This window comes from Gymnoscopelus braueri, assembly GCF_963280865.1.
Source record: "Gymnoscopelus braueri genome assembly, chromosome: 7".
Taxonomy (NCBI): Eukaryota; Metazoa; Chordata; class Actinopteri; order Myctophiformes; family Myctophidae; genus Gymnoscopelus; species Gymnoscopelus braueri.
The window spans coordinates 16,047,281-16,109,087 of NC_137608.1; the positions used below are offsets into that span (position 1 = coordinate 16,047,281).

Below are 61,807 nucleotides of genomic sequence, written 5' to 3' on the forward strand. Positions count from 1 at the left end.
ACCAAATGGACCCTTCTATTTGGTTCCATTTGTACACTCAGAGTTATTAATTGGTGGTCCTTGAAATTAAAAAAGTTTGAGAACCACTGGACTATAACAGGTAGGCCTGTGCTGACCTTTACAAGGGTCAAGCTAAAAAATCGCTAAGACTAGATGGTTGAGGATTTTATTGCACTTGTGCTTAGCTTTGGCAAAAAATGTCCCGAAGGTGAATGATCTGATTGCGTTCTATATTCTGCGGTCATAGAATTCAGCTGTGGGGCATGAGCCATGCTTATTTGGTGGCAGAAAGAAGAATGACAACAGAAATAGATGAGATATTAAAGCCTGTGCTCTGAAGGTGGAATGGACAAGCTATTTAGGGCAGTTAGAAGTGGGCATCGTGTTCAGATCGATGGTCTTTAAATGCCAAGAAAGAAAGAAAGAAAAGGCTGATGGAATGGTGACTGTGACTCTGGATCAGACTCGTACCATTGCTGCATTACACACTGCAGATTTGTTCATGTAATGTGCATGCTCTCTCATCTGTCATCATCAGAAGAATGGAATGGGGATGCAAAGATCAAAGCATCAGGAAACAAAAACAAAACAAAAACAAACAAGTCACATCTATTTCTGGGAAATAATAACCTGGTAAACCCCCCTGCCCTGGAAATCGCATTGCATTCTAGTAGCATTAACTGTTTATTAAATGAGCGTCAAGGCTAATTGAAAAATTCAGCTTGATGTGACTATTGTAGTACGTACGTATCTCTATAAGTGGAAATATGGACCCGTAAAGGTCATTTGTACAGTCTCTGAGTTCATCTTACACTCAGGATTCTTTTGTGTAGACATTTGTTGATTCACAATTTGCAACAGAAGCTGTTATGTGGCCTTTAGTCCCCATTAACATTAAACTCCTATTACAGTATAGGAACCATCTGCTTTAACAGCAGTTTGAGTTTGCTGTAAAGCAGGGTGTCTCATTTGATCCTAAACGTTGATTGAAGTGGTTCTACTGTCATTGATTTGATGCTAGAATGGCTCGCTGCGGGGTCATTGTATTCAATTCAGCTGCAGCATGCTGGTAAATTACACAAGACTTAACCTTTGACCCTTAACTGTCCTCCGTGATTGCGCCTTTCTATTGTAATCTCATGTTTGTGTTGTTTGAAGCTGAAGTGATACCAGATTGTATTCCTTTCATGAAAGAGTGTTTTGTTTATAAAAGGATGACACATTGACCATCAAAATCAATAAATAATTCACAATAATTTATTGTACAATATTTCAGAGGTCCACTGAAATTAAACGTGCCCTTAGGGGACGCCTGTCAACTGTATATAGGGTTTAAGTGGTTAATGACTCCACACAACAGCAATGCGATTTGACCAAGACGCCATTTTTGTTGATTCAGTGAGCATAGCCATGTCTTGCAGATTGTTGTCTTTCTTGTGCTACTTGCAGCACCAACTGTATTCTATTAATACCAAGTGCTTTATTCCGTGAACTACTGGTGATTGTTCTAGACATACTGAATGTTGACATGAATGAATGGAATTTTTCATTTTGTCTTCACGGCTGAATCCACACCCCTCCTTTACCACAACACTGTAGTAAAGGAACGCGGATGTTTCGGGATAACGGCAGTGACAACACACAAACACAAACAGACACACACACACACTCCCACACACAGCTAGATGCACACACATGTGATTTGCAGGAATACAAACACTAACAACAAAAAACATACAGATGCACACAAAGAAACATGCCCACATCACAATGAAGCAGAGGAATTCTTTGTCTCTTTAGTTGCGTTTCGCTTAGCGTTGTAGTATCAGTTTTGTGTTGTATTTTCCTTGCGTGAATATGGTTTTTGGTTCTGGATTTAATAACTAATTCAAAACGTTTGAAATGCAGACCAACCTCTGCATGTTAGTGATTATTATCTTTTAATATTACATACGATACTATAGTTATTTAACTGGTTGCATCCAAACAAACAAACAAAAAATTTCATTCACTTCTCCTCGTGTTGGAGATAAGTTGGGCTCTCGATTGTATAAATACAGCGATTGTTAAAAACCAATGAATGGACTCATTGTAATCATGACTGTCTCTGAATTGATTTAATCATTTATGTGTGTGAGTGGGGGGTGGAAGCATGTCTATTAGACTTGTTGATTCATGCTTTTGTTAACAACACGCTATGCTCTCTAGTTTTGGAAATAGTCTGTAATATAGCTAACAGTGTACAGCAAAAGCACCATTAGATCAAAGCACCCAATGCAGTCGTTTATTTAGTTCTGGTGAAAGCACCAATAAACACTACATTCCTGTGATATTTCCACTTTTTGTAAATAAATAAATAAATATTTCTCTCACAAATATGTTTGCAATGTCATACTCAGCAAACCTGGAATTTGCGTTGTTTGTACAATGTCTGATTATAATCTCTTAGTGATTGTCAGCTCTTCCAGTTTGCATTTGAAAGTTATTGTTGCCATTGCACATTCATATCGGGACACTTCTTCTTTCTGAGAAATGCTAGATGACATTATTAGATGCCTTATGCCAGTGGTGGAAAATTAAAAGTACCAATACTGCAATGTAGAAATACTCTTGTTATAAGTAAAAGTCCGGAATTCAAAATGTACTTGAGTAAAAGTACAAAAGTATTGGTAATCAAAATGTACTTAAAGTACCAAAAGTAGAACATACTCATTATGCAGAATGAAACATACTCAAAGTTTTCAAATGTATAAAATGTATAATGCGACGCATTGTGAGCTTGTAGATCGGCTAATCAAAATCGACGAAGTAACTAGTAACTAAAGTTTTCAAATAGTTGTAGTGGAGTAAAAGTATAATATTTGTCTCTGAGATGTGGTGGAGTAGAAGAAAAAGTACAGAAATTTGGAAATATTTCAGTAAAGTAAAAAAAACACCTCAAAATTAGTACAGTACTTGAGTAAATGTACCTAGTTACTTTACACCACTGCCATATACTCCATCGTATGACAGTGTCCCACGTTGGAAATAGCCAATATACAAGCTCACAATGCACCACGATGCCGTTGTGAGCTTGTAGATCAGTTTGTTTATGGCATACAACTATGTAACATACAGGCTATGTAAAGGCACATGGTTGTCTTCATGTGTCAAACATGTGTTTCTTTTCAGTATTTTTCCAGAGGTAGCAGACAGACCTGATTGGTTAGGTAACAGGCTACTACTGCATGCCATAGAGTACAACTTTCTGAGCAAACATTTTGACTGTGTGGCTCTCTGACCAACCAAGTTAAACAAACGTTAACCCCTTTCAACCCGGCGTCCCTATTTTTGGGCAGGTACTAACTATAAAGGCAGAATCTTTCAAAAATTTTCAAAAATTTTTAAATAATTTTTAAAAATTGCAAAAATAGGATCTACAAGCTCACTATTTCTATTACTACTACTACTACTATTACCTCACTACTGTGAACTTGTAGATTGGCTATTTATGCTATTTTCAAACATTTGTTTAAGTATAATATAGGGTACAAGTGGTTAATAATGCCGTAATCAGACTTGCATCTGTGTTTTTTACTTTATATTGTGAGAGCAGCGACCCTCAGGGTTCCTTGATAAGGTTCCAAATGGACCCTCACAGGTCCATGAGAACCAAATGGACCCTTCTATTTGGTTCCATTTGTACACTCAGAGTTATTAATTGGTGGTCCTTGAAATTAAAAAAGTTTGAGAACCACTGGACTATAACAGGTAGGCCTGTGCTGACCTTTACAAGGGTCAAGCTAAAAAATCGCTAAGACTAGATGGTTGAGGATTTTATTGCACTTGTGCTTAGCTTTGGCAAAAAATGTCCCGAAGGTGAATGATCTGATTGCGTTCTATATTCTGCGGTCATAGAATTCAGCTGTGGGGCATGAGCCATGCTTATTTGGTGGCAGAAAGAAGAATGACAACAGAAATAGATGAGATATTAAAGCCTGTGCTCTGAAGGTGGAATGGACAAGCTATTTAGGGCAGTTAGAAGTGGGCATCGTGTTCAGATCGATGGTCTTTAAATGCCAAGAAAGAAAGAAAGAAAAGGCTGATGGAATGGTGACTGTGACTCTGGATCAGACTCGTACCATTGCTGCATTACACACTGCAGATTTGTTCATGTAATGTGCATGCTCTCTCATCTGTCATCATCAGAAGAATGGAATGGGGATGCAAAGATCAAAGCATCAGGAAACAAAAACAAAACAAAAACAAACAAGTCACATCTATTTCTGGGAAATAATAACCTGGTAAACCCCCCTGCCCTGGAAATCGCATTGCATTCTAGTAGCATTAACTGTTTATTAAATGAGCGTCAAGGCTAATTGAAAAATTCAGCTTGATGTGACTATTGTAGTACGTACGTATCTCTATAAGTGGAAATATGGACCCGTAAAGGTCATTTGTACAGTCTCTGAGTTCATCTTACACTCAGGATTCTTTTGTGTAGACATTTGTTGATTCACAATTTGCAACAGAAGCTGTTATGTGGCCTTTAGTCCCCATTAACATTAAACTCCTATTACAGTATAGGAACCATCTGCTTTAACAGCAGTTTGAGTTTGCTGTAAAGCAGGGTGTCTCATTTGATCCTAAACGTTGATTGAAGTGGTTCTACTGTCATTGATTTGATGCTAGAATGGCTCGCTGCGGGGTCATTGTATTCAATTCAGCTGCAGCATGCTGGTAAATTACACAAGACTTAACCTTTGACCCTTAACTGTCCTCCGTGATTGCGCCTTTCTATTGTAATCTCATGTTTGTGTTGTTTGAAGCTGAAGTGATACCAGATTGTATTCCTTTCATGAAAGAGTGTTTTGTTTATAAAAGGATGACACATTGACCATCAAAATCAATAAATAATTCACAATAATTTATTGTACAATATTTCAGAGGTCCACTGAAATTAAACGCTTGCAGGTTATCACCACTGTGCTTCGCCTGCACACAAACTTTACTTCACTTTATAACATTACTGCCAAACACCCGGTCACCTCACTTAAAGCTTTTAATAATAACTGTATGAAACATTTTGTCCCACTGCCGGCTTTCTTTACATAGTGATCTAGTGAACTGAAGACATTTTTGTCGTTCTCCACATTTAAATAATAGTGTTGATTTGATTTGAAAGTGTAACTCTCAGGGTTACTGTGTGGGTTTTGATGTAAGGGTTGATTGTATATGGCAACAATGTTTACATATTAAGTGGATGTACAGTACAAGTGTTGCTCCTATTTATATTTGTATACCTCTGGAATAAAACATTGGTTAGGTAAGTAAAATTACAGTTTCCCATTTGCAAGTCAACAACAGTGCAAAAACCAAAGCTGTGCTCAGCACAATATCTGTAAATAGTGTAAATAAGTGTAAATAATAGCAAAATAAAGCAGAAAGAAATAATTGTCTTAACACCCTCTTTATGTAGAAGTAATACAAACAGCAGTGTGCAGTATCTTTAATGTTGTTTTCTCAGATGCAGATTTTCTTACAAAATGATGGGGCTGATCCAGCTCATCTTACAGGATTAAATAAAATAAATCAGACTTGGTTTTGGTATAATAGGCTAATTAAGTATAAGCACAATTGTACACCTTCCTAACCTCCTGTTGAACATGCTTAAATGTCCAAGTATGTTTTTGAGTGACTTCTGTATCCTTTTGTTACAACATGCATGTTTGCGCGCGCCTGTGCTTGCATAAGTGTGTGTGTGTGTGTGTGTGTGTGTGTGTGTGTGTGTGTGTGTGTGTGTGTGTGTGTGTGTGTGTGTGTGTGTGTGTGTGTGTGTGTGTGTGTGTGTGTGTGTGTGTGTGTGTGTGTGCACGCGTGCGTGCGTGTGTGCGTGCACGTGCACAGTGGTGGAAAGTTACTAAGTACATTTACTCTTACTTTTACTTTACTCGTATTTCCATTTTTCAATACTTCTACTCCACTACATCTCAGTGGCAAATATTGTGCTTTTAACTCTACTGATTTTTTTTTAAACTTTGGTTGATAGTTGATTTTGATTATTATACAAAACATACATTAACTTTAGCCTGGTAAACCCTCCCTCCGGAAATCTCATTTCTATTTGATTCCAGGAGTGAGTCTGGCCTGATAGCCCATTCTGCAATATTGGCTGTGGGCTGGAGTTGGGCGGGAGTAATAACGTTGACTGACAACCCCTTCAGCCAATGATAATTTTTCCCCTTCAGCCAATCAGCAGTTCACCAGTCTAATGTGACGCAACGGGACTTTTGAAACGGCGATGCCCAAAATGGGTTGCCTTATTCGGATACATGGGTGTCACTACCCGCCCCTACCGGTTCTCTAAATTTTTATTTTCAAATAGGCTTTGTCATGATTAATTGACCACATATATGAAGTTAAACAACTAAATTCTATCCAAACGATTTATTATAAGTAAATTCCGTGCCTCAAAATAGAAGTTAGAGAGCTTTTTGAAGTCAAAATGCCGTTTGGCATACAATTGGCATACACAGCCAATATTGCAGAATGGGCTATCAGGCCAGACTCACTCCTGGAATCAAATAGAAATGAGATTTCCGGAGGGAGGGTTTACCAGGCTACATTAACTTAGCTTCAGCCATATTTAAACTTTGGCTATTTGAAGCCAAGTCCCAAGTTATGGGACAGTCTGCATAATGAGTAGGCTACTTTCTACTTTTGTTACTTTAAGTACATTTTGATAACAATACTTTTGTGCTTTTACATTGAGTATTTGCACATTGCAGTATTGATACTTTTACTTAAGTGAAACATTTGAGGACTTCTTCCACCACTGTGTGTGTGTGTGTGTGTGTGTGTGTGTGTGTGTGTGTGTGTGTGTGTGTGTGTGTGTGTGTGTGTGTGTGTGTGTGCGTGTTGTGTGTGTGTGTGTGTGTGTGTGTGTGTGTGTGTGTGTGTGTGTGTGTGTGTGTGTGTGTGTGTGTGTGTGTGTGTGTGTGTGTGTGTGTGTGTGTGTGTGTGTGTGTGTGTGAATGCGGGAGCGCCGCTCCTGTGCGTGTGCGTCACGCACTTCAAACGAGGTGCGGTCCAATGCGCAGCACGGAGAAGGCTCTGCGGTGCTTGCGCAGCAGCAGGCGGATCTTCTCGTCGTCAGAGTCCGGGTCCAGAGGCCTGTTGTACTCCTCGTCCTCCACCTCGTTCTCCGAGGCCTCGCCCTCCCCGCCCGGACCTCCGTGACAGCCGGCCTGCGTGGAGCTGGGCTCCGACGCGCTCTTCTTCCTCCACTTGGTGCGGCGGTTCTGGAACCACACCTATTAGTTAAGAAAGACATGTTTGATCTGTCATTTATGACTCAAGCTTAAAGCAAGGTGCAGTTACTCACGTAAGCAAGTTGATGATGATTTCCACCGAACCTGAACAACGTGCTCAAACAGTTTCGGGGGATAAAACTAAGTAAAGGGGCAGAAGTTCAGTATTTAATGTGTCTAAAATCTGGACATCATATAATGATTTGATAGCCTAAGTAAAGTAGTTTATATGCAGCACCGCAGCAGCAGCCTACACATTAGCCTATATAGCCTACACACACACACACGCACGCACGCACGCACGCGCGCGCACACACACACACACACACACACACACACACACACACACACACACACACACACACACACACACACACACACACACACACACACACACACACACACACACACACACACACACACACACACACGCAGCATAGTGTGTGTATCAGTGATTCTCAACCAGGGCCTCACTCCCCACTGGTGGGCCGTGAGGATGTTGCAAGTGGGCCCCCTCAAAATTGGCAAAACACTAATTTTAATGATAATATAACAATGATGTAAAAAAAAAGTAATGGTATTTATTTCTTTAAAACCTTGAAAAGTGAGTTTTCATTGTGATACATGCTAAATAGGAACTTAAAGTAGCCTTTACTATGTTCCATATGATCCAAGCTGGAACACAAGCAATTCATTCATCATTAAAATAAAGTAAAAATGCACGCGGCCCACCCATCTGACCTCTTAATATGCCGATAGGCTGGTCCGTTGGGTGGGCCGCAGAAGCTTTTGAGATTTTCAAGTGGACCCTGATCCACAATAGGTTGAGAACCACTGGTGTATATGATTTACTAGATATGGTAACAGCATTTTCTTATTTTTCCATAGAACCAATAATTATTAGAATAATAATACAAAGTTACAAACAAACAAACAATTGAAATTGCTCAGATCAAACATTCTACAGGAGGACATATAGCCTATATTGCAAATAAATCACAGGTTGCAGAAGTTCAGGAGACTCCTTGTAAAATAATGGAAGAAAAATCTGGTCCAGGATTATAAGCTACAGGATTTTGGGGGATTTAGCTCTGCCACGCCTAACTGGTAAAATGTCAGCTTATTTCAGAGGAGTTTTGAGCCCGCTTTTTATAAAGGGTGGAACTCCAAATTCTTACTCAATTCTTATGATGAACTTAACAAGTATATCTCCTTTCCACAAAAACATAGTGTATGGTCATTATTAACCACTTAAGTCCTATACTTCATCAAATAACGAAACATAGCCGATCTAGAGAAAACGGGTCTGTAGATCTGCTATTTTAGCTATTTAAAAAATAAAATAAAACACAGTTCCCTGGCGTCCCAAAATAGGGACTACGCCAGCCAGGGTTAATGTAGTAAATGTTCATTTTTGGCTTTTGATCTTGCCTACCTGGGGCATTACCAGTGACATTTGCACTCTCAATCTTTTAATTTAATTGTTTTCAGGATTCAAATTCAAAAGTAGCAGATCTACAAGCTCAAAACGCGTTGCTTCACGGCGCGTTTTGAGCTTGTAGATCTGCTACCTTTGATGCTTTTGTGTGACGCTGTTAGTAGTATGATCAAGTAGGGCGTTCATTTACGGGGGCAAAAAACCCACAAAAAGTTACAATATGGAAATATGAGGTTTCTGCCCGACAGCAACCAAATGTACCTTGACTTGCGACTCTGTCATGCCCAGGGAATAAGCCAGTCTGGCTCTCTCTGGTCCTGCCAGGTACTTGGTTTGCTCAAAGGTTTTCTCCAGGGCAAATATCTGATGTCCACTGAATGTTGGTCTAGTGTGTTTCTTTCTGCCTGCCATCTCCCCCAGAGTATTACTGTCTGAAATTAAAAAAAATACAAAACTTTGATAAATACACTTGTTCATGTGTGTAAAAGAATATACATATGTTGAGATAATCTCACAGAAGTTATTCCTGATCACTGAGAAGCCAAACTGAATCTAAATCAAAATAATTGCACATTCATTTTATCCGAAGCAAAGTTACAAGAAATGTATTTAACATAGCACAGATAGCTTTAGCTATTAAAGTGATCAGCCATTTGCAGTTCCTTTTTTGTTTGGAACGCCTACCAATTATTCTAGTATACTGTATGACAGAAAAATCCTATTTTTCCTCATTCAATGTACCATTTTCATGTGGCTCATGAAGCCTTTTTTTTTTGCATATGAATCACATATAACTGCATCTTTGATATTCCACATTAATTCATCACCCACCTTTAGTTTTACCATAAAACTAATGAAACCCTTGCAACAGGAAATTTCTGTCAATACGCATATAATTACTGTCATTATGTTTAAAATGCAATTTACCACAGGTATCGGCTTTCATCAGACACTGCAATGCTTCATAAATCAGAATTTCTGCAGAATCATAATAGAGTAACACTGACTGCCAAGTCATTTACTTAGTCTTGAATGAAAGCATCTGGCTCTCTGTCAGCAAAGTCACAACATATGTTGACAGAGGAAGGTAACTTAGCAAGGAGAGGAAGTTGTTCTATTTTGTGACCTGTCTGCATGCTGAGGTCAGACAAGAGCATTATATTAGAGAGACTCACTGTTGGCGCATTGCTGCCTCCCTCCTCGCCAGTCATAGCCGTTCTCAGCCCAGCAGCTGACGCTGCGAGCCTTCATCGGGCAGTCAGTGCCAGGCTTGGCAAAGCCGCCCAGGGACGAGTTGTAGTCTCGGTTATAATACATCCCAGCGCCGGTAACGGACGGGCCAAAGCCCCCCATAGTGGAGTATCCAGAGAGCAGCGTGGTTGTGCCCGATGATCCCATGCCCACCATGGAGCGGCTCAGGATGTCGCTGATGTTGTGAGGGGTGCCCGCGAGCTGGTTGTTCAGGCCTGGGTTAAGTTTATAGAAGGAGTTGGGTACGGAGTATTGGCACACCGGTGCCTTGAGATCAGAGGAAAACTGATTCAGGCCGTTGTTGAACAGGAAGGACCCCTGGATGTTTGGATCCATGGGAAGTGTCTCTGGCTCCGGGTTGCACCAACTCGCCCAGCAACGTCCAGTCGGTCAGGTCAGGTCAGGCAGACCCCAGTTTGGCCCACAGGAGTGCACACTGAACAGATTTATAATCGCACCCCCAAGTCTCTATGATGTTCAAATGATTAAGGCAATGGATGCTGCTATCTGCTACCTCTTCACCAAGTTTTCCTCCAAGTCCCTGATGTCTGCAAAAGTTGCTACTACAGCGTGGAGTATAGGGCCAATAGAAAAGCTTTCTTCACTCTCTCCCTTCACCTGTTCTCAGCCATAGTGTGGTGTATGATAATTCCATAATCACCTTCAGGTGAGCCCTCTGGAAGGATTTCACGGTGGCTCCTAAAAGACCGATAGCTCCTGCTTTCTCCTCAGGGGTCATAAATAAGCACTATCTTGAAATGGAAGTGGCACCTTGATAAAGACCGGCCACATTAGAATGCCGCCCTTGATTGGTCGGGTTCTCAGACCTCCAATGCATTTCCATTGGCTCCCCGGTGAAAGCCAAGCCTGTCATTGGCAGGCAGCAGATTGATAGTGTTTTGAACAGGTGGAGTGGGAACAAGTTGGCTTTTGATGGCCTGCCATGGCCAGCCGAGTGTGGTGGAGCAGAGATGGCTTGCTGGCCCTGGAATACACAGAATAACAGTTTCCTTCTTCTCAAAATCCAAAATAGAGTTTTAGTTGAAATTGACGCTGATGTGTTCTTAAAACAAATTATTCCTGGTGTTCATATTATGTCAATCCCTATTTTTGGCACATTGTTTATTAAACATCCTTATAGTGATACGACTGTAGCCTTCTCTTTTTAACTGTATTAGAAAATATGATAATGCAATAATGAATTAAAAGGGGTATGTCAGACATGATCATTTATATTTTATAATCTTTGTGTGCTTTGTGTATTTATAGAGGCATCTGTAGCATGTTATAAGTGTTATCGTGAGTGTATCTTACAGTACAGTGACTGCCTTATTTCAGTATGAATATGTATTATGTGTTGTCATTTTGGAGCCACACAGCTAAGCAGAAATTGAAACTCTCATTGCACATTTTAGATGTGCAGGAGCAGCAGCACAATTGTAATAATTACATTCACATTAGCCTTTTGATTGAGATCTAACCAGAGGTGAAAATTACGTCCGACATATTTGATTGACTGCATCTCATATATTATATCTTCATTTATTCATCATCACATTGAAATAACATTCAGTGCAGTTTTAGTTCAAGCGAGGGCAAAGCTTAATAATAATGATGCCATTTTGGAAGTGGTTAAGGATTGAATTGGAGATAATTGAAGAAGTTCAAAGAAAAAATACAGTATATCAAAATATGATCCCCCGCAACGCACAAAACAAAATCACATCGTAAGCATCACTAAAGTAAAAACAAATAAAAAAAACCTACGTACAGTATTGAATATTGTTTTACCAGCTTGATACATCCTGACTTTTCTTAATTTCATGGGAACAGTGTACAAACACAATTTGACTTTATGATTATGATATGTTTGTGAAGTCCTCTGCATAAAATTACACATACATTCTATTTGCTCCAAAACATGATAGAATGTTTTATGTTTAATGCTTTTAATGTTGAGGGTGCAGCTGACTCAATACTATCCCTCCAAGAAAAGTCTGCACACTCGCACACACACACACACACACACACACACACACACACACACACACACACACACACACACACACACACACACACACACACACACTATGTGTGCGCGCGCACACGTAGACACGCACATAAAGATAAATGCGTGCACGCACACACAAATATTCTCTCAGCACCCCCACTTCGCATACAAACTCACGGCATTGTTACTTTGCAAGCACAGAGAACATCAATTATTAACAGACTGCTGTGTGCCAGTGTGTGTGTGTGTGTGTGTGTGTGTGTGTGTGTGTGTGTGTGTGTGTGTGTGTGTGTGTGTGTGTGTGTGTGTGTGTGTGTGTGTGTGTGTGTGTGTGTGTGTGTGTGTGTGTGTGTGTGTGTGTGTGTGTGTGTGTGTGTGTGTGTGTGTGGGGGGGGTGTGTGGGAGTACCCTAACCATGGTAATGGGTGGGGGAAGTTCGGGATTTCCCCAGTTGGATGAGGACCCTGGTTCATTGAAGGGGCAACGAGTGGGCATGTTGAATGTGTTTGTATGTGTGAGTGTGGGAGGCTATAACTGTAATAGGCCTAATGTTTTTTTTTGTATAGGCCATTACTCCACAAAAAAAAACATGTATCCCACAAATAAATAAATACTGTCATTAATAATAATAATAATAATAATAATAATAATAATAAAACTTTATTTATATAGCACCTCTCAAAACTGGGTTACAAAGTGCTTTACAAAGAAAACAGCAAAAGAAAAATACTCAAAACAAAGAGAATGTAAAGATTAAAAACAATGCAGAAAACAATGCAGATATGCACATGAACAGACCACTTTCGTACTGGTGCAAGACCAGTGGAGATAGCTAATCTATAGAAGTGGGTTTTAAGGAGGGATTTAAACCGGGGGACAGACTCAGTGAGCCTGATCTCTAGGGGCAGGGCATTCCAAAGGGTCGGGGCTCTGAAGGCAAAGGCCATGCGACCTTTTGCATTTAACAGACCGTCGTGTATTTGAGGCAGTAAACTGCGTGTTACCAGGCCTAGCTGCTTAAAAGAAGTGTAGAAGAGATGTCCGGACCAGGTTCAGAATCATGATTCGGTTTATTCAGCAACAACAAACAGCATCATAACAAAGCTTCCAGGGGCAGGGAGCCCCTGTCCTCCCCCAGCCTCACGGCGTGGTCAGTACTCACTCACAAGTCATTTACAGTCACTCTTATACTCTAGGTTCACATTACAATAACAGGCGGGTGGGGGTCAGAGAATCCCCCCACCAGTTGATCAATTCCTTTGATCAGTGTCGCTATCTGTCTGTATCCTGCATCCTGCTCAAGGTATGACAGGATGAGAATATGAGAAGAGAAAGGCCAGGCCTGTTGTCTCTCAGGTTAAAAAAAGAGATGTAAATCACACTAAGACCCTTTGGAATGTCCAGGAGTGCGTGGTTAGAGGATCTCAGACTACGTGTAGGCCCATATGGGGGGAGTAGGTCCAAGATATAGGCTGGGGCAAGACCTAGCCTGGCCAAGTAGTGAGTAAGATTTTGTAACTGATTCTAAATTCAACTGGGAGCCAATGGAGGGATGCTAGAATGGGTGTGATATGATAAAAAAAAATTGTACCAGTTAAGAGACGGGCCGCAGCATTTTGAACCAGCTGAAGGCTGTGGATGGATTTTTTTGAGAGGCAGGTGTCGAGAAAATTACAATAGTCTAACCGCGAGAAAATGAAGGCATGAACAACTTTTTCTAGATCGGCGATGGTCAGGAATGATTTAATTTTTGCTATATTTCTAAGGTGATAAAATGATGATTGATGATTAAAATTAATTATGATGATTAAAATTAAATACAAATACTGTATGTAAAGCACCAGTACAGTTGTAATTTGGAGTAATCCTTAAAATTTATAATTCAGGAAGGCAGTGAGCCACACTTACTGAAACCTAGGCCTGGGGCCAAAATTCCTTGCCATTAGTGTAATTAAATAGTAATATGTAATGAATTATTTTTCCTTTCTCTCCATTGTTCAGTTATTTAGTATATTTAGCTTTGTTCAGCATTTATTGTGTTATATGCCTTGTTGCACCAAAATGTCCTGTTAGATACATTATAGTCTTGAAGTTGAGCTCTTGAAAAAGTAGCAGGGAAAAGAAAACAGCAGTGCAAGATGACAGATATGCTAGTAACTTTCCAAGAGTGAGGATGACGCAATTTGGGAATTTCGCTGCTCCTCTGGTCCTGATCAGTCCTCATCCTGTCACATGAAGACTTGACTCAGTGGTCACATGATCAGAGCACACCACGCATTCTCCTTTAGGGGGCAGCAAAACTCTCCAGCCACTATCCAGATTTAAAAAGATGATGAATCATTGAAAACTGTTAACTGTTTTGCAACACGTGCAAGAGACTTTTGACTTTTGAGTTTTGGTTTTGTTATTCCCTTCAACTGTGGCATTGAATTCACATTATATGCTCTTTGTGGGAACAATGCTGTTTGAATTGCCCATATCTTGTAAAACCTTTGCCCTTCCCCAAACATAAAGCTGTTGGAATACAACATTAACCACAAGGACAACAATGTCTTATAACTAAACTGATATCACTGTAGGTGTGCAAATGTTGAACTTCCGTAAAGATAATTCAACGGCAGACTGAGAGGCTTGTTTAGATTATTGTGTTCTTGAGGTTCAACTGGGGCTTTGCTTTGATAGAAAATGCCCTTTGTAACAGATTGATTGATTGATTGATTGATTGATTGATTGGTTGAATACTTTATTAGTCGAAAATTTAAACAGCACATGGTACAGTCAGACATTAAGGCTCAAAGGATAACACAAAAAAAGTCCTATAGGGACTTGTTTCCGTTGTGGTCCTATGTATTCAATTCAACAACATAGCATAAAAAGACACACAATAACCTCCAGTGCTGAAGCCAAGCGTCCACACATCAGCAAAAGGTTAAATTCAAGATTCAAGAGATATTTGCAGTGATGGATGAAGTAAGTACTCACATTTGTTACTTAAGTAAAAGTATCAATACCCTAATGTAGAAATAGTAGTTACAAGTACAAGTTCGGTATTAAAACATTACTTGAGTAAAAGTGCAAAAGTATTGGCATCAAAATGTAGAACTCAATATGCAGAATGTCCCATTTCACAAGTTTTCCGATGTATACAAATCTTTTGAAAATAGCAGATCTACAAGCTCACAACACATCGCGATGTGACGTGTTGTGAGCTTGTAGATCGGCTATTTTCAAATAACCAAAGTATAGGACTGAAATCACTGAATTGATTAATGTATGTTTTGTAATAATAATCAAAACCTACAAAGTAACTAGTAACTAAAGTTTTCTAATAATTGTAGTGGAGTATAATGTAATATATTTGCCTCTGAGATGTAGTGGAGTAGAAGTAAAAGTACTGAAAATTGGAAATACCTCAAAAGTGTACTTAAGTACAGTACTTGAGTACATGTACTTAGTTACTTTACATCACAGTGTATTTGTCATTATGCTTGTATGTGCAATGAAATATTGGTGTGGTATACTCAACCAGACTGTAAACATTGTCCAACATACAGTATAGTATAATAAAAAACAGGTAATAAGGTTAAAAGTAACACAGTGTGTACAGTGTCACTGTTTAGGTCGCTATGCATTCATCTTCCACTGACATTTTTGTTTTAAATTTTGTGAATGAAAATGTATTCATTCAATGAATTCAATGAATATTTTCAAATATAAATCTTCACACACATAAGTGTGCAGGAAGACATCTGTTGCAGCTGTTGCCATAAGTAATTGGAAGACTTTCCGAGAAAACGACACCATTTTAACATAAATTGATGACCTTGATTATGAGGTGTGCCTGTGCTATCTTTTCACTTCTGAAAAGATAAGAAGTTAAGTTTCATTATTACTTTGCTTTATAAACTACACTATTTTAACATTCAGAATCATGACCTTGATTTCTGAAGTGTGAACTTTATGGTGGCTGTTAAACACCATAAGATTCTGAAAAGATAAGTTAGTTTCATTTCATTATGACTTGTCAGCCTCACATGCAGTGAAATGTTGGTGTTGCATGCTCTGCCAGATAAAGAATCAGTGGTGGAAAAAGTACTCACATTTTTCAATGAATTAAAAGTGTCAGTACTGCAATGTAAAAAATACTCTGTTACAAGTAAAAGTCCGGAATAAAACATTTACTTGAGTAAAAGTACAAAAATATTGGTATCAAAATGTACTTCAAAAGTACCAAAAGTAGAAAGTACTCATTATGCAGAATATCCCATTTTACAAGTTTTTCAAATGTATGCAAAGTATTCAAATGGCCAAAATGTATATAGGGCTGAAGCGGTTATGTTTTTGTAATAATAATCAAAAGTAACTAGTAACTAAAGTTTTCAAATAATTGAAGTAGAAGTAAAAGTACTGAAATTTGGCAAAAATACAGTAAAGTAAAAATACCTCAAAGTTGTACTGAACTACAGTACTTGAGTAAATGTTTTATCTGTATTTCACAGATTAAAAAAAAAAAAAAAAAAAAAGATTAAAAATATGTTTTGATTAAAAATATTTTTGTATTATTATATTTTTTTTATGGGGGGGGCTAGTGAAAGTTGCATAAGTTCTTGCTGTAATGGTGTATGTGATATGAAATGTGAGCTTACAATAATCACAGTAATCCTTAATCATATTCCATCATATTCAAAGGCTTTTGCAGAGAAATTAGACAGACTCCAGTCACTTTCAAATTAGAGCACTACAGAGGGCAGGTGTGTGCATCTGTTTCCAGCTGACGCTCGTTGACGCTCGTTAATGTTATAGGCATCAGAGGCAATTAAGCTTTTGCACTGTCAAATAGGCCAACATCTAATCTAAGATTAGTGGGACTCATTCAAATGACCAGAATCAGAATCAGAAGACTTTATTGCCATGACATGTAAACATGTTAGGAATTTGGTTTGATGCAGTGGAGCGCAGTTTACAACAGGACTGGTGCAAGACAGGACAAGACAGTGCAAACCACATCATAGTGCAACACAAGTAGTAAATAAAATAATTAATTAAGATCAGTTACACCAGTGAGTCCCGGGACTCACTTCATTGAAAACCTATATTTATTAGATATTACATTGATATTAAAGCTATTTTATTTGATTAGATATGTGATGTTGTTACCTGACAATTAGTTGACTTTTGGTGAAAAGATATGGTACCGCATATGTCTCGGTATCGGTTGATATCGGCAGAGGTGGACGAAGTACTCGACCCCAGTACTTGAGTAAGAGTACAGATACTCCTTGGTCAAATTCACTCCACTATAAGTAAAAGTAGCTCAGTCAAAATGTTACTCAAGTAAGAGTAAAAAAGTATTTTAAAAAAAATATACTTAAGTATTCCAAAGTACATTAAAGTACAAGTAAAAGTAAAAGTAGAAGTACATTTCTTAATTTTGATATCAATGAATTGCTGTAATGTTTTCACAATGAATTTATAGGACCTTGTAACTCTTGTTTCAGAGAAGTACTGTAACTCTCTGAAACCACCTGCACTGCATGCACTGATGTGCTTGCTTGTACATGTTATACAAAGCCTTCAGAAACACCTATAAAAACATAGAAATGACTGAGGAACCAGAACTAAATACTTTTACTCCTAAACCCATACAAGATGTAACAAAGAGGCGAGCGGAGGGGGAAGCCAGAAACACGGCTAGTGTGAGAGCAGAAGTTAGGCCAATTGCATTTTAGGGAAGAAAAAAAACAGCCAACCTAAAGGCCAAACCGCACCAATGCAACTAGTCGCAACTCCTTGCAACAAAACTGTTTTAAGGTCAACCACACCAATGCAACTCCTTGCAACTGCCATTGGGGTTAATGGTTGCAAGTAGTTGCAAGTAGTTGCAAGTAGTTGCATGTTGCAACATGCATGGCGAAACATTGTTGTGGATGTGGAGTGGGCTTAAAAGTACTCAGTACTTTATAGCCTTCCTAGAAATATACTCGAGTAAAAGTAAAATATTTGTCTTGGAAATGTACTCAAGTAAGAGTAATACGTATCAAAAAAATCTAATTCTCAAGTAAAGTACAGATCCTCAGAATCTGCACTCAAGTAGGCCACCTACAGTACTCAAGTACATTTACTCCGTTACTGTCCACCACTGGATATCGGAATCGGAAATTAAGAGTTGGAATATCGGATATTGGCAAAAAAGTCAATATCGAATATCCCTAACAATAGGTTTATTATTTTTAAATTGAAGCACCTACTAAAAGTCACCTTTAGACTGGTCATTTTACCTGTCTGTTTTTATTAGGACTGTAGAAGTGTTCATTTTCTGAAGTCTGAACCATTGAGATCAGTTACTTGAAAAGTGTTCTGTCAGGTTTTACACAAAAGCAATTTTAATAAAATTACTATTGGCACATGATTCATATAGTAGTAGTGGTTTCTGTTTATGACTATGAAATGGGTCTGAAAGATTTTGATTGAAACGTTGTTTAATACAAATAGTTCCAATGGCATCTAAATGTACACATGTGGTTGTAAGTATATGCTTATCGCTGCTGCGAGGATGAGGGGGTACCTGGAAAAAATTCTCCCCTCCAAGGGGTACCTGGGCCCAAAAAGTTTGATAACCCCCTGGGAGGATTGAATTGGAGATAATTGGAGAAGTTCAAAGAAAAAATATATCAAAATATGATCCCCCCAACTCACAAAACAAATATATAATAAACACAATTTGACTTGACTCAGCAGCAACACCCTCCAGCCACTATCCAGATTAAATAAGATAAGATAAGAGGAATCATTGAAAACTGATGCCCCCCAGACGGTCTGGCAGACGACTTTATCTGTGCTCTGCCAGATAAAGAATCAGTGGTGGAAAAAGTACTAACATTTTTCAATTAAGTAAAAGTGTCAGTACTGCAATGTAAAAAATATTCTGTTACAAGTAAAAGTCTGGAATAAAACATTTACTTGAGTAAAAGTACAAAAATATTGGTATCAAAATGTACTTAAAGTACCAAAAGTAGAAAGTACTAATTATGCAGAATATCCCATTTTACAAGTTTTAGAAATGTATACAAAGTATTCAAATGGCCAAAATGTATATAGGGCTGAAGCGGTTATGTTTTTGTAATAATAATCAACAGTAACTAGTAACTAAAGTTTTCAAATAATTTAAGTAGAAGTAAAAGTACTGAAATTTGGAAAAAATTCAGTAAAGTAAAAATACCTCAAAGTTGCACTGAAGTACAGTACTTGAGTAAATGTACGTAGTTACTTTACACCACTGCAAACAATGTACAGCATATCGTTGCTGTCAGGTGGAAACCATGTATATCACTAAACACTATTCTTATATACTTTTTAAAAAATGGACAAAAGAACCTGTGTTCAAATGGCTCAAATGTAGTTATTATTTAGTCACAAGCTCTTGCTGATACTTTTCATTGCATCAATATTGATAAAACCCCCAAACTTGACCACTTTCACTTTCACTTAAAATAGATTCATAAATAGCTCATGAATAACAGATCTCGAAGCTCACAACACGTGTCATTGCGACGTTGTGAGCTTGTAGCAATATTATATATTGTACGGCTATTTTTGCTACTTTTGTGTGACACTGTTGTGTGACAAAGTATGACATTAATTTACACCCCCAAAAAATGGAGATACAAGGTTTCTGCCCGACATGTTAAAGATATATAATAAAATCACACAAAAAACAAGGCAGGCCTAATAAAAACTGAATCTAATTCAGTTGGGTACAGTAATAAGTGTTATAACAAAAGCGTACCAAGCAGTAATAAGTAATGAAGTGTAAAGTGTAGAAAACTTTAAATAACAACATAGCTGTGAAAAACGCTATCAATTTACACAGAATAATTCAGAATTTGGAACGGCATCTTCCCTGTGTTACTGAGGTAGGATAATATAACTGTATGTTGCAGCCAGAGGAAGATTACAGAATAGACAATATGCAGAATATAAATGGGAGAACAAACTAGCAACCGAGATATCCAGAATATACATACATGCAGCAGAAAGTTGGCCTAAGTACAAGTATGCATAGTACAAACAGCAGTGAATATTATGTGTGTTCAGTCAGAGTTGGGCTCCAAGCCAAGAGAAGGCGGTCTCAGCCTCCTCTCTGAGTTAAAGTTTGGGTACTTTTCCAAAGTCCCTCCCCTTCTGTTGTGATTGTTTTGTGTGTCAGCCTCTTGCACGTGGTGTGGAGCAACAGGGGTATAAAGGCAACCATACCCTCCCACCTCATCAGAAAAACCAAACAACTCAACAAGATACAGATGTATGTACAGGGTCTCCTAGATATGCTCAGCACAGTCCCTGACCTCTTCAAGATGGAGAAGATCTGCACTGATTCTGGTAAGGCTTTGTTTACTTGATTCTGCAACTCAATATTACATTGTAAAATCCTGGGTTTATCTCAGAGTCCTGAATTGAACTGGGAGCATACACAAAATGTGACTCAAAGGTCACTCAATGTAACTCTGAGAGTGCACAAAATGGAACCAAATGGGCCCTTATGGGTCCAAATTGGTTCAAATTTGTACACTCTCAAGTCTCAAACCTTTAGTCTTATTAGTCAATTCTCTATTGTATATCAGATCAGGTTAATTTAATGGATAAAACATTGATCAAAATACTGTACATGTGATATAGGTACAACATTGAGTTTTGTTCTTGACTCAGAGAGAATTAATTGAAGACGTGACAAGAAGAGTTTTTTTTTTCATTGATGATTACTCATCGTCTCAGATGATGATACAAAATATCATCATAAGCCAAAAGATGTGTTACAGCATTACAATGCAGGGATGCATGCTGTAAGCAGGAAGTAATGCATGCCTATGCATGCCTATGACGCTTACAGTAAAATGCTGCTGTAGATGATGTCAAACACTCTCATTGATTTCTAAGAAAGGGTGAGCAGCACGTGAGATACGTGAGATTAGATTAGGAGGTGTAATTTACAGTTAGGCAGTTATAAACATCTGCCACAGACAGTTTGTCTGGTTATACAGTTCATTTGCATTTCTGTTCATTTGCATTTTCTGTTTGTAGGCAAGTATTGATTAGACCAGGGTTTGTTCATGAGAGGGAATTAGTGTGTACAGTGTCATTTTGTCACTATATGCATACAGTACATAGTGATATGTATATATGCATTAATAGCACTAATTTTCCACTTGTGTGTGTGTGAATTAATTCTTTTCAAATATAAACTTTCACACAAATAAGTGATAAGATGATTTTCTTCATTTGCCTTGAAATGAAGAAAGATATCATAATCTGCCTATCAATGTTAACAGTGACTTACCATAGCCATAGAAAACTATCCTGTTTTAAAATACACTCAGAATTATGACCTTGTTTATATGAGGTATTAAACTAGTAATCCCTTCTGGAAAGATAAGAAGTTACTTTCATTTTTACTTGGCAGTCAACCTTGTTTTTATCTTCTTCACCTGACTGTCAACCCCCTTCAATCTTTCAGTCAACAAACCTCTTCCTCTTAAGGCTATTCTGTAAAGCACAATATACTTTGTGTCAAAATATAATTCCATTCATGTAAAGAATAATTTGTTTTTATTCACTGCAGTCATGTAAAAAAAAGAACATGATCACATCTCATTCCAATCATTCAGAGTAAACATCAGCTGTTTGTTTTTCCATGTGACCCTTATGTTCCTCTTCTTAACCACTTTGGCCATGTCATGAGCAAAAAAAATCTAAATCTTGAATTTTACATGTTGAAGCGACAATAGCAGATCTACTGTATAAGATCACAACATATTGCAATGCAATACTTTGTGAGCTCGTAGATCGACTATTTTTAGTACTATTATTATTATTTTGTATGAAATGGGTCTTAAGCGGTTAACAACTATGTACTCCAGTAATTTTATTATATTTCCAGTAATTGTATACATTTTTAATAAAGTGATTGATTTTAACTTTATTTTATTTTAATCAAGCTTCCTCTCTCTCTCTCTCTCTCTGCAGGATCAGAGGAGTCACACAGGTGTGGGCTCTTCTGCCTGGGTCCTTTGACCTTCCACATGCAGGCTGTGGGTGAGCGGGTCAGCCTGAGCCAAGGGGGCAGACTGGCAGAGAGGGTTCCAGGCACATTCAGGAATGGCCTGGTGTTCAGCAGCCGCCCGCTGAAGGTACGGGAGAGGCTGCGTCTGAGAGTGGTGCAGGGAAACATGCAGAGATGGCACGGGGCGCTGCGAGTGGGCTTCACCAACGTACCACCGACGTCCAGGGCTGTCCCTCTACCCCCCATGGCCATCCCTGACCTCACAGACACACCTGGGCACTGGGCTGCACCCTTACCCGAGACTCTCTGCCGCTCAGGTTCAGAGCTTGAATTCTGGGTTTCTTCTGGTGGTAGCATCTGCTTTAAGAAGAAGAACGACATCGCCAAGTATAAACTGAAGGGAGGAGTGGATCTCTGTCGGCCCCTATGGGCCATGGTTGACATCTACGGACAAACATGCTCCATTCTACTGCTAGGTATACATCATGAAATTCATTCATCAACCCTATCATATAGTGTAGACAAGACAAGCAGATCAACAAGCAAATCTACTTGTAGATCATGTCTATCTGCTATTTAAGAGATTTGGTATAGTGGGTCAAAATGAGGGGGCGAAGTACAGACCCCTGGGGGAACCCGGTTAACAAAGTATAGGGTTTAAATGGTTAATGACATTAACCCCGGCGTCCCTATTTTGGGCATGTCTTCATAGGTGAACATTTTCAAACATTTTCAAAGAAGAACATTTCTATTAAATGTTTCAACAAGCTACAAACTCACAACGTGTCATGCTGTGAGCTTATTGATCTGCTATTTTTGTGGTTAATTAGCCTGTTATTATTTTTTTTAAACTTGCCATCCCACATGACATTACAGTGAAAATGACTCCCACCTGATTTCTTGTTGCAGGCTCAGAGTTAAAAGGATCTTTAAGATCCCGGAGGTCATGCCCCACTCCTGAACACCTTTCCTCACCTGATGTCGACAACCATTACAACTTGAACTGTTCTCCAGAGGGCATCTGTGCAAACATGGACAGTCGCGTTTCCGATCCGGCCAAGGAACTCAAATCAGGTAAACAGGCTCAGTCTTTCAGACACAACACAGTGTTTATAAATCAGTGTACTGTAGGCCAAGAAATACTTATTCTTATTTGACCTGAAGTTGTTATCACATCACGGTGTAGATAAAAATCAATGCTTCTCTTTTCTTGCATACAGAGACTGTGAAGAGCTGTGTGGCATGTATGGCAAAAGATGCCAGCGTCACTCTGCGATGTGGCCACACATGCTTATGCCACCAGTGTACCGCCAGAGTGATCCAGGAGTTCGGCACCTGCCCGCTGTGTCGAAGGTCTATCTGAGATTCACTGGAGGAGGCTACTGGTGGCCAGTCATGGACTCTTAATACTGTGAAAATGAACTCTGCTGCAGAAGTTCCCAGGGGAAGTCTCATGGGATTTCACCGTGTACCATAATGATTATGCGGTTATTAACCACATTAAACCTGGCGTCCCTATTCTGGGAATGCCATTATATGTGTGAAAGAAACTACAAAAACATAACTCTTCTCAATTTTCAAAATGTTCTCAAATAAAATCAATTGCAGATCTACAAGCTCACAACTTGTAGTGATGCGACGCATTATGACCTTGTAGATTGGCTATTTTTGCCATTCATCGCACAACAAAGTACATAGGACTGAAGTGGTTAAATCTATAAACGGTGGTATTTAAGCCATTAAAACCAGGAAAGCATTTTAGATTTTTGCATTGGCTATTCAAAAAAAAAGCAGATATACAAGCTCACAGCTTGTACACCTGCTATTTAAAAAAAATAATGTTTTAATCTTGAAAGAGTGAGAACTACTGATTTAGAAGTAGAATCGGCCTCAGGTCTTAATGGGTTAAGCTCCCATGTCACCCCAGGGACCCTGGGAACTTCCCAACCTTTCTCCACTACAGGCTGCTCGCCTCAGTGGCCCTTTGAAGCACTATGAAGAAGCTCTGGAAAGTGAAAGTCTCAGCTCAGGATAAACAACATGGCTTTATATGTACATTTTATACATGAACTCCAACTGATTGTTCTGTTTGTACCGAATCTCTTACTGAAGAAAATTGCACTAAAGACAATGACTGTACTGTAAACAATTTTATACTATGTTCCTTGAAGGATGAAAAAACGACTAAAAATATTTTATATAATGTACTTTTCGCACTTTAATTTATAATCTCAGGGTTATTTTTTATATACAAGTATACTATATTATTGCATATGTCTGATAAATGATTATATTCTTAACCAAGTGTGTACTTTGTTCTTTTTTTCCTATTTGTGTATAATAGATATTATTTATTTTATGTATTATTTATGTGTTCAGAAATATTGCTACACTTATTGTGCATGTATGTGATCGTCATCAAATTCATGAAGTTATTGAGCTGATTATAGCCTATTTGTTGTTAATGTCAAAACTTGAATTTACCTGATAAAGGTCTGTCCAATCAAGATGACGTGTCCCTGACATCACGTTAATACAATATTGAAAACAATGATAATACATTATAAACGGTTTATAATGCCGATTAATTGTTTTGACAATAACCCACCAAGTTGCAACAAAAATAAACTCATGCACTTCTCATTGTTACCACTAAGGGCCAGTGTTGAATTGCTGATTATTTGGAGAGAAAAAAGATGCAAAGTCAAATAAGAGTTTCTGAGAAATAAGATGATTCTGAATGCTTTATTACAAGACAGTGATGAAAACCCAGTAGGCTATAGGAAACAATACAAGCCCATGCACGCCTATAATTGTAGATAATGTTCACCTACCATATGCTGCAGTGATAAACTGAAGTCAAGTGGTGTTGATGTAAAGCAGACGATGAAAGACAAGAATAAGAAAGCAATTTTCTTTTCAAAAAGATTTTTTTTCAAAGGCTCTGCCAGCTTGAACCAATCAATTTCCATAGCAACCCCAGTCCAGCCCAGGCATGCCCTCGAAATCTCCCATGATGCCCCCCACAGGACAGGAGGCAGTCTCTTCACATGGTCACAAGAAACAACCTCACCTGTTGTTGTTGTGTTGACAATATGTAAGTAGGCCTAGCATGTTTGACGCTGAGGTTACTGTTAGGTAAACCGTTATATTGAGGTGAAAGAGATATTCAAATTGTATTGAGTTGGACCCTAACTGCCTGTTTGTTGCATATGTTCCACTGAGCAGCACAGCAACCATACTGGAAAGAATTTGGGCCTCTTCCTTACTTCCTTCACAAGTGGTACCAATGATTCTAATGAAGGCTCTGTTCCATTTAGTGTAGCACAGTGGTTCTCAAACGTTTTAATTTCAAAGACCCCCATAACTCAGAGTTACACACCCGTAAGGGTCCATTTGGAACCCCCTCAAGGAACCATGAGGGTCCCTGGACCACACTTTGAGACCCACTGGTAGCAGAGTGTTTCCAGTGAGCCACATGCACAATATCAGCACCCCTGACTCTGTTTGACCAGAATGGAACACTGACCTTAATTAGAATCATTGGCAACACCTGAAGGGAGGAAGTAAGGAAGAGGCCCATTTCCAATATGGCTGCTGTGCATAGAGCCCGGTTGGTCTATTCCCTAGGAAACTTGTGGATAAGAGAGAGTTGCGTCACGCTTTGATATCGCCGCAAAGCGGGCTGCATGGGCTGTAGTTCCAAACATTGTAACTTCCTCATTGAGATAGACAGAGCATTTCTGCATTCCATTCTTACAATGTCTCATAACGAAACTGATATCACTGTAGGTGTGTAAATGTTGAACTTGGGTAAAGATAATTCAACGGCAGACTGAGAGGCTTGTTGAGATTATTGTGTTGTTGAGGTTCGTTGAGATTATGTGTTGTTGAGGTTCAACTGGGGCTTTGCTTTGATAGAAAATGCCCTTCCTGACAGACAGATTGATTGATTGATTGATTAATTGAATACTTTATTAGTCAAAAATGTAAACAGCACGTGGTACAGTCAGACATTAAGGGCCGTATCTTGGGCATAAGGGGTAAGGTGGGGTGCAAGATAGCTTAAGGCTAAAAGGATAACCGTTGTTTCCGTTGTGGTCCTATGTATTCATTTCACCAACATAGCATAAAAAGACACAATAACCTCCAGTGCTGAAGCCAAGCATCCACACATCAGCAAAGGGTTAAATTCAAGATTCATGTATTTGTCATTATGCTTGTATGTGCAATGAAATGTTGGTGTGGTACACTCAACCAGACAGTAGCATTGTCCAACATACAGTATATAGTATAATAAAAACAAGGTATAATAAGGTCCTCACCAAATTACTATGGTAGGCCACAGGGTGGTGCTAAAAGGAAAGGCCATAGAAGTTGGTATTCTGGAAGAATCTGTGCATGTATGCCAAAAAAACATGAGTGGCAATATCCAAATGCAAAACAAGTTTAAGATGAATAAATATGAGTAGTAGTACGTTTAAAATATAAAATAAATTAGGACATTCGCGATATCAAAGGTTCAATGAAGCGAACAAGGCATTTGATCAAGCTCTTTTGGTGGTAAAAGTTTTGTGATGTTGCTGGGTGATAAACCCATTAATAGTGTGCTATATGAATGCACCATTTACCATTTGATTTATATTTATCATAATGATGTGAAAATCATGGTTATTATGTTCCTGTCTTTTTGTTCTAATAGGAATTACACCAATTTTGTCCAAGCTGTTGGCCAGAAAGAGGGACTTTTGACTGAAGCAGTAACTCTGTGAACTATGTTCACAGGCAATACTTTCTATTCTATTCTATGCCATGTTCAGACCCACATGTAATGGGTCTGAACATTACATTACATATGTAATGACGCATTACAATCATTGCGTATGAATGTTCCACCCAAACAATTCAATGAGTGGGATAAACAGATTTCACGATTCATTTGGAATGGCAAGAAGCCACGAATAAAATATGCAACATTACTACTGAGTAAGGAAAAGGGAGGCATGTCTTTACCAAATCTCAGAGACTACTACTACGCCGCCCAACTTAGATATGTGGCTTCGTGGTGTGATGATAATATAGATGCCAAATGGAAGATCATGGAAATGAATGAACAGGATATCCCATTGCAAGCTATGTTAGGAGATAAACAATTAGCCAAACCTAACTTAGATAAATTAGATCCAATTACATCTTTCACATTACAGACTTGGTTCAATATTATCAAACAGTTGAAAATAGAAAGACAATCAAAAACACTAAGATGGGTGGCTTATGATACAGCATTTAAGCCAGGGAGGTTAGATCAGAGGTTCAAATGTTGGTCTTACAAGGGGATTACATCATATTATAAAATAATGGAAAAAAACATGTTACAGAGCTTTCAGGCCCTGAAAGATACATATAATTTGGAAAAGACAGATTTCTTTAGATATCTGCAGTTACGTCACTATTTTATCCAGGAAGTCCAGATCTGTGATTCACAAACAAATCCGAACAAACTTATTCAACTGATTGCTCAGGTATATACGAAAGGAACAAAGAAATTTGTATCAAAACTATATCAAAGTATTTCGGATTCCAGAAAACATACAACAGATTATATCAGGAAAAAATGGGAAATAGAACTTAACACACCAATCACAGTTGAACAATGGATAAATATTTGCAAAACACAATACACAACAACAAGCTCTGGCACCTGGCGGGAATTCTGTTGGAAAAACATTACTCGTTTTTTCATCACTCCAAAACTTAAATCGAGACAGATGAAAACACCCCAGGTATGCTGGAGGAACTGTGATGAGGAGGAAGCAAATCATTATCATATTTTCTGGGGTTGTTCGGGAATTCACACATACTGGAATGATGTCTTGGAGAAAATACAGGAGATTCTAGGTATACAAATATTAAAGTCCTGTCTATTGCTGTACCTGGGAGACTTACCAGAGGAAATCTCAGGAAGTGACAGATATCTTATGAAAATATTCATGGCTGCAGGGAAAAAAGCCATTACTCGTAAATGGCTACAGACGGAATCTCCATCTGCGAAAGATTGGCTTCAGGTAGTCTCTGAGATTTATGACATGGAGAGGATGACTGCTAACTTGAGGATGAAGAAAGAGATATTTGAGAACAAATGGGGGAAATGGATTGATTATGAGCGACAGGAGGTCTAGGGAATAGGATAGTTATTTCAAATAAATATGTTTTTGGTCTTGATACAATACTTAACCCATGACATACATACTCATATACTGTATATACACAACGCGTGACTTCTTAAATATATATATGTTCATATATGTGTATATATGGTTATTTCTGACGATCGAGGGAGAAGGTACTATGTGTGAGATGATATGAATGAAAATGTTTGTAAGAATTGAACGAGTTAAAACCTTTTGAACAACTTTTTTTTTTTCGTACTATCATTTAATAACATTGAACAGCACCTGTACCCTCCTTCTATTTTATTTTATTATTATATAAGATGATGTTTGGCAACATGTGTGATGTCTATTGTTTGTTTGTCTTTTTGTTTTATATGTTTGTGTTTTTGAAAACTTAATAAAATTTAAGTGAAAAAAAAAACAATCATTGCGTATGATGCATGAAGATGCATCATACGCACATGCAGACGCAAACATATTTTACTTACAGCGCAAGTCATGCAATCTCACACTCGAGTGCTTTCTCTTTCCAGAAGCTGCCAGAAGCTGCCAGACTGTTTTGTGTCATTACAGCTGTCACTCTCCTGTCACCCCCTCCCAGTCCCCCCACTCACACTACCACCACACTCAACCAACCTTGGCTTACACCTCCCACCCTGGCCACCCTGGCCCGCCCTGCCCCCGGCACTTTAGTGACATAGACATTTGCTAGTGAGTTCTCAGCTGTTACCATGTGTGTATGCCCTAAATAGAAATTATCAGGACCAGACCATGTTTCCCAAGGGGTGATTACAGTTAAACCACAAACTTTGGGGCCATGTATACATTGTTTCAGATACTTTGCATATTGAGATGTTCAAAATAGATATAACATTAAAAACCCAAAACAATATTGAGCAGTTGATTCCCCATCAGATTGTTGTAATCTTCTCTCTTTGGGTCCTGGGAGTATGTTAATGCAGTGGACCCCCCTATGTGTGATGAGAGGTGGTACCCGCCAGGTTCTGTCCCACCTCCATTGAGATCTAATATAAATGGTGTAGGGGTCTGCTTACGTAAGACAAAAGAAACTTGGTGACTGCAATCAGGGATTGAAGCTCTTGACTTAACTTCTCCAACCAGGGAACGAGAAGAGAAGACAACTAGAGGACTGAACAGAACAGAAAAGAAGACACAAGAGAACAGTTAAGGTATTTATACAGCTGCAATGACATGTTGTCTAATTTCATTTCATCGGGTCTAAAGTGGCATGTTCTTATGGGTTAATCAGAAGTGGGAGAGAGAAGTGATCAACTATTGAAATTAAATGTGCTGGAGGAGGAGATGGTTGTTGTTGTTGTTAATTAGAAGAGTGGAATCTGTTAAAGCCCCCGTGCTATGGTACGTGTCAATGCCCAAATAAGGCATGAGGGGAGGCCATTTAAAGTTAGAGATAACATGTGCTGGTCCATTGTTGAAGAAGACCCAGGTCAGAGCACACTGCACTACCAGAGTGGTGAGGAACTTGACTTTATAAACTAACAATAACAACAAAAACAATGTATAATAACTTTTTTTTATTGTGTGTGAAACATCATAAACCAGTTATGTTTCATGTAGCATATTGCAAAAGCTTCTGTTTTTGTAATTCATTTCTTCACGTTTTTGCATTCAGGTTTTACACTTTGACTTGTTTATCTTATCGTACCAAGTAAAAACTTGTTTTAGTGTAATATTATTATTGTCATTGCTATAAGAGCGGAAGTGATTTCATTGGCAAACAAAGGGTCCACTGTATTTTTTGCATTTTAGGAATTTGCTGAGTTTTTAAGACTAAAGGTTTTGATAAGACGTGCTTGCTTTCATGACTGCTGACCAGCACTCATGAATGCAGCATGAAGTATACACATACACCTCAGGATGTAGAGATTTCACACCCAGACATTACTAATTCATTTTATCTCCATCAGATGGAAGATCCAATCCAGTTAAAAGATGAGGGGAATACATATTTCAAGGAAGGAGACATGGACAAGGCCATTGAGAGTTACACACAAGCTGCCAAGCTGTGCAAAGACAAGAAGTTGCTGGCCATCATTTACAAGAACAGGTCTGCCTGCCACCTGAAACAGGTAAGCACCTCAGCAAGCAAGCAAGCTAACATAGACGAAAGGCATGAATCATACACACAAGCGCATGGATACGAGCGAGCGCACACACACACACACTCACGCACGCACGCACGCGCACACACACTCTCTCACACACGGACAGTGTGACCAGTGGGGTCCTTCCACGTGGTCCCCAGCGAAACAAGGAACAGTTTAACCACATAGCTTGTAGATCTGCTGTTTTCAAAACATTTTGAGAAATCTTGAAAGATTGTGAAAGTTCTGGAATAATTTTGAAAGAAAGAAATTTTGAAACAGAAATATGTGATAGGGGCTCCTGGCACAAACTATTTTAGGGTGGGGGTCTGCGGTTTGATAAGTAACAATTTAAGGGTCCTGTCCTTGACATGAAAATGTTTGAGAACCACTGGTGTGAGAGAACTGAACTGTCTTCATGCGACACGTTTCTCGTCAGCATGAGAGAAATTAGTACGATGAAGAATAAATGAGGCTTTACATTCTGCAAATCTTTAATAGAATATTTTCTCTTCTCTTTCAGGAAAACTACACAAATGCAGCCACTGATGCTTCCAGAGGTACAACAAACATGACAGAAACTACCCTAAAACTAAACATATTATATTCCATGTCCAAAACAACTCCTTTCATTGGCTCCCAGTCACACGTAGAGCTGATTTAAAAGTTGTATTTGTTTTTAAAGCCCTGAATGGACTAGCACCTCCCTCAACTACTCTGCCCCTTGACACCTCTAGGTCACTTATCCTCTGACCAGGTGTTTCTAATGTTCCTGTGAAGCCAGTTGAAGCAAAAGGGTGATTGTGCCTTTTCGGTTGCTGCCTCAAAAATGATGGAATAGCCTACCCCTCCCTGTGAGCTTTGCCCCTTCCCTTGACACTTTTAAATCAAGACTCAAAACACAACTTTTCTCCCTGTCCTTTGAACCTTTTCAAACCCTTTGCCATGTCATGCACACACCTTTTACCTTCTGTCCTTTGTGTTATAGTAATTTGGTTACATTTTATGCGGTTGTAACTACATGAAACCTGTTCCGGCTGATCAATTTGGCACGTTGCGATGCATTGTGAGCTTGTAGATCAGCTATTTTTGCCAACAGAAGGGCGGCCTAGTCCAGTCATTTAAGCATTTGAGCTCTCAGGTTTTAACCTCCTGTTATTGTCTGTTATATTTTACTTACGCCGTACAGCACTTTGGTCAACTCTGGTTGTTTTTAAATGTGCTTTATGATTAAAATGGACTTGACTTGTGTTTTGAATGACAGCTATTGACATGGATGCAGCAGATGTTAAGGCGTTGTATCGGCGATGTCAAGCTCTGGAGAAGCTTGGCAAACTGGACCAGGCCTTCAAGGACGTCCAGAGGTGTGCCACCATCGAACCAAAGAACAAGACCTTCTTGGAGACTCTTCGTAGGCTGTCGGGCGAGATCCAGGCCAGGGTCAGTCACCTATCCAGAATATGGAGAGTTTGCCCCGGAAACAGAATGACAAATGTTCCTTCTACACCCAGTTGGAGAGTAGTTTCACTGCATTCAGTAACTTCATTTTGAAGCAGTTAGCTGGTAGTTCTGGTAGTTTTTCCTCAGTAGCTTTAGTTCAACTATGTTTCTCTTGATGGTAGCTTTGATGTTCAGCTGTTGACCTATAATGAAATATGGACGCCAGGTTGAAAGTGGTTAAAGATTAACTCTGTCTTTTTTTTGCCCCCCCCCGCAGCTGAAGACATCATTCTCCACTGACTCCAGGGTACAGGGCATGTTCGACATTCTGATGGACCCAGAGTCGGAGACGGACAAGATAGAAAGAGTTAGTACTGTCTTTCCCTTTTGCTGTGTCATTACAGCTGTCACCCCCCTCCCCCCAAACACACTACCGCCACACTCAACCAACCCTGTCCCGCCCCGCCCCCCTGCCCTGCTCCCAGTAGTCATTTGTTTGTGATCACAACGTGTCCCTGTGTAACGCGCTGTGAGCTTGTAGTTCTGCTATTTTGACTATTAACCCATTAAAACCGGGAAAGCATCTGTCATTTTTTATTTTAACCACTTTAAGTTAACCAATACTTTGGCTATTCAAAAATAGCAGTTATACAATTTTACAATACTGTAGATCTGCTATTTTTTAAGAATCGTGAACATTTTTGCAAATCTTCTGAATATTTGAATATATATATAATATATTTATTTTTTTTATTGTAAAATATTTTGTTCCAGGGACCTCCAGACAGAGGCAAAGATTTGAGTTAAAAATGTTAATAAAAAAACATATATGTTTTCAATGTTTAGCACAAATGTTCAAGACTTTTCTAAAATAGCTGATCTGCAAGCTCATAGTGCTGCACTCGGTACCGCACTGTGAGCTTGTATATCTGCTATTTTTGAATAGCCAAAAGTATAAAATAATGGTTATAGCAAAAAATCTAAAATGACACAGTATGCGTTCCCGGATTGAATGGGTTCATGAAAATGTGTGGATATCCTTGTAAATGTTGATTCTTTGCCTATAATGACATGCCCAAAATAGGGAGGGACGTATGATTGAAAGTGGTTATAACTTCTGGTCCTTTCATCACCAGGCCGCCAACAACCTGGTCGTCCTGTCCAGAGAGGAGGCCGGAGCAGAGAGGATCTTCCAGAACAACGGAGTGCCTCTGTTGCTCAGTCTGATAGAAACAGCCAAAGCCGATTTGATCCTCGCTGCTATCCGTACCTTCGCAGGAATGTGTACCGGCCACAAAGCTCGGGTGAGTGCCACGTTACCACCCAAGCATCCTGTATCCGTGTTCATAATATGCATTTGCGTGTATTACGGACTTCCCTTGAAGTTTGTTTGGTCCCTTGAAGTTTGTTTGGTATGGGTAGAAACAATATACACACTCAGACAAGCGTGAGCACATAGCACTTACAGTGACATGATGAAAGTACATAGGAAATACAGTAGGCTTATTATAGTTCACCATATCTGGCAATAAATCAAAATAATGGGTTGGTGACATAGAAATTAGTTAGTTAGGAAACAGAAGAATAAAAGGTAAGTGAATACGTCCCCACTTAAACCCCAGCATCGGTATTGTGGGGAAAGTTTTTGCTGAAAATAGCCGATCGACAAGTTGACAAGCTTGTCGATCTGCTATTTTCAGCGAAACCTTCCCCACAATAACAGAAAACAGAAAAGACGCTATTATTGAGCCCTGAGGGAACTCCGGTTACCCGTGTGGGGTTTAAGTGGTTAAATCTACGGTGTCAAGCTCGGTGGTGAACAGGTGCGGTCAGACAAACAGTGTAACAGGATCAGGATTTGATCCCAGTCCACTAGCTTCCAGTCTGGAAGCTATAGTGCCTTATATCTGCCAAGAATGTGTGACTGACCTAATGTTTCCATTGACCCCCTCAGACCATGGCCGTCATTAACTTGGTGGGCGTCGATAAGCTGTGCAGCATCATGGCTCTTGACAACGAGGATATCGTCATGGCAACGTGCACCCTGTTCCAGTGCATCAACGACTCACTCACTACCGCTGACCATAGGATTTATGGGAAAGAAGAGTCTCTGGTTTTGGGTAAGACACAATCCTTATTCACACAGTGTGTACTGCAGAGATATGGTGGTTGTAATACAAGTAAGTAAGACAAAGTAATTGTACACTGTCTGTCTATTCCATGCAGATACATCCAAGGACCTGAAGACCATTCTGCTGTCGCTGCTGGACATGGTGGCCAGTAAGAAGGTGTCAGGACATGGCAGGGACCAGGCCCTCAACCTCCTCTCCAGGAACGTTCCCCGCAAGCATTTGAAACTGGTCGACCACTCCAAAACCCTGTTCACCATTGACCATGGTGAGTGGGACCGCAGCAGAATTAGAATCAGAATTAGTTTTTACCTGCAGTCTCAATATGACACTACATTGCAGTCTCCAAGACACAAATATTCAACAGATATTTAGTTGTGTGTGTAAATGTGTTTAAGCACATTGCACTAAATTGTAATGTATAAAATGTGTGTGCGTGTGCATGTGTGTGTGTGTGCATGCAAGCATGTATGTACTGTATGTACTGTACATGTATGTATGTACTGTATGTTTATGCATATAATACATAGATTGATTGATTGATTGATTGGTCAATTAATTGATAACCATCTCGTTCTCAAGGCTTGAGGAAGATCTTGAAGGTGTGTGGTCAGATTCCTGACTACTTGCCGGACCAGCTGCCCATGACAGAGAACACACAGCTGATCGCCAGCGTGCTTCTCAACAGACTGTACGATGACCTCAAATGTGACCCAGAGAGAGACAACTTCCGGGACGTTTGTGACGATTACGTCAAGTGAGTCTGTTGTTCTCCCAGCGTTTACTTTCTCCTTCACTACACAGACAAATTTGGGTGGCAGGTTGGCCTCGATGTATATGTAGGGAGACCGATCAGTGACTCAAAAGTTGCTGGTTGCCGTTTTTCTAAAATAGCAGATCTATAAGCTCATAACGCGTTGTGATCTTTTTAGTTTTTGTCGCATTCCTAAGCCAATAATTTGATTACCGGCTGAGTTTCCGGTAGGAGACTCAAAGAGTCTCCATTGAGTCTCCCGGTCATCAAATTATTGGCTTAGGAATGCAACAAAAATAATAATAATCTCCATGAATTCAAGCCTTCATGGGGTGTGTAATTGATAGAAAATAAGATTTTTTTTGGTTGAACTACTCCTTTAACTGAAGTGAAGTGAATCCAATTGAAACAAAGTGAATTCAGGTTTATCATTCAGTTGATCTGAATCCAAATGAACCCACTTTATCCTTATCTTTCATGACAGGAACAAGTTTGACCCCAACGACATGGACAAGAACATCCACGCCATCAACACCATCTCGGGTCTGCTGCAGGGCCCCTTCGACGTGGGCAATGCGCTGGTGGGCCGTCAGGGCGTGCTGGAGATCATGGTGGCCCTGTGCGGCTCGGAGCGTGAGGTGGACCAGATGGTGGCCGTGGAGGCCCTGATCCACTCCTCCACCAAGATGAGCAGAGCGTCCTTCATCATCACCAACGGAGTGTCCCTTCTCAAGGACATCTACAAGAAGACCAAGAACGAGAAGATCAAGATACGCGCCCTTGTGGTGAGTGCTGTGAACTGCAGTTGTATTTGAACCTCATACTTAACCACTTGAAACTTGGGGGGGGTAGCGTTAGCCAAAAAGAGCAAATCTGCAAGATCACGTGTCGCAATGTGACACGTTGTGAACCTTGTAGATCGGCTATTTTTGACGAAGATGTTGGTGTAGATGGAAACAAGCGGGTCCAAGTACAGTGCCAACTCATGTCCAGTCTACTAAGTCTAGAGCATTGGTTCTCAAAGTGGGGTCCGGGGACCCCCAGGGGTCCTTGGGGGGGGTTCCAGGGGGTCCCCTGCAAAATGTGTTGATATAGGATCACAATAATTTTAACCACTCTAACCTTTTAAACTTTGGCTATTCAAAAAGTGCCACGCTATGAGCTTGTAGATCTGATATTTTTGAAAAAACGTGACAATTTGGGTAAACCTTTGAATATATATATTTTTAGAGCAGACATTTGTAACTCAAATCTTTGCTTCTGGGGGCCCCTGGAACAAAATATTTTGAGATGATTTTGGGGGTCCTTGACATGAAAAAGTTTGAGAACCACTGGTCTAGAGGGTTTAAGTGGTTAAAAGAAAGTGTTTTGAATTCTGTTGATATACAGTAAGTAGCCAAATTGATAGACAATCCCCTTCATACTGTGCTTTGTGTATTTGTTTGTGTATTTGTTTGTGTTCTCTCACAGGGTTTGTGTAAGCTAGGTTCAGCTGGAGGTGATGACTACGCATTGCGACAGTTCGCAGAGGGCTCTACAGAGAAGCTAGCCAAACAGTGTCGCAAGTGAGTCATCCTGAGACACTTTACTTATTTATTTATCTATCATTAGGCTGATTCTGTCTGTCTGTTTACAATCAGCCTTTTTTGCTATGCACAATCGCATATCGTCGCTGTTGAGCAGAAACCTTGTATCTCCATATTTACAAAATATCTATTGGAAAACTATTTCTTTCCATTTCCGGAAAACAGTTTTGGACATCCAAGGTTTCTACCTGACACCAATGATATATGTATCCTGTACTGGGATACATACTGTACTGTATATTTACAGTGCATGCTACAAACCCATTTCCTGCTGTAAACGTCCTGTCTCACTCTTCTAGGTGGCTCACCAATCCCCAGATTGACACCAAAACCAGGAAGTGGGCCATCGAGGGTTTGGCCTACCTGACCAATGATGCTGACGTTAAAGACGACTTTGTTGAGGACGACGCCGCCATGAAAGCCATGTTTGAGCTGGCCAAGGTATGAAACCAACCCACCGAAACACAGTGACACCAGTTAGTCATAATGCATCTGGGACCCATGTATGAGTGTAAAACTCATGGGTTAATGAAAAGACATCTTTAAGAAGAATGTGGTTGCCATGGCCAAACAAAGCAAATGCCTAAAAAAAACACACTAACTGGTTTGTGACATCTGAGCTCTGACATCGGCATCCTTACAGCCTCGTGCAGTTAAAAATAAACTGCTTTATTTAGACAGAAATGTAAAACAGCACGAGGTACAGTCAGACATTTGGGTTAAAAAAGGATAACACAAAAAAAGGTCCGGGGGACTTGTTTCCATTGTGGTCCTCCTATGTACATTGACTCAACACAGCTAATCGTCTCCCTGACTTTCCCTTGTGTCAACAGTCCAAGGACAAGACCATCCTGTACGCTGTAGCCGCCACCCTCATCAACTGTACCAACAGCTACGACAAGAAAGACATCGATCCTGAGCTGGTCACGCTGGCCAAGTTCTCCAAACAGCATGTCCCTGAACAGCACCCCAAGGTGAGGGGAAGGGATGGGCGGGTAGACTATATATCATACATGGGAAACTGGCGGCCCAGGGGCCACATGCGGCCCCCACCTTCACTTAATGCGTCCCGCAGGTTAATATCGGAATACTGATATATCATTGATTTCAGCTGTTCCAATTCCAAACATGCAAACATGACTCGCTTTAATTACTTCAGTATATATTAGTAGCTTAATGACTGGTATTAAATTTCGATTGTCTTATTTATGTCCAATGTATTTGTATTTAAGTTCATAAAGTTAACATAAGTATAACTAAATGCATTTGAAATTAAATAAAAATGTAACTTTTCAGGATTTCAATTAAAAAATAGCAAAGAAAAAATCAGGATTCCAATAAAAAATAGCAAAATTTGCAGATTTACAAGCTCAAAACGCGTCGCACTAACCATATCTCCACACAAGTGTAGCTATTTTCCTCTCCGCCACAAGGGGCAATGTCTCAAAGGCTCAAAACCAAGCCTGTGCAATGATGAATTCTAGGTATTGTAGGCTCATACAACAAAGCTCCATGATTACAAATTGAAACACCCACAAATAAAGTATTATTTTAATAATACCGTACATATTGTTTAACAGTGCACCTGCAGGTGTTAATTGTCTCCTCTGTTGTGTGTCCCCAGGACAAGAAGGACTTCATTGAGAGGAGAGTTAAAAAGCTCCTGAAGGCTGGAGTGGTCTCAGCTCTGGCTGTCATGGTGAAGGCAGATACAACAATCTTGACCGACCAGACAAAGGAACTGCTGGCCAGGTGAGAGAGGAGGCAGCCATTTTCTATTGTATCAGAGAGAGGCAATACAATCAGATATTTACCAATATAATACATTTGGACCAGTTAAGTAAACAGAAACACCCAGTTTAGATGTCAGAGACAAAATGGGTTTGTTGAGATTGGAAGTGTGTCACATGTACGCACGCACGCACGCACGCACGCGCACACACACACACACACACACACACACACACACACACACACACACACACACACTCACAGTGTGGTTCAATACGGAGCTGGTCATTTCTGCTGCATGTACAATGTGATGTCGAAAAATATTTATACAAGTGTCTGATTTTAAACCTCAGGGTGTTCCTGGCTTTGACAGAGGACACTAAAGACCGTGGATTGGTCATTGCACAAGGTGGAGGAAAGGTCTGTATGACACACAGTGATGTGTGAGTCTATACTTAAGTATCAGTTCATATCAAAGATTTGTGATCAGATGTGATCGAGTGACTCACTGAATACTCAAACCACTTTGGTTTGCATTAGTTAGTTACGGTTTTACCCAGTTATCTCAAAGTGACAAGCTATTCGCCTCATGAAAAGCCTACTGCTGTGTACTTTTCATCTAACGATAATTGTCACAACGTTTCCCAAAATGAATTTGCTTTGAGTTACAGTTAGTAACATATTAACATGTCCCTGCTGTAGAGACAGCCAACCATATGGCTGGGTACTGATAATTGGTACTGTTTGGTAGACGTTAAATTTGTGACAAATGTCTAGATCAGTGGTTCTCAACCGGAGATTTTTTTTGGGGGGGTCCCCAGATGACAGTAAAGTGACAATTTAAGGACTTTTAAGACCTTTTTGATACCTAAAAAAGAAATGAATTACATTTAAAAAGACCATTACGGCATCATAAGTAATCAACAAACTATACTATAAAAACTGGTCAAACATTGGCCAAATTGTCAAATAATAATGTTGTAACAATGTTGTTAATACATTTATTGCTCTGCCCTCAGGCTCTGATACCATTGGCCGTAGAGGGGACATCTGTAGGAAAGATAAGGGCCAGCCATGCCCTTGCCAAGATTGCTGCCGTTGCCAACCCAGAGATTGCATTCCCTGGAGAGAGGGTGAGAATAGCTAGCTGTGTTGGAGGAAGGACAGTGGATAAACCTCTAGAAGAATATAGTTTCTAAATGTCCCTTTGTCTCTATACTTTCTCCTCTCTCATCCCCTCTGTCTCTCTCTCTCTATCTGTCTGTCTCTTTCTGTCACGCGGTCTCCCTGGGTCTTTCTCCCTTTCTTTCAACAGGTATATGAGGTAGTGCGTCCTTTGGTCTCCCTGCTGCAAACAGATAGAGATGGAATGCAGAACTTTGAAGCTTTGAAGAGCCTTACTAATCTGGCTGGTTTCAGTGATAAACTGAGGTGAGACCTGTTAACATAACTTAACTTAACTTAGCATTACAAGACATACTGTAAAATAACGTATCACAAGAATGCACTCAAGATTCAAGATTGAATAGAAATTCATAAAAGAATAAAATAAATAGTGCAGAAAAATACTCTATCAATCTAAATAAATAAATCCAAAAAACTAGATGAAACTAGAAAGAAAAACAGTATAAAAACTTTATCTCAACTAATGCATAGGAATGCATACCTCTCAAGTGCATACTATCTTGTAGGGAGATTGGAGTTCAAAAGTCTTATTTGCCTGAGGTAAGAAACTCCTTTCCGTCCTGGCACTTCACAAAAGGAAAGACAAGTCCCTGTTCAAGTTGATTGGAAACTCTGGTGGATCTTGGGGCTTTCTTCCTCTCTTGTTTTCCGTGACTGATTCAGTTGTTTTGTTTTTGTCTTCAGAGTGAAGATAGTGAAGGAGAAGGCTCTGCCAGAGATTGAGAACTACATGTTTGAAGAGCATGACCAGATCAGACAAGCGGCCTGCGAGTGCATGTGCAACATGGTTACCTGCAAAGAGGTGAGACTGGAGGAAGAGAAACTATAAGCCTCTTCAACAATCTGATTACCTATTTCTAAATAGATGTAATCAGCATTATTAAGGTTTCAAAACCAAAAGACTGAAACAAAAATAACGACCTTTTAAGACGTTTTGGTTGGTTTTCCGTCTGTTTATTATTATGGTTGTTCTTCCGTAAGGCTTTAGCAAATTCCAGTGAGATGTTAAATGTTACAGACAGTAAGCTTTCAGGAATAGTGGATAATGTGCAAACTTAGATACTGTAAAAATGTTCACCGTCAGCACAGGGGCATGTAATGCCTCTAGCCGACCAGATAACATAATGCACCATTTACAATGTATGTGTATGTGTGTTTGTGCTTTCCAGGTCCAGGATCGTTATATGGAAGATGGTAATGATAAAATGAAGTTGTTGGTGCTGTTGTGTGGTGAAGATGATCATAAGCTACAGATAGCTGCATCCGGCGCCATCGCCATGCTCACTGCTGCACAGCCGAAACTCTGCAAAAAACTGACACTGGTGGTATGTATACTTACAATTTGTTGCGCTCTCAAGACAAAACATATTGGGTGTGTTGTGTGTTATGTGATCGATAGAGGATTAAGTATTCCTTCCTTACTTTATATACCAATATTTCAAATTATGATTCACAAATAGATACCTGATGAAGGTCAGTTGGACCGAAACGTTGTAGCCTAATAAAATACTTTTTAGCTGTCAGTGAAGACTAACTTTTTTCCCTGGATTATGATTCACAGCATTAGCTACTAGTTCAGGTGTCAGACCTAAAACCATCTAACTACAAATTCCACAAATCTCTGTCAGTGAGGGAATGAGTGTATCTGTCCTTCGCGTGTCTTGACAACCGTCCAGCCAGTGGTGTGTTCCAGGTTTTTTTCGGAGGGATACGATAATCATTCCCTGCATGACATGCACATGGTCGTGGAGATGAGGGCTATGCTTGGCTACGAAAATGTTCTGCAGGTCACACTACGTTTATAGCGTAACACGGTAGAACACACCACTGCGTCCAGCCGATCGCCTTCATATTCAGCGTGTTTATGATGACGCCACAGCGGAGTAAAGTGCAGAGCAGTGCAAAGTCACTCGGATCAGCGCTTCTCCAGAACCGGCGTGTGTAACAATTACATGTAAAGTCAATGCAAAGTGGGGCGTCACCTGCAAATGAGCAGGTGGGTTCAGGGTGTGTTACAGCTGTACACCAGTGGTGGAAAAAGTACTCAAATTCTTTACTTAAGTAAAAGTATCAATACTGCAATATAGAAATACTCTGTTACAAGTAAAAGTCCAGAATTCAAAATTGACTTGAGTAAAAGTACAAAAGCATTGGCATCAAAATGTACTTAAAGTACCAAAAGTAAAAGTACTAAAATATTTGAAAATAGCAGATCTACAAGCTCACAACTTTCAAAATTACTTTCCACCACTGCTGTACTGGCAAATAGCCAAATGAGTGACAAAGCTTTTCTCCTTTCCTCAACAGACTCAACAGTGGCTGGAGATCCTGCAGAGGCTGTGTCTCCATGACCACCCGGCAGTGCAGCACCGTGGCCTGGTCATCCTCTACAACATGCTGAGTGCCGGCGACGAAGAGTTGTCCAAGAAGCTGATCGAATGCGAGTTTCTAGAGATCCTGTCAGTCATCGCCAAGGCGGCAGACAACTCCGGGAAGCAGCCCGTGATCGACGTGGCACGGCAATGCCTCGTCAAAGCCATGGACATGGGTTTCATTAAGCCTTTTAGCTCATAGAAACTCATAGGAAGTCGTAAACCCCACTGATGATCACCGATGGACTTTTATATTGTTGTTTATTTGACTAAGGACTTTTCCCCCCCCTAAGATATATATTTTCTGAATGAAACGATATTGAAGAGTAGCTAGAGGAACAGTTAGGACTGGATTGAATGCTCTGCTTTTGATATTGTAACGTACTGTAATGTTTTAGGATTTTCTATCAGATTAACCTTTTTTTTATGTTAAGACCTTCCCGTTTGTTTAGTATTTGTTTTATTAAATAATTTGAATAAAATTACAGAAAAACCAAATTATGCTTTTATTTCTCATTTTGTGGACTTGTATTGTGTTAACAAAATAGCAAATTGTTATTATGTGCAGGTGCAGCATTGGACATAATGAATCATTATGTTAATTAATGTTTGCGTATGCTGTTGGTGGACTACAGCTCAACATTCAACACATCAATAGTTCCTGCCACAAAGCTTAGAAACCTAGACCTCCACCCCAAGCATACTGTACGTTATGAGCTTGTAGATCGGCTATTTTAGGCAAAGAGGTTTGGTGTAGGGGCCAGACCAGTATTGAGGGTTTAAGTGGTTTAACTGTCTGAAAATACACATTAACATGCAATCCAACACAATGCTACACAAGTCTATGAAGCTATCTATGAATCTATGAAAAAGTTTAATCTGCAACATCATTTTATACAATGGTGGGGGTCCCTGCTTCATCTCTCTCTCAGCTAAGGGGTCCTTGGGCTGAAAAAACGTTGAAGACCCCTGCACTACAGGAGTCCATACAGGCTGTGAGCCAGCTGAGTCTAGTCTTCTACTCCCTGTAAACAAAGTCAAGACTGCTTGGCCCTCTAATGTCACCATCAACTAAACTAACAGTGGTTCTCAACCTGTGGGTCGGGACCCCCAGGTGTGTGTGTGTGTGTGTGTGTGCGTGTGTGCGTGTGCGTGTGCGTGTGCGTGCGTGCAAATAAGATCGCCAGCGCCATGATGATGTTTGTCCATTTACGTTCGCCGTCGAAAGGTGACGTTTCTCTTGGTTGTTCTGTGATTGGTTGATGAGGAAAAAACGACGCCTTCTTTCTTCCACCATTGACCTCTCAGAGACTGTAATGTTCTCAGTGCTGGTGAACTGATCTGTTGTGATCGTGGAAATCCTGGGAAATAATGGCTTCCCCTGCTGGATGTGAACACTACGTGCGCAGCTGTTTATTAAAAGTGAGTTTATCTCGTCGGATTTTGTCACTTTAGTTGAATGTGCATCATGTTTTAAGTGAATAGTGGTGGGTATAAGTGCTACGTACTTTCCCGTGAAAGCACGCATGGGACACAGTGTGCAGAATGATACTAGTAGCTCTAGGCTAACAGCCATAACAGCAGAATGATACTAGTTAGTAGCTAACTAACCATGGCTTGTAGCTAACTAAACTAGCCATGACAGCAGGCACGAGTTATTTAGAGTTAACCACAGCACAGTGGTTCTCATTAACTTCTCAAACATGTTCATGTCAGTGGACCCCCAATATGTAGTTGGCTGTGAATCCTCATTTGGAACGATTTTAATAACATTATGAGACGCGTTGTGAGCTCCTGGTTGAGCTATTTTTGAATAGACGAAAAATAAACGGCGAAATAGAGTGTTTCTTTGAGAACCATGACTGAATATATACACTGGCTACAGTAACTAACGAGCTACAGTGTTGCCAGATTTGCTAGAGTAACAAGCGGCCAGGTCTACGAAAACATGCCCAAAAGGAGCGACCAAGACCATAGGCCACGTGATCACATATATATAATAATACACACACACACACACACACACACACACACACACACACACACACACACACACACACACACACACACTGTGTGTGTGTGTTGAGTTAATGGGAGGGGCAGAGGACAGGTACTGCTGAAAGCCTTGTGATGTCTGTTTGTTTGATTGAATACTTCATTAACAGTTTGCAAATAGTACAGTGGTACGATTATACAATTTAGGTGCTAAAATTAAAAGGATAACACAAAAAGCCTTGAGGGCTTGTTTCCATTGTGGTCCTGTGTCAATTCATCGAGAAAGGTTGAAGTTAGGTTAGTTTGTGGATGCATCCTGCAACATGACAGACTAAGGATCTTAGTCAAACGTTATTGTCTAACATTGTTTTACATAGATTAGGAAGCAAGCCCAAATAAGCAATTACACTTTAGAACAGCGATTTCCAACCTGTGGCCCACTAATGGGCCATGAGGATATCGCTAGTGGGCCCCCAATGGCAAAACACAAAAATTATAACATTAATATTAAAAGATTCATGTAAAAATAAATGTCATGGCTTAAAATAAGGACTAATCAGTAAGGTGCAACAGCTGGCACATATTTATACAAAAACATATAGCAACGTGCTGACAGAAGCTGAAAGTCCAACTCTTGTCCTATCCATGAAAAGGTGCACATAACACGAGCAAGGTTGCAGAACTATTCATCTATAACGATCAGGACATGAATTAACTAATTACTACATGCAATTAAAACACTTAAACAAGATGGCAGTATCAACAAACGTATTTTTTTTCAATCAAGAAAAATGTAACGGGTTGCTGTGTTGTATTGTATATTATAAACTCGTTTAATCTTGTACCCAATTTCTACAAGTTCGGTTTCCGGAAGTTTGAGGTCACGCAATCTGATTGGCAACTCTTTCTCGCTCATGTCTCTAGTCTTAATTTCTTTCTCCCCGGTTATAGGCACCCTGCTGTGGTAAGCTGTATGTGTGCAGACTGTGCCATGATGCAGAAGAGAATCATGAAATGGACCGCTTCCGCGTCAAAGAGGTGGAGTGCGCGGGCTGTCACACATTGCAGCAGGTAATCAATTTTCCTTCAGCTCAGGACAGTACTTTACACTCTGGTACATGCAATCATCTAACCAATACCACCACACTCCACAGTCTTCATGGAAGAGAAGATATTGAGAGTGCTGTTCTGAAATAAGATTGAAATTTGAGTTGAATGGTGGATAACTCGAGGTAACTCGACACCACAATGTGCAATTATCAAATATAGTATCAGAGAGGACAGACCTCACCTAAATCTTTTAATTAAAGCTGACAATTAATGTATATGCCAATATATTTGGAATGTGGAGACGAGTTGAAATGGCCCTGTTAAAGAAATGGCAGAAGAATCAGATTGATCAGATGTATCTCTCCCTTCCTTCATTATCTTCTTCATTTCATCATTGCGTAGCTCTTCAAGTCGTGCATGTGCAACAACCTCTATTAATTACTATTATTTCTTCTAGGCGCAGCAGACATGCCAGCAGTGTGAGGTAGAGTTTGGGGAGTATTACTGTGATATCTGCCACTTGTTTGACAAAGACAAGAAACAGTATCACTGTCAACCATGTGGAATCTGCAGGTGAGCAGTATTAGTATTAAGGGCTGTTGGCTTTCAAAGTCAGCCAACATTGCACTTCTGTCACATTTTCATAACAGCATTTATAAAATGTTGTATTACTTAACATGAACAAACCTGTTTAAACACAAGATTTGAAAACAATGATTTTCATTGGATTGGATCCTTAACCCTTTAAAGGTCACCCCAAGAAAAAAGCATTGGAAAAATTATTTCTTTGCATTTTTTATTTATTTGGGGCAATAGTAACAACTATCAATTATAATTTCTTTAACAGACCCAACAGTTTTCCAAATATAGGCCTCTACCAAACGGTTGAGATGTCACTTTATGGTAATGGTAAAAGTTTTATGCATATACATTGATTTATATGCATTCACTGAGAAATATGTCTCCCATTATGTTCCCCAGTCTCTTCTGCTTGTGAGAGTTGATCAGCATCATCTGTTTGATCATCAAAAGATAATCAAAATAGTCCATTTTTTATTTCAGCACCACTACCTTTACCATTAAATGACAATTCAACCATTTGGTTGAGCATGTTTTTTTAGATAGGAATAAAATCATACTAATACATAAATATAATGAAATAACATTATATGTATTATATTAACAACACTGAATTAGCAAAAGCCCTATTTATCCATAGCAAATAGTACATTTTAATTACTTTAGTTTAGCTTCACTACTTACCATAAAGTGACAAACAACCCGTTTGGTAGAGCATGTTTTCAGAAAATTATTAGACCATTATTAGATTTTGTTTTATTGTATCAAGCTACATAATCAGGTTCAGTAACACTTCTGAGATGATAATATGACAAAAAAAAAATCTTACCTCTGAAATTTCAACCAAAAAAATCCCACCTTTCAGGAGTGGATTAATTGATTTTCACTTCCTAAAAAGTGGCTACCTGAGAATCCATGTGACTGGGAAACAGTGACATCTGGTGGACCTTTTTTTGCCATAACATACCTCAACCAAATGGTAGAAAGGGCTCAATCAGGTTGAGTTAAGTTCAGCAATGTTGTCAATGAGAAATAGTGACTTAAAATGTGCTCTACCAATTGGTTGAGCAGACTGTTAAAGGGTTAATTATGCTTGTGTGGGCTTCCAATATACATGTGCATACTGTTTTTTATTACTTAACAAAAATGACTTATGAAGTAACACTGGGCTTAAACATTATGCAGGATTGGGCCACGGGAGAAATATTTCCACTGTGAAAAGTGTAATCTGTGTTTAGCCAGCGACCTGCAAGGAAACCACAAGGTGATTAACAATCCTTCCTTACCGCTTGCGACATACCAAAAATAATGTTATTCTTTATGAACAAATGATTACCCGCTCTGCTTTATTACATCATGCATCATTTTGTGTTTTATTTTAGTGTGTTGAAAATGTGTCAAGACAGAACTGCCCTGTATGTATGGAGGTAAGCGATTCACCACGGTGAGTATTATGGGATGCCTCCAGGTTTTGGGTTGGCATGTTGTTTGTTTTCATTTTGGTTTAATGTATTATTTTCTTCATAATGCAGGACATTCACACTTCCAGAATTGGAGCCCATGTTCTTCCATGTGGCCACCTTCTGCATAGGTAAGACATTTATGTATCATATAATTATGATATATTCTTATATGCATTTTGAGCCACATGGACATAGTTTAATATCACATTAAGTTAACATGCACCATTTTGTGAGTACTTTAATTCAGAGTGCCTTGAGTACTATTCATTTTTCTGTTAGCCTGAGAGTTACCAGTGGAAATAGAATCTAAAACTCTAACACTGCTGGTGTCAGATTTAGGGGTTCACAGGGAAGGGTTATAAAAGGAATGGATCTTGCTCTTAATGAGTGTCATGTTGTAGCACAGTCTTGATTTAATTCTTATCCTTTTATATAACTATTTACAATATATAACATAAGTGAGTGACCAGTTAATATGTTTGACCGATTATTTTATGTATTTATTTGCTTACTCTTCAGGACATGCTTTGATGACATGCTCAGAACTGGGTATGTTTCATAACTCCTTTTCATTACGTTATTTGAATGATTAAAATGAATAATAATCCTGTTCAAAACCAAATATGGGGCAATAGTCTAATAATCTAAAATTAAATGTCTATGATTCTGGGGGGGAAATTACACCTACAGTACTCGGTCAAAATTAAAAAGTTAATTAGAACATTGAATACTAAAAAACAAAACTGCTGATTGTTTTCGTACAGTGCATATCGCTGCCCGCTGTGCATGCATTCTGCCTTGAGCATGGAGAGCCAATGGAAGGAGATAGACATGGAGATTGCCCAGTCTCCCATGCCTACGGAATACCAGGATGCCACTGTCAAGGTAGGAAATAGGGCTGGGCAATTAAAGGAAAATATATCCGACTTCAATCAAGAAGCAAGGTTTTATTGGTAATCTCTTTTTTGTGTATGATGTATATCAACAAATTTACATGAAAAAAGTTAATTGATTGTTTGTAAGCGATTAAATAGATCTGATTAACCATTATACATTGTGCAATGGTGGCATACAACATTTTAAAAAATTGCTTGTAGATCTGCTATTTTCAATAATCACATTTAGGGCAAAAGTTTGAAATCGTGATATAGATTTTCAGTCATATCGTACAGTCCTAGTAGGGAACGGACCTCACTTAAAATTCACAGTGAAAATGTATGTTGTAATGTATTAACAGCGCTGGATATGTATGTTTAATCTCAATACTTAGTCTTGAGCAATGGGGTGGGGTAAGAAAAAAAGCTGGTGCGCTTCCTCTGGATGCCTTTTTGTTTAGGCAGTGGGTGCTCAGCTATAAATATGACTAAATTCAGATACCACCGAAGTGGAAAAAGCGGCACTCTAAAATAAGGGATGCAAGACTGGCTAAGATAATCATTCTTGTTTATTGGAACGCTTGACACGTTTTGGCCTCAGCCTTCCTCAGAGCAAATTTAAAAACTGGGGGATCTGTATGTAGACCTACACAGTATACTGTATAGGACACTGGTTCTCAAAGTGTGGTCTGGGGACCCCCAGGGGTCCTTGAGGGTCCCCAGACCACACTTGACAACACAGTTCAAACACTTTAGCCGTATTGTATTTTTCGGCTTTTCAGAACGTGCTCACAACGTGTTGATTATGTTGTGAGCTTGTAGATCTGTTATTTTTGAAAAAGTAGAGGTTCGTGAAAAAGATAGTTGGACTATCTTGCTCTTCTATTGTTTGTCTTGGTCCCAGGTTTCCAGAAGGACATTTTCCTATAGATTCATTTGATTAGCTCGGCAGCAGATATGAACGGGAAGCACACATAAAGGTGTTATTTATGTTTCCCGTTCAAATCTGCTGCCAAGCCAATCAAACGAAGCTATGTGTGACACTGAACCAGAACATGAAACGGGTTGCTACCTTCTGGAAACCTTGGACTACAGTTAATGCACAGAGACTATTTGCATTACATGTAATCCATTACACTCTTTTGCTGCAGATTATATGCAACGACTGCCAGACTCACTGCACGGTGCCTTTCCATGTTCTGGGCATGAAATGTGGTGGCTGTGGCTCCTACAACACAGCCCAGGATGGAGGTCTCATCCAGCAGCCTCCTCCCAACCAGCAGATCCAGGAGAATGAACCTGAGGCGGACACAGGGTCCGAGGCAGAAACGGACACCGAACCAGAACAGCAACATCAAGCTCAGTGACCCTCGGTAACACCAGGTGCCCCCACCCATAGTGACCCATGTTAAGATTACCCCCCCTACACCAACTTCAATGATAAACCTCAATGACATATGCTATATTATTTACATTCATTTAAGTTTTTTTTGCTGTACACAGTGTGTGTTGCGGCTATTTTGAAATGGAGCATTCTACAATGAAGGCCCCATATCATCCCCCGTTAACATTTTTGAACCTCAATAATCTCAACAGACCCAATCGTGCCATATGTCACCATTTCAAATTTTGTTGCTTATAAACACAACTTTTTATTTGTATGAGACATAATGTGCTATATGGTTATTAAAAATAATTCTCTCAAGCTTCCGTCATACAGAAGTGCTGAAAAGGCAAAGAAACTACAGCCGATGTCCGCCTCCCTCCCCACCACTTCCGTTTCATTTTAGCAGTCACTAAAATTTGTCCTACTGCAAATCAAATTAGTCGGAAGCATGTATAGCTTGCTGCTTAGCAGAAATGTAAATTCAAATATATATTTTAAAGATATTTTCAAATGTCTTTTTGTGAACAGAAATGATGAACAGACTGCTTCCGTTTGTGGCTTTCAGGAGGCGTAGTTACAGACTACGTTGTGTTCAAAGTTTGTGGAATAGTTGTCTGGCTTGAGAGACTGTTAAAAATATATACATAGTGGAGGCTTTAAGCCCTATTTTATACTTTGTTGTACAACAGTGTCAAACAGCGAAAATAGCAGATCTATAAGCTCACTTTTGGAAACTTGAACGTTTTTGAAAACATGGCCAAATAGCAATGCTACTGGTTGGTTAATATGCTATTATGTGCTTGTCATACATGCAGTCATATACGCAATCATATAACAATCCAACTATGAAAATACATCCAAAATGGTGTGAATCTTCATATTCTCACCACCACGATTGACAAAAGCTAGCGGCCAGCATGGCATCAGAAAAGAAAATACTCTTTTCTTTTCTGGTGCCATGCTGGCAAAAGAGTCAATGAAATAACATACTGGGCGCACAGTTTTGAGGTGTCTTTGTACTTCTGGAAGTTGAGATTGTAATGTTATCTTTTGTTTTATATAAAACAGAGATAATTAGATAAATAAAAAGGGAACGTGAAGGGGACAACGTTTCGCCCGTGTTGGGCTTCATCTGGGAATGGGAAGGGAACGTTTCGCCTGTGTAGGGCTTCATCTGGAAGTTGAGATTGTAATGTTATCTCTTGTTTAGAGATCATTAGATAAATATTAAATCTATCTATACATTCATGAAATCTCTTGAGTGAGTGTGTCACCAGTGCATCTCAAGAACCACTCTGGTTAGGCTCTTTGTCTAAAGCCTAATGGCTAGGCTATTTGTCAAAAGCCAGCTGATGCAGCAGCTGTATCTTCCGACCTTTGACCCTGATAAGTTAAATGTGTCTGTCTGTGAAACTCGGGTATCAGGGCATAACATTGTTTGATCCTATAAGAATTTATATATAATTGCATTGGCTACTAAATTGATTTTGAGCAGTTTGAACCCATGCAAGTGTTGAATGTGTTTTAAAGATAATACACTGTACAGACAGCGTAGATTGCCTGAGCAAGTCCTGTTTAGTATTCACGTCGTCTGCCGTCAAATTCAGTCCTCCGCTGTATTCCTGTTGAATGGACTAGAAAGAGCACTTACATTTACTATGATAATGAATGATGGAAGTTGCTATTGAAGTACCATAAACTCAAATAAACTGTTGCAATGAAACATGTCAGTGATTTCAATTGTTTTAATACTCTTAAAGAGATGGCACCAATGTGACTTATGTACATCACATTTTCATTTTTCAATACATTTGGTTCAGCTGGTAGTTGAGGTGTTGTTGCTTAGTGCAAGAATTCCATAATTACATACAGATCGTCTCCAGGGCTTTGTTCAGACTTCAGACTGTTTCTCAAATCTGATCTTTAGGACTGACTCCACACCGTTGATAACAATTGATTTGTGCATTCAGACATTGTCGACCTATCTGCATTGGTTGCTGTGGTAACAATGCAACATCACAGGCGTGAGTAATGCTTAACTTATACTCCGTCGTATGTGTGGTGCTCGCCAGAAATGGATCTTAGCAGCTCACAATGCGACTCATTGTGAGCTTGTAGATCTGCTATTTTCATTCAGGAATGTGGTTCAAGACTGATGTCTTTTAATTTTCAGACTCGAGAAAACCAATCTGATTCCAATCAGGATAAGTTTGGAAAGAAAGAAGAAAATGTGAAAGTAACAAAAACACATACTTGCCCTCATGTTAGTAATTGTTTACAAAGAGATTCATATAAGTAATTTTCTTTGGCATTAGGTGCTATTATAATAAAATATCCAAAAGCAAAACAATTGTAGCATGTCAACTGCTATAGAACAATAACATGGTCCAGACCATGTCAATGAAGTGTAATTAAAACTAGAACTATCCCCAAATGACACTGCTATATAAAAATAAGACCCGTTGATAAATCATACAGTAGTATGAAATGTGACGGCCAAAAAAGTAAGCATTTTGTGTCATTTTGATGGCTTTAAGGCTACAGCTGTTAAACATCTCCCCGAGGTGGAGCAGACACGGCCGTCGTGAACTGGATTGTAAAACAAACGGGGAAACCGTTGGGCACTACTTCTGTTGCTACGGGCATGAACTGGGCGGTGACGGCAGATATGGGCGGAGGAGTCTGGTAGTGATGATACATGATTGGAGATAAGGGAGGTGCAGGAGTCCCTCCCTGTGGGATTGTGGCGAGGAGGATTGGCATTGGCTCCACCACGGTACCAGGGACATCTAAGGCAGCTTCAGGCTCCGGAAGAACAGCGTTTTGTGAACCGTCCATACCGGGCAAAGTGTGCCCTATAGATAGACTATTGTCTGTGAGAGGACAGGCTGGTGAAATACTCAAGTCTTGCGATGGGTCAATGTCGGTAGAGATTTGTGGGTCCTCAGCAACAACGACAACATCTGGCAGGGGCGATGGATTGTCTAGCTCAATTGCAGCAGGATTAGGTTCCGCAGTGAGGAGGTAATTGACCGTGGCTGCGGTCTCCAGCATGGCATTGGGTGCCTCTGTCACCAATGCCGGCGCTTCTGTCACCAATGCCGGCGCTTCTGTCACCAATTCCGGCTGTGCGGTCATCTGTGGTGGTGGCTCCTCCTGTGGTGGCTCCTCTTGCACTGGCTCCTCCTGTGGTGGCTCTTCCTCCGCTACCTCCTCCTCCGCCTGCTCCTGCTCCTCGTTGGCGGCTGCCTCTTCCGATGCTTCGGATGAATCGGCCTCAGAGTCTGATGAGTCCCCAACCCCATTCAGGCACACCTGTTTAAAACAAATGAATGGTATGATAGGAAACTTAAAGGAGCACTTCATCCATTTGCAACCTTATCTTCATATAATTGGTCCTCCTCACTAATGCTCATCATTACTCACTCTGGGGGGTGGGCTCTGTGTTGACATTTCAGAAACCTGCCTACCAATAACATCGATGGGCATTCCAAGCCAATAGAAAGAAACTACAGCGTTTCTCTTCCTGGAAAACTAGCATGCTGAAATAGATGCTATTACTCTTGCATCCCATTACTCTTGTCCCTGAGCAAGACTCTTAACCCCTCATTGGAAACAAGACCGCAAGGACTTTCATGAACGGACCTGTTAAAGGAATTATCCTTATCCTGCATCAAAATAATGATTATAATCTTGTTTGAAATCACCAAACCTGCCTACAGATGTAGTCATTGGTAGGCAGGTTTCTGAATTGTTCTCAACCCACCTACGAGCATTAGCGAGGACCAATTATATGAAGGTTGAATGATTGAAGTGCTTCTTTAAATCTATGTATGACAAGATGATACACATTATATAGACTCGATTCTGAATAATGATCTGAAGGTAGCCCCAAGTATTCTCAAAACCGGTATAATGGTTTTGAAATCATCTCTTTATCTTGCACATGTTTTTACAGGTTTTTGCGTCACTAGGAACAGCATGATTGCAGGAATGTTAAGGCACTTACAGGTGCTGACAATGCAGTTGCAAAGAGGAAAGCACAAAGTATGATCCTGAGGAGATCCATCGTCTTCTGTGTGTTTGCTGAAAGAATTAAATGACAGCTAAAATGATCCCAGAAACACAATACACAATTTAACCGTTTTCTCAAGCTCATCTTAAGAGTTCTGTTCCAAAATACAAGATTAGTAAACAGACTAATTCAATTTACAACCCATCTCGAAACTTCTTTTAAAAAGAGATCCTTATAGTATATAGAGTAATAAACATATGGGAACACTTTCAATCAAAATAGATACTGTATATAGGTTACGAATGAAACTTTCTTCTCCAAGCAAATAGTCCTACCTTGATAGCCCAAGTATCTCCTTAGTCCTTACCCCTCGTCAGCATAAAGTTGACGAGTTAAATTAATTGTATCAACAAAAATTTGGTAGATGTGCTATTCAATTTGTTCCGAGGCTTGCATGAACGATAAGACATTTGACTCGGGTCCATCTCTTTATATACCAGTAGAGAGGTGTGGGCACAACAAAATGTCAATGATAATTCATCGGCTGCTTCTCTTCCGTATAGTAATATACTGTAGTATACACTTAACTCCCAACTAGACTATACCAGTTAAGACTAAATTGATGAATACCCCAGACACACTGAAATGAGAGACTGCTGAAAAATTAATATAGAGCATGATTGACAAGTGCACCAGACGTGCAGTCAAGACAGTCAACATGTTTTTGTGGTTTGATGTAAACAATGGAAAGAGGAACCGAGTTTAGACGCTTTAAGTGCATGTTATCATACCAAGCCCTGTAATGGAGTCTTAATACTGTCAACCAAGATGACAAAGCATTGTGAGGAAGTCTGTGCTTCTTTGCAGAAATTAGAGATCACACGGTTCATTATTCTCCTTGATTTCATTTAATGTCCCCCCAAAGTATATTCGCACGGCATGAACTTTATCTCCAGTAGCCAGTTGAAAATGAAAATAGCTTGTCAAAGTCAAAAGTGATGACAGTAGTTTTCGGGACACGGTTTTAGTCTCGAAAATATTGTAAAATGTAAAGCTGGAATCCATAACTTTCATCTACTACCCGGGATTCGAACCCGAGACATATTTCTAATGCTCTTCCTATAAGGCGTTCTTGTTTGGTCAGGGTGTGGACAGTACCAAAGTACATTTACTTGAGTAATGTATTTTAAATATCTGTACTTTACTTGAGTATTTGTATTTTTGTATGCTTATAACTTTCACTCCACTACAACTCAAATACAAATATTGTACTTTTGACTGCACTACATTTCTAGGCAAAAAGTACATTATGAATTAACCACTTAAGGCAAGGCAAAGTGCATTTCAACTAGGCAATTCAGTGTGCTTTACACAGAACATCAAGCAAAAGAAACACACTTATACAATGACATTAGGATGCATAAAACAAAAGTAAAAATAACATACAATTATAGTGCAGAAGAGAAAGAAAAAAAATCAAATATAGTGAAAATAGCCGATCTACAAGCGTTGAGCTTTTTGTGGAAAATGTCTAAATTTCAATACAGCAATGTATTGATATTAAAAGAAAATGTACTTTGTAATTTGTACCTTTTGAATACTTAAGTCTTTTTTTAAAGCAAATACTCCAGTACTTTAACTCAAGTACAAATTTGACAGAGCACCTTTCACTTGCAGTCAAGTAATATTTGACCAGGAATATACTTTGACTCAAGTACTGGGATTGAGTAATGTGTCCACCACTGGTCAGGGGAGATATTGTGAGCTTCAGGCAGAAACAGTAGGTATCCTACCTGACACCAGGGTCTACATTTCTCAATGGAAGAGTGGGATGACCTCCAACCACTGCAGATGTGCTAGTTGTATTGTATTAACATACCATACAAGTTGATTAAAATATACAGGGCATACATTGTTAAATATGTCTTTATTAAGAACAGATTACAAAATATAACATAAGTTGTACAATACACATTCTTGTTATATTTTTTTATACAACAAAATCCCCCCCCCAAAAAGAAAAGAAAACCCTCAATCCCTCCTGGGATCAAAACATGTATTTTTGGCTGTAATCAGACCATATGAGAGAAGTTGTCGCTGTGCTCCTGTCAAAATAGACATGGAATCTGACATTCGCAGAATAAATAGAACAGGATCGGGACGTTCAGAATTGCAGCTTTAATGTCTCATGGACAAAACAATCTGAAACAATGAAAAAATGTAATAAGCTCTCAATATGCAACCAACAGTGCAAGGGTCAGAGCCGCAGCACCATGACAATATACTGTGTGTAGACTACATATTTCTGCATACCTTATAACCACTCTAAACAGGCTTGCTTGTAGATCAGCTATTTTCTCTGTTCATTGTACGACAAAGTATACATACATACATGTATACAGTATAGGGATTAAGTGGCGAACAGATTATTTTTAAGACTACAGTAACTTTCACATAGTTTCTTCCGAACCTGTAGTAGGAGCCGGTGAGAGATCATACTGAGATGAGGAACATTAGGGAACATCTACGCCTGTCTTCTATTCCAGTGGTTCTCAACCTGTGGGTCGGGAGCCCTAGGGGGGACCCACATGAATTTTGGGAGGTCCCCAGATGACAGTGAAGTGACTTTTAAGAGCTTTTTAAATGTAAAAACAATTATAAATACAATAAAAAAGACCACTACTGCATCAAAAGTAATCAACAAACTATACTATACAAACTGGTCAAACATTGGCCAAATTGTCAAATAATATAAGAGGCCAAAGAAAATGCGTTTGCGAGGTGTTGTGAGCTTGTAGATCGGCTATTTTCACAATATTTATCTGTGGAACTGAGTCAAAACAAAATTGAATGCCTACATTTCAAGTGCTTGTCAGGGTGGGGGGGGGGGGTCTCCAGTTCAAATATGATCATTTTGGGGGGTCACAGCCTGAAAAGGTTGAGAACCACTGTAAATCTATCCCACCCCACCCCATACACAAAACCTACTCTCCTCCCTCAGGAACACGAACCAAGACCCCTGGCAGGACGACCATGGAGGGAGGAATGGACTCTCCATGGTTCCCTCCAGGTATGGCATCGCCCCTGCTACCGGGGCCAGATGTTTCCTCATTACCTTGGTTGATGCCGATAGTGTTAGCCACTTCATTTGGATACACAAAGAAGGGCACTTCAGATTGCTCCCCAGTCTTCCCCCCTCCTCCTCCTCCACCTCCCCCCACCGTGTCTTGGTCTTCTTCATCAGGAAATACAAAAACAGTCTGGCCAGAATAGTTGCTCCCTGCATGGCCACCGGCGATGGAGGGAAGCTGGAATACTCGTGTCTCCTTACCAGAGCTGCTTGGGAAAATGAAAATGGGCGCGGCAGCTGGTTGGTGATCGCATTTCCCGCTGTCGCAGGGTGGGCAACCCTCTTCAGGGCGCGGGGTGACTGTTGGGTTATTGGTGGTTCTAGGGCGCGACGTGATTGTAGGGTTATTGGTTTTCGGTGGTTTTGGAGGGTCCCGAAAGACTGGAATGTAGTAGGTAGGCGTGAACTGGTAGTAGTTGTAGTAATACACCTGGTTAAACAAAAAAAGTTGAAATTAAATCCAATACAATTTAAATGTGGAATAATTCATCTTTATTCTACATCTGAATGAAATTGAATTGTTACTTACTGGAGTGAGAATGCGTTGTAATGGAAAACTGATGGATACTTCAGTGCAGAACAAGAAAACAACAGCGGCCCTGATCAATGCCATCTTTCTGTAGAAGAAAATCTGTATTGTTTGTTGTCTACATCACTATTTTGATACAACTGTGTAAACGCCTCTAAAACATCAACTGCATTAAAATGTCAGTACAGTAACTAGCAGTAGGCTACATTTTTCAGTTCTGTAATTTTAAATTGATCAAGTATCTAGTCTAAAAGTAGCTAGTTACTGTAAACATTTTTTTATTTTATTGTAACAGCACTGTAATGTATCAATGCTCACAACAAAACCTGTCGTGGTAGAAGAAATTCAACATCAACATACCTTAAGCAGAAAGCCATCAAGATCCGACTCGAGTCTACACTGCAAGTGTACGGTTGAACGGCTGCTTTATCAGAGAGATTTCAGTGTGATAAAAAGCAGGTGAAGAACTGGTCCTCAAATGAAATAAACAAGTCATTAAAATCTGGGACATGAGGGCTATTAGACTGAGGTGAGTGGTGGAGTCACACCCACGAAAAGGATCCTTGTCCACAGGAATGCTTAATATGTGAACAACAACTAGTCTACCCAAAGATGTGAATGATTTATCAGACGTGGTGGTGAAATATCAAGAGCTCATTTCTAAAAGTTAACATCTCAACCACACTTTAATTTATTTTCTTTTTTTTGTATCCCTTATGGTTTTTAGACAGTGTATACAAATGCAATCATGTGGATCTTGGGATTCATTTGTGCCCAGCCTGGTCAGTCGTCTGAATCCAGTGGTGTAAAGGAACTATAAAGTACAATTTAGGTATTCTTACTTTAATGGAGTTTTTCCAATTTTCTACTTTTACTTCTACGCCACTATATCTCAGAGGCAAATATTGTACTTTTACTCCACCACAATTATTTGAAAACTTTAGTTACTGTGAAGATTTTGATACAAAACATAATTTCTGCCATTTGAAAATAGCCAATCTACAAGCTCACAATGCGTTGATGCAATGTGATTGCTATTGCCATTTTCAAAAGATTTTTATACATTTGAAAACTTGGGGGACATTCTGCAGGAGTACTTTAAGAACATTTTGATGCCAATACTGTTGTACTTTTACTCAAGTAAATTTTGCATTCCGGACTTTTACTTGTAATGTATTGAGTATTCTATATTGCAGTATTGATACTTTTCCCTAAATAAGAAATGAGAGTACTTTTTCCACCACTGGGTGAATCTATGATGTAGGACTAAAGATTTGGGCACGGTTTCATAGAATGGGGTCGCCAATAGTAGATAGCTGTGCGGTTCCCGCGTACCACATACTATAGGCTCTGATGCCCGACAGAGAGCCCGGGATTCGATTCCCGAACCCAGTGGACCTTTGCTGCATGTCATTCCCAGAGTCTCTCCTCATTTCCCATCTTTATCTTCACTCTCGACCACCAATTAAGGCAAGAAAAGCCCAAAACTATACCAAACTATAATGGGGGAGAGAAGTCATGCCACAGGATAAAAATCAAGGACGTCACAAGCAGCAAGTTGGCAAGCAAGTTCATCCTAAAAAGCTTAGGCAATATACATTTATCAGCAGTGATAAATGCATAAGATCTCATCTAGACTCAAGGCAAGATTGTTGCACCCATGAAGACGATTAGAACATTACCCAATTGTTTGTCAATAGGAGGGGAATGCTCTTTGACAAAATGAGATGACGCATTTTGGCATCATAAAGCTCAAGGCCACATATAACCAGTTAATTTCACCAGTAAACCACCAAAATGAATCATTGCATGATTGAGAAAGCAAAGCATTCAGTGATTTGTGGGATATTCAAATGAAGAGTGTAATTCAGGTTCTTAACCATTGTCTCATCTAAAAATCTCAACCTAAGCAAATACACAGTAGGTGGTCTAATTGCTGGGTGCATCGTACTGAAAGTAACGTCAAAGACAAGACCATAGAAAATGTATTATGTTTATTTAATGCAAACAAACATTCAGCACATCAATTTGTCTTAGTCCACAGAAGACACCGCTTCCTGCAAAAGGAAAAGAAAAGAAAGTCATCCCAGAGGAACAGTAAACATAATTTCTGGGTGGCAGAAGTTATAATAGTTTGTGGAAAGGCTAGCCTACCACTTAATTTATAAATTTTTGGCGTCACACGCCAAAATAGCAAATCTACAAGCCAACAATGCATATCAGACTTACTGCCCTGTCAGTTTCCCTGGTACAAGCATGTTGTGTCGTTAGTGCAGCCTCAGCTTTATCTTCAAGGTCGGTCATACTGGTTTCCTTCACCACTGGGCTAGCTCTCCTGGGAAAAGTAGTATGAAGTTTCTATTCAATCTTAGACAATGGAAACACATTCTGGGTAATTAAAACAAAAATTACATGTAGAATGTTTCCCCCTTGTGTAAAGAGAAGCTAAATAAAAGCCTAAATTTTAAAGGGTGTAAGTGAATTTTTTTTCCCTGCTGAAATAAGTGTTAAATAGCTCTATGTTCTGATGGTAATCATTACCATTTGCTATAGTGTTTGTTCAGTCTCTCCAGCTCTTTAGTAAATAGAAAATACAATTTCAGGTCAGGATACCAATTCTATCAAATCAGGAGAGAGAACTGATACAGGATAAACAAGTGAACCTGGAAGTAATGAAATAAAATGAGCAGATAACCTTCCAATACTGAAATTGAACGTGATAAATTATCTTTGTGGGGTTCTCCATCAGAATATATAGCTTTATATATTGTTAACTAAAAACGTTCTTTAACAAAAACATCACTTACACCCCCTTTAATATGAATCGCTTGCTTAGTTGCTTGTACAATATGCAATACAATAACCAGCAGCAACACATTCCTTCAGTATCTTTTTCCCTTCAGTTAAAGCCTCTATAAAGGCCATGTCCACACGTATACAGATATTTTCCTGTACGTTTGTGCCTCTCATCCACATGCAAAGGGTATATTTTTTTATGCATTCACGTGGATATACAGAAACCTGTAAAAAAAAAAACTTGGATATGTAAAACCTAGCGCTTCGGAAACTAAATCACATTCACGCATACCCATTGCTTTGTGTAATGAGCAGCATGCACCTGAAACAATAATGGCTGCATTAGCAACTACAGCACAGTAAGGTTGTAACCCCCAGCCCCGGAGCATTCATTTGCGTGTATCGAGATTTTTGTAAAGCAAATGCGGGGTGGACAGATTTCTTTCTGAAAACGGAGGGGGAAAATAGCCATATACATGTAGACAGGGTCTAACATTAATTTGCAGTGGCTCAACTTGTTCATCAGTATTATTGTTGCCAGTCACAGAATGAGAAGATCCTTCATAAAATACAAAGGAGCAAAACCTTATGTTGGCGTTCTTCCCCTTCTTAAAAACCGCACACAGGACGGCGATGACTACCAACGCAGTGACCAGACCTGCCGTTCCATAGATGATGGGGACCTGCATGGTTTTCAGCAGGTGGTCCTGGCAGACGTCCCCAATATAGCCCAGAGAGCATACACAGCTCGTGTCCCCAGCGTCACTCTCCACGCAGTGCCCTTGGCCACTACAGTGACTCTGGCTGCAGCCCTGGGCCTCCAGGGGTTTGGTCTGGATGCTGGTGTTCAGGGTAGAGTTGGTGGTGAGGGGGCTGTGAAGGATGGGGGGTTCCGATGGAGAAGGATGGGAGCTTTGAGGCTTGGTGGGGGCAGCAGCCATGGCTCCTAACCCCCGTTTCTGAAGGACACCTGAGACAAGGAAGGGATATCACAGTTTTAATTCAAGAACGTGCACCTTTATGTAATGTGTCATTAGAATAATTTGTGTAATATAATAATACTACATTTCATTTTAAAATGTATGCACTTACATTTTATTCTTTTCACCTTTATCCAGCCGTTATCTATAAAAGTAACTATCTGATCAACTATTCTGTCAGATCACCTAATAACTTACAGTTCTCATCCGAGTGGTCTGGACAATCCACATGACCGCTACAGAACTTTTCGGCAGGAAGACATGAGACACCGTCCAGACATAGCCTACTGCCAGCAGGGCAGCGCTGCTGTGGGGCGCAGTGGGTGCCATTCATCAAGATGTGGTCATGAGCACACTTGCATGTCCGACCACCTGGGTTGGCCAGACACAAATGGTGGCAGTTGCCATTGTTTATCGAGCACTGATTGGAACCTGATGTGAGACATTAACAGGATGTCAGCAAATTACATATCTGCTTTTGTCACCCACTCAGGACAATTATTTGCTGGTGTTTATTGTAAGCCTTAGTGGGTTAATTGCCAGATGAGTTGGTCTGCCAGAGGGGACAACACACTGTCATGAAGTTCAGACAACCACAAAGATATTTGAATGCACATTTTTGCAATTTTCCATAACGAAGACTTTTACTGACCACATCAGTCATATTTCAGATATTATCTGAAATATCTTGTTGTGATAACCCCAACCTTCTACTGCTCCATGTACATAAAATACTTAATATTTATTAAATATTTCTTTCAGGTGGTCTTGTGTGTAGACTCCTCACATACCCGTCTGCGAAGCCTTGCTGTAAGCCTTCAAGCTGACCACAGATGTGCCGACCTCGAACCACATCTTGTTCTTCTGCTGCTGTTCATGTCTGAACCAGAGCCTAGTCTTATCTGAAAGAAAATAATTTAGGCTAATTGTTAGATAGAAATTACCACTCTGTATTTATCATTAGTAAAAAAAAACTAATCATGTGGATCTCGGGATTCACAAAGGAACGGTGTGGCTCCAATATGGATCTCGACTTCATGTGCCCAGCCTGTGACGATAGACATCAAGGACATATCTAGGACTCAAAATGTGGGTACTGTGTCAGCACAGAGCTACAAAGCTATTGATGTCATATTTAGAATGATCACAGGATCCTAATATTGATATGATAATATTGAGGGTACACAAAATAAGATTCTGAAAACCATAGCATTATTGAGGGCCACTATAAACCTGGGCTCTTGGGTTCATCCCATGTTTTGAATGAATTAGGGATCTAGCATGTTATTATGAGGGACAGCGAGTGCATTTTCCGGCAGCGGCGGCGGCGCCGGCTGGAGCTGCCGGTGGCGTCAGCTTTGGGAGTGTGCTGCGTTTGTGTAACGCAGTCCCCACTAATATTATTTACGATTCTGTGCCTATCGGTACATAACTCGGACGCCGCTTAGTCGAATAGCAGACCATCATTT

The 61,807-nt window shown here is 39.7% G+C and overlaps 4 protein-coding genes across 4 annotated transcripts; 3 read left to right on the forward strand and 1 right to left on the reverse strand.

Moving 5' to 3' along the window:
* Positions 1-7,052: 7,052 nt before the first annotated feature.
* nkx6.3 (NK6 homeobox 3) lies at positions 7,053-10,314 on the reverse strand (the record flags this gene model as incomplete). The annotated part of the gene is made up of 3 exons (XM_080433027.1): positions 7,053-7,292; positions 8,989-9,158; positions 9,903-10,314. The coding sequence occupies 3 exons, from the start codon at positions 10,312-10,314 to the stop codon at positions 7,053-7,055; spliced, it is 822 nt and encodes a 273-aa protein (XP_080289153.1).
* Positions 10,315-20,264: 9,950 nt separating this feature from the next.
* Positions 20,265-24,535, forward strand: LOC308088061 (E3 ubiquitin-protein ligase NEURL3). Its single transcript, XM_080432407.1, has 4 exons — positions 20,265-20,365; positions 22,007-22,519; positions 22,953-23,117; positions 23,264-24,535. The coding sequence occupies exons 1-4, from the start codon at positions 20,287-20,289 to the stop codon at positions 23,404-23,406; spliced, it is 900 nt and encodes a 299-aa protein (XP_080288533.1). The 5' UTR covers positions 20,265-20,286; the 3' UTR covers positions 23,407-24,535.
* Positions 24,536-29,280: 4,745 nt separating this feature from the next.
* unc45b (unc-45 myosin chaperone B) lies at positions 29,281-42,002 on the forward strand. Its single transcript, XM_080432436.1, has 20 exons — positions 29,281-29,406; positions 30,166-30,327; positions 30,866-30,902; positions 31,607-31,782; positions 32,060-32,149; positions 32,919-33,086; positions 33,737-33,902; positions 34,009-34,179; positions 34,494-34,668; positions 35,150-35,450; positions 36,136-36,230; positions 36,551-36,692; positions 37,085-37,225; positions 37,876-38,003; positions 38,336-38,402; positions 39,002-39,115; positions 39,298-39,413; positions 39,852-39,969; positions 40,337-40,492; positions 41,475-42,002. The coding sequence occupies exons 2-20, from the start codon at positions 30,166-30,168 to the stop codon at positions 41,739-41,741; spliced, it is 2,790 nt and encodes a 929-aa protein (XP_080288562.1). The 5' UTR covers positions 29,281-29,406; the 3' UTR covers positions 41,742-42,002.
* Positions 42,003-42,842: 840 nt separating this feature from the next.
* Positions 42,843-49,745, forward strand: rchy1 (ring finger and CHY zinc finger domain containing 1). The gene is made up of 9 exons (XM_080432723.1): positions 42,843-42,961; positions 44,486-44,605; positions 45,042-45,157; positions 46,349-46,427; positions 46,546-46,590; positions 46,696-46,754; positions 47,146-47,175; positions 47,391-47,511; positions 48,653-49,745. Exons 1-9 carry the CDS (start codon positions 42,911-42,913, stop codon positions 48,866-48,868), a joined length of 837 nt encoding a protein of 278 aa, XP_080288849.1. The 5' UTR covers positions 42,843-42,910; the 3' UTR covers positions 48,869-49,745.
* Positions 49,746-61,807: the final 12,062 nt, after the last annotated feature.

What these genes read in the sequence shown, in the direction of transcription:
- LOC308088061 (XM_080432407.1), top strand. Translation starts at nt 20,287, where the DNA reads ATGTATGTACAGGGTCTCCTAGATATGCTCAGCACAGTCCCTGACCTC. An exon ending in ATGCTCCATTCTACTGCTAG is followed by an intron (nt 22,520 to 22,952) that starts GTATACATCATG and finishes TTCTTGTTGCAG; the next exon opens with GCTCAGAGTTAAAAGGATCT. An exon ending in GGCCAAGGAACTCAAATCAG is followed by an intron (nt 23,118 to 23,263) that starts GTAAACAGGCTC and finishes TCTTGCATACAG; the next exon opens with AGACTGTGAAGAGCTGTGTG.
- unc45b (XM_080432436.1), top strand. Translation starts at nt 30,166, where the DNA reads ATGGAAGATCCAATCCAGTTAAAAGATGAGGGGAATACATATTTCAAG. An exon ending in AGAAGAGTCTCTGGTTTTGG is followed by an intron (nt 33,903 to 34,008) that starts GTAAGACACAAT and finishes TATTCCATGCAG; the next exon opens with ATACATCCAAGGACCTGAAG. An exon ending in GGTTTCAGTGATAAACTGAG is followed by an intron (nt 39,414 to 39,851) that starts GTGAGACCTGTT and finishes TTTTGTCTTCAG; the next exon opens with AGTGAAGATAGTGAAGGAGA.
- rchy1 (XM_080432723.1), top strand. Translation starts at nt 42,911, where the DNA reads ATGGCTTCCCCTGCTGGATGTGAACACTACGTGCGCAGCTGTTTATTA. An exon ending in ACCTGCAAGGAAACCACAAG is followed by an intron (nt 46,428 to 46,545) that starts GTGATTAACAAT and finishes GTTTTATTTTAG; the next exon opens with TGTGTTGAAAATGTGTCAAG. An exon ending in GATGACATGCTCAGAACTGG is followed by an intron (nt 47,176 to 47,390) that starts GTATGTTTCATA and finishes GTTTTCGTACAG; the next exon opens with TGCATATCGCTGCCCGCTGT.